Source organism: Phyllostomus discolor, chromosome 15 (genome assembly GCF_004126475.2).
Source record: "Phyllostomus discolor isolate MPI-MPIP mPhyDis1 chromosome 15, mPhyDis1.pri.v3, whole genome shotgun sequence".
Taxonomy (NCBI): domain Eukaryota; kingdom Metazoa; phylum Chordata; class Mammalia; order Chiroptera; family Phyllostomidae; genus Phyllostomus; species Phyllostomus discolor.
In genome coordinates this window covers 25689684-25754737 of record NC_040917.2, presented here as the reverse complement: position 1 = coordinate 25754737, position 65054 = coordinate 25689684, and the positions used below count along the sequence as shown (strand labels likewise).

The following is a 65054-nucleotide window of genomic DNA, read 5'->3' as shown; positions in this document are numbered from 1 at the left end:
TTTCTCCGAGTCATACTTCGTACCCCCCCCTCCCCCGCCCACGTCTAGATTCAGGGTAACGTGCGCTGGGGGCTCTGGGGGACGCAGGGGGTCATCACTGAGGCCAGGTGACGGGTCTGGAAGTTCACTGCCATCTGGTCTACGTGCGCTGTGTTTGAAATGTTCCGCAACAAAACTGTGTTTACACATAACATGTATAACATCTCCAGTCCTACCCTTTGACCCTTTGACCTGTGCCCCAGCTGCGCATCTTCAGTTTCCCACGGAACCTTTCATCTCAAACTCCGCCGGACGGCCAGACCCACGGGCCTCCTCACAAACGGGCGAGTGTCCCTCTGCCGGCTTCCGGGTCGCCCCGACTCACCCCTCCCCCTGCTCCCCGCGTCTGCTGAGTCAGCAGGCCCCGTCTCTGTCTCCCGTCAACGCGTCCCCCTGTCGGAGCTGCCCCAGGAGCGCGGGCTGCCCCCTGAAACCCAGTGTCACTGGGGCCTCGGAACTGGCCGCCCCAATGCGGGACCCTGTAGGGCAGCCTCCCTCCCCCCCTGGACTGGGGACTGTTTTTAGGGTGTAACCTTCCCGCTTCTCTGGTGTTCCCTGCTGGCGGCGACACCGCGGCCCTCACTGCAGACAGAGCATGTGTCATGTCCATCCCCTCGTCCCTGCCCCAGTGTCACCCCAGCTGCTCTGACCCCCCACGGGGGCCCCCCTGCAGTGGCCTCATCGGGCCTCCCAGCCTCCGCCTCCCCCCACCCTCTGCCTCCCATTCCCACTGCCGTGTCTGCTTACGTCCCCTGGAGCCTAGCTGTTACCTTGACACAGACCCAGGGGCCAAGGCCCGGCTTTGAAGTCCAGTCTGCCCATCCCCTCATCAGCCAGACTCGGCCTCTGGGGTTGAACAGGAAACGGGCGTGGTGAGTCTGGAGCCGGGCCCCAGCTCAGCCCGCAGCTCCGAGTCCGGCAGAGTGTCGGCCTAGAGCTAGGGCCACCCTGGCAGCCGGCGGGTGGGGTCGGGACCTGGAGGCCAGCTGGCCCTCGGAGGTGCCAGCAGTTCCGTCCGTCTGCTGGAGCTCAGTCAGCGGTTGGGGGAGGCCGACCTGGAGGGGTGGGGGCCGTCGGAGAGGAATGGACCCCCACACCCACTGCCTACTTCACTTCTCAGTGAAACCCTCTCCCTCCACAGAAATGGGAGCAGAAATGAAACGTGGCCAGAGCCCAGGGTCACAGCAGGGCAGGAAGGCTGGGGTCAGGGGAAAGCTCTGTGAGCGTGAGCCCAGGCCCCCCAAATTGCCTGGTGCAGGGAGGGGGTCAGGAGCACAGGCCAAGGGCCCCCCCACAGGCCCACACCCAGCCCTGCAGACAAGCAGGCCCCCGAAGTTCTAATGTGCCCGTGTGGGGGCCTTCAGCACCCCGGGCCCCCGGAGCCCCCGGGGTCCTCGGGAAGAAGGTCGGCTTTCGGGGGACCTGTGATGGAGGGTATTGGCTGCTAATTCCAGGAACAGGCCTGGTCACTCCCTGCGGGTGAGGGAAGGGGGCAGAAACGGGGCTAATGGCGCTCCGCCCCATGGAGCTGGATGGTCCCCCACCGAAGTCCCATCTCCAGCCCGTGGGTGTGGAGCCTTCACAGAATCACCGAAAATAACGAGGAGAGAGCCCTGGGCCTGCGTCACCGTGTCTGCGCTTGGAACGGGGCCTTCCGTCTCGAGCGGAGGAGAGGACTGCCCCCATCCGCAAGGGAATGGGGCACTCACGGCCTGTGCGGGGTCCGGGGCAGTGCTGGGCCATCGAGGTCCGGAGAGTGAGCGTGAAGTCAGGGAATGGAGCGAGGGAGGCCCCGGGGGAGGCTGGCCCGGGGCTCAGGGACGTGCTGGACTGGTTTTCACAGGCACTTCCCGCCCTCTTCCTGAGCTGAGGGCAAAAAAGCATCTCTTAACTTCGGCTCGGGGGTCAGGCGTGCGCACGGGACCCCGGGATTCTTTCCATGCTTTGGTCCTCACACCTGTGCTGACTTGGAACTTTGCCGTGCTGTGTGGTTTTTCAGTGAGTCTTCTAGATTAATTACAGGGAGAGAGCAAGGGACGTGAGCTGAGCCAAAAGTGTAATTTTGGAGTTTGCGCTAATTTGAGCATAGATAGTCAGGGATGTGGGAGCTCCCACTGGCCTTCAACTTCATAAAGTCAGAGACAGCCTCACACCACAGGCCACCCCCAAACAGAGGGCCCACAAAGCCAGATGGATGAAGGTGGGGGCCCAGAGGGTGTGGCCAGGGACTGGGAAATCCGGGTGCTGTTCGTCCAGCTACAATGCTATGGTCTCACGATGGAGTAAACACATTTTAACCCAATCCTAAGGCCCTTCCCTCATTCTAAAATCAAGGACAGAGAGAGAGAGAGAGAGAGAGAGAGAGAGCGATCCCTCAGACCACTACTGTGCCCATTGGGCGCTCAGAGAGGGGCTGGCCCTGCATACCCAGGTGCCTGAGAAAAGACTGTAAAGTAGGAATGGTTTTCATGTTGATTACATAATTGAGATATTTTGGATGTGTTACCCTGAATAAAATGTATTATTAAAATGAATTACCGTCTTCTTAATACACCGTTAGAAGACCGAAGTCACATGTTGCTTCTGTGACATTGGACAGCCTGCCTCTGACTTCCAGATGGGGCAGGTTCCCCGGGTAGCAGTGTGCATCCCCCTTGGGGAACCTCAGGAGGGGGGAGCAAACGGATCAGCTAGAAGTTAGTTTTCATTTTCTAGCCCCTCTCAGGGGCGTATCAGGCTGCTCAAGGCCGCTTGTTACCGGAGTGGATGTCTGGGGCCTGTGAACACCTGTGGTGCAGGAATTCGTGAGCAATACCGAAGCAATGTGGCAGGGAGATGTAAAGGACAGGGTGAATAGGACTAGTTCTTTGGGTGTAATTTCACATGTATGAAACCCGTAAAGGCCATATAAGCCTACACCATGCTTCTGGAGTCCCTGTTCGTCACGGGAGACAGAGAAGCACACTGTCGACTCGTTTGCACGCCAGAGGGAACTGAGAAAGTGCCCGTCCAAACAGAACACCCAACTGTCTCCGGTGCCCCAGACCGTGGTGCCTGGGGAGGGGGTGGGGAAGCAGAAGTCTTCCTGATGGTGGATTTCTTTGTTCCGGAGTGAGTCAGAGCACGGGCCGTGATTAAGCCCTCTGCGGACGGCAGAGGCAGGCAGGGGCGTGCGGCTGGGTGCAGCGAGCCGCCGCCGCCGCGAGGTGTAGGAACATGTCCTCCCTCCCCTCGGGACGCACCGTGAGTGCGATGCCTGCCGTCCGGGCGGCTTCCTGCGGTCCGCTGCCCTTTTAAAGCCGCAAATAGGGGAAGCAATCACTTGGCAAAGTCTCTTTCTCTGCCGTTTTCCAAATGAGGAAACTAATTCCTATAAATGGGCAAACTACAGGTGATTCTGAAAAACAACCAATGGGTGTCATGTTAGACAACTGTAGACATTGTAGACACGGCTAGCGTTGAAATTCACCAATAAGAGAAATGACACAATAAACTACTTAGGGGCAAACGCGGACAGCTGAGTGACGGACTGGGACACACTCGACATCCTTGCTGAGACCAACGGATATCCGCTTTTGTACTTAACTCCATGGCTGTTTCATTCTCCACTGTAGGAAAACAGCTACAATTCGACTGGGGAGAGTCAGCATTGTTTCCAACAGGGTGTCAGAAATGACCTTGAGCCATGTTGGCGGGGCACAGTGGGAAGAAGGCACCTGACTGAAGGTCAGACTTGGCCTTTTGGAGAAACTGTCCATCCTAAGTGGACCCTAGAGCTTCCTCTAGGTAAAAATGGGTGACCCTGTAGGCTCTGGGGCTGACAGTGGTTTCTGAACCTTACTAATCGTCTCTGGAATGAAACCTGCATGATTCAAAGAGGAAAGAGCGTCGGGAACATTTGCTAATCCCTGAGCTCTCTTCTTTCTATATTGAGAAAGGATTACTAGCTTAATGTAATTGTTTCTTTTTAAATTACTGGCAGAATTGCCAAATGCATTTAGACTGAATCACTGAGTGATCACAATTGACCTCATAGACTTCATCCACCAGACGAGACTGAAAACGAGCAAGCACGTAATTCCAGATACCTGGTCTAACAAGTATTCGTTCAAATTTAGAGGGTGCACATTTAAAACTGTGTTTGTGTTTGTTTAACTCTGCTTATCGAAGAGTCACAGAAATCTGGGAACCGGAAAGAATCTTCACAGAAGCAGTTGTACCACCTAGTGCTGGGGGAACCCGGGCAATGACGCCCAGTTTCCTGAGCTCTGAACTTGACCGTAACTTAACAGATGTGTAATCTCAGGCAAGCTACCCACCTTCCTGGAGACTCAGTTTCCCTCCCTTATGGGAGAGCAATCCTCATAACTGCAGCAGCTCCCTGTAGGGGTGTGCACATGGAAGGCACTCAGGAGTTGCCAGCCGTGACCGTTGAATCCAGGGACAGCGCCTCCCAGGTGAAGGCACTGCAGGAAAGAGATGGGGTGGTCCCACCATTAGGGGGTGGCGGGGCCTCAGCTGGAAGCAGGTGCTGTGCTCTCAGCACTTCTCAACTCGGTCTTTCGGATTTTAAAATCACTCCTTTCCATTGACCTATTGCGCCTCTTTGTTATGGACCCAAAGGCAACTCAGTGCCAACACCCACACAGCAGGAAAATACAGCCCGCATTTTAACAATGAAAAGATTATGAAATCGAACCAATGGTAGTAAATTTGTAATCTAAGAGACCGTGAACTGGCCCGAGAGAATGGCGTTTCTTTAAGCCTCAACCTAATTAATCTAGAGGCTTCCAAAGTGCTGCTCTGCTTCCGAACGGGTTTCTTTCCGTTTGTCTCCCTCTGGTGGAGTAACACAACACCTGCCCTTATTTTCAGAATAAGTGCATTATCTGGGACAGGTTTTGCTCGAGTTCAGGTAGTGGAGCTTGTCGAAAAACGTCCTGCCGGGACGGGAGTCTTTGCACTGTCTGCCTAGTTCGTAGTTTCGTAATTATTAGGGAGTGGAGGCCTCGCAGTCGTCATAAATGTCATTCTTCCACGGCTTTAGGGCACTGACGGCATTGGGCGTTCTCCGGTTTGGGGTTTGCAGGGCGAAGCGGGAAAGGCCCATGCAGACATTCAGCCCAGCTCCCATGCCCGCGCTCTGCGTGGGAAACGCTGGGAAAGGGTCGCTGGATTCGCTCGGGAGCCAGCAGCCGGTTTTACGGCGCGGAGGAGGGCAGGCTCCACGCTTCCTTCACGCGGAGGAGCGACGGGTGTCGTTGTCCTGGTTCTCATCAAACACCCACGTTAGCGACGGCCACCTGCGGCCCAGACCCGTGCCGGGGGCCGGGCGTGTCCACCGTCCACCCTCCGGGCCACCCAGCCGCCGGCGCTTCCGGGGGGCGGCGACGGGAAGTGAAGGCGCGGCGCCCGGCGCGCCGTCCAGCAGCCAATCAAAAGGCGGCGTCGGCGTGACGCAAGCAGCTAATCCTAACGCGACGTCCGCCAGCCAATCAAGAGGCGACCCCGACGCAACGCCAGCAGCCAATCAGGAGACGGGGCGCCCATTCAAATCGCGGTCACCCCGGGAGCGGGCCGAGGGTGCTGCGGCGCGGCGTCGGGGCGTCTCCGCGCTGGGAGGCGTGAGAGGTACGGGAGCCGTGCGGGGCGCGCGGCCGGGGCTCTCGGCTCTCCGCACCCGCGGGCCACGGCGCCCCGGCCGCGGCCCCGGAGGAGGTTCCGGCCCCGGGAAGCGGGGAAGAGGGCAGGCAGGGAGGGCGTGGCGGCTGGACCTCAGGCCCGGCGCTGTCACCGCCCGAGGCTCGCCCGGCGGCGCGGGAAGGCCCCTGCGCCGCCCCGCCCCCGCGGAGACCGGCTGGGGGCAGAACCCCCGGGACGCTGGGAAGGGCGGGCGGGGACTCCTTTCCCTGGCGTCGGCGCCGGTCTGATGGGGAGACTCCCCAAACTTCCCGTCGTTTCGGTGGGGCGCCTGGCCTTTCCGTCCCTGCCGTCGCAGGGGGAAGGCTCTCTGCGCGGAGCCGAAAGCCTGGCCGGAGGCGCTAAACCCAGGGGTAACTGTCGGCTGGGACCTGGAAAGACCCCCTTGAAAACCAACTTGCTATCTTGTTCCCGCACAGCCGCGCTCCGGGGAGCAGTTGGAGCAGGTGTCATCACGGCGCAGGGGAGCCAGGCACGGGCGCAAAGGCCTGTGTGCACCGGCATGGCCCGTTGGGTGCAGAGTCGGCTGCACCGCTGTTCCCCCCCCCCCGGCTCCCGCCCCCAAGCTTCCGTGCTGGGTGGACGCTGCTGACCACCGTTTGCTCACACCTGGGGTCGTGACTGGTCTCAGCCTGTGAATAACCGGCGTGGTGGCGGGGCCAGCCCTCTGGCTCCACTTGGGGCTGCGAGGCGCCCTGCGGCGGTGCCCACCCGGAAGCTTTGAGACAAGGACGGTTCATTACTCACAGCACTGGGGGCCCCTTCCACCGCTGGGGAGGGCGGCGCCAGGGTCCTGGCTCTCTGGGGGCTGTGGCCCTGAGGACCGCCCAGGAAGCCTCCGTGGTGTCTGTGGTTATCAAGGTCGTGGCACTTAGCTGTGTGTTACGGGCTCCAACTCCCAGGGACCCTGTGAATGAGTGGCACCCACGGTGTCCTGCCCTCACAGCCCCGCTCTGCCCCGGGGACACAGCCCGTGGCCCCCTTCGTGGAGTCTGTCCACCTCCCGGCCGGTCCCCTCCTCCCTGCTGCCTCCGCTGTCCCCCGTGTTAACTGTCTTGTCCAACGGCGCTGCCTTCTCACGAGGAACCCCAAGCAGGGCAGCCTCAGCGTCTCCAGTCTGTCTCCAGGATCCAATTATTCTACTGCAGGGGCGTCAAGCTCACTTTCTCCGGGGCCCCATCAGCCCCGCGGTTGCCTTCAAAGGGCTGACTGTGATGGTTGGACTGTGTACATGCAACTGCTCCTTAACTGTGGAGTGACAGTGCAGCGCTGCCGCCGGGTAGAAACAAGGCGCCGGGCTGGGTTTGGCCCGCGGGCCTTGTGTTTGCCACCTGCGTTCTAGTGCATTATTCCTCAGGGAAGCTGCTTTCACAGTGAAAGGTTCTGGTATTTGTAAAGCCTGTTTGCAGTCTGTGCAATACTTTTTTTTCTCTTTGTAATTTAGCAGATCCTTTTGGAGACGGACAGGCTGGAGGTCAAATGAGCATCCAGAGAGGAGCTTAGGTCCATGGGCAGCCTTCCTTGGAAATAACTCTGCCACGATGTCAGCGCCCGCGGCGCGCAGTCGGAATACCGGGGACGCCTTCGGTGCGCCTTGCTCCCAAAAGGGCTCATCCGCGAATGACCCCGGCCTCGGGAGCGGCCAGAAGCTGCGCGCGAAGTCGGCCGTGTGCGAGCGCGAGAACGAGGACCCGTCGCCGGGCTCCGCCGGGAGGCGCGGAGACATAAACTGCACCTACGTCATTTCTGCCCGCAAAACGCCGGGGGATGCGGCCCTCACCCCCAGCCCTGCCGGCCGACTGGCCCTTCAGAGGAGAGCCACAAGGAACAGAGAGTCCTCGTTGCTGGGGACTGAGGCGGGAGAGTCACCCGAAAAAGTGGCAGAGACAAGCCTCATGCTACAGCGGCGCGCTCCAACAGGCTCCGCGGACCGGCGCACTGCGGCGCGCACCGCGGCAGGGGCTCCGAGGGAGACCGGCGCAGGCGCAACGACGACGGTCAGTGGTGACGCCCGCTCGCTGGCTGCGCCGGCGGCGCCCTCTGTGGAAGGCACGAAAGACGCTGAACCGCTGGCTGGCGAGAAATGCAAGGAACGGCTCTCTGCCCTCAGCGGGGCAGAGGACAGCGTGACACTCCAGTACTTGCGACACAGCACGCCCGTCCGCTCCTGGAGTCGGACCGAGGCTGTGCGAGCAGGACACCTGGCCAGGAAACCCGCGCAGAGCAAGTGGGACACCCAGGTGCCGGGGCCAGGAAACTCGCGTCACCCCAGCGCTGGGAAGGACGCTGCGAAAACCACGAGTGAGTTCGGGAGCTCAGAGACGAGGACCCCTGCCAAGCGCACCGCGGAGCCCAGGCTGGCCCCGCGGGGCGGCGCGCCGCGGCTCAAGAGGCCGGAAACCAGCACGCCCGGCTCTCAGGTCCGACCAAAGCCGAAAGCCTCCCTTCTCGCCAGCAAGGGGGAAGGGTCCCAAGAACGCACGCTTCCTCCCCAGGAAGAGAGTGGGGTCCGGGGCACCGCCGCAGAGAGAGGCCCCTTAAAAGCGGAGAGCAGCCAGGTGACGGTGGCCGTGCGCGTGAGGCCTTTCAGCAAGAGGTACGTGCCACCTGGCGACCCGGGGCCAGGCTGCTGACGACGTGGGGATGCCGGGTCCTCCCCTCCTGCAGCTGGGGCTGTTTCCGCCCAGAGAGGACTCGGAGGCCGTGCCGTAGCTGCAGTGCGCCGGTTGTTTGGGGGGATTGGCTGTGAAGTTGCAGAGTTGAAACCACCATGTTTGGCAGATGCAGGTTTTTCCAGACGCGCTGCTTTTAGAAAGTCTGAGTGATGTAAGCCTCTGGTGTGGTCCGCTCTCAAGTCCGCGTTACAGGGTGGGGCCGCCGACCACCCCCTTCAGAGGAGCTGCCGTGGGTCTCCCACCCCAGGAGCTCCTTCCAGACCCTTCTGGGGTGGCAGCCGTCCCCGCTGGCGTCTCTGATGTGGGTGCTTGGAGGGGCGGCCACTCGTCAGATGCGGTTCTGACGGCAGAACCATCTCCCGTTCAAGTGTCGGGGGTGGTGGGACAGCCGCAGGCGACACGTCGGGTTGGAGAAAACAGACGTGATACAACGTGCTCTCGGCGTCTCGTTATTTTCCAACACTGTGCGGGACGACCGGGGCCCCCACAGTCGGCAGCTCGCGCCTCTGCTGTGTCTGCCCAAGCAAGAGGGTCTGCGGGCCGCTGCGCTGGGGCCCAGCCTCTGGTCAGAACCTGAAGGGTCAGTGGTTACGGGCAAGGCACACACAACGAGATGTGGCCTTTGGGGACAGAGCGGGGTTGGTGGTGAGGATGGCTGAGGGTGCGCGATCGGACAGAGTGGGGGACCCGACAGAAGAGCCCTGGGAGCCGTGGAGGGGAGCGCGGTGGCAGTGGGGAGAGCAGGCTGGCGGGGCTGGCCCTGGGGTGGGCGGACCGTCCCTGGGCCCGGCGGAAGCACCCTGTCTGCACGGTGGGTGGAGGACGCCCCCCAAAGTCCGCAGCGACGAGGGGGGTGGCTTCCAGGGCTGATTCTGATCTGAAGCGGAGAGGGGCAGCAAAGGGACACCTGGGGCCAGAGCAGGACCTACCGCCTTCTGCGGAGCTTGAGCGAGGGAGAGACTTCCTCCGAGTCTCCAGTGGACGGAGGGTGGGCGTGGAGGTCGTGGCTCTGGGGCGGGAGGGACCCGTGCGGTGGCGGGGACACCGGGAGTCACACTGACAGTTACCCAGGTTCGCTGAGATGACACCGGACACCTTTCTGTAGGTTCACCTTCCGAAACCTCTTTACAGCATGTTGAAAATCAGTGTCCGGCCTTGAGCTGGGGGTCCGGGTGGGTCCCAGGAGCGGGGAAAGGGAGAGTCCGCGAGGAAAGGGCGGGGCGGGGAGACTGGGGGCAGGGCTGGCTTTCTGGGGACAGGCCTGAGCTGCCCCTGAGCTGCGCTGGCCCCCGAGCCTCGGCCTGGGCACGCCCCGTTGTTCTGTCTGCGGCTCAGCACCTGCCACGGCAAACGGAGGCACAAGCTTGTCCGGGGGAAGGCCGCCTTCCCCGCACCCCGCGGTTCCTGTGCTCCGTGGGGTGCTGCTCACACCAGCGGCCGTGACCTGGCATCCCCCTGTGCTCCTTCCGCAAGGGAGAGGGACGAGGCTGCAGCCCAGGTGGTCTTCCTGGACGGGGAGGAGATCGCCGTGAGACACCCTGACATGAGGCACGTGTACAGCTTTGTGTACGACGTCTCCTTCTGGTCCTTCGACGAGCGTCACCCGCGCTACGCCGGCCAGGCCGCCGTGTACGGGACGCTGGCCGCCCCGCTCCTCGCCCGCGCCCTGGAAGGCTACAACGCCTGCCTCTTCGCCTACGGGCAGACCGGCTCCGGGAAGTCCTACACGTGAGTTTTGGGGCAGATGTGGCTCTGCAGAGACAAATCTTTTTGTTTTTAATCCTCACCCGAGGACACGCTTATTGATTTTAGAGAGGGGGGAGGGAGGGATACAGAGAAATTTCGACGTGAGAGAGAAACATGGGTCGGTTGCCTCTCATACCTGCCCAGACCTGGGACCAGACCCACAACCCAGGCATGTGCCCTGACTGGGAATCGAACTGGTGACCTTTTGGTTTACGGGACGAGGCTCCGACCCACTGAGCCACACCAGCTGGGGAGGCTCACATCTTTCGTGAGAAGCATCGTGGTTTGATAGAAAGCACGCAGTTTGGAAACCACGTGGACGTGGGCTCCACCACGTGGATGTGGGCTCCAATCCCCTGGGTTTCACAAACCAGCTCTGCAAACATGGTCCCGTCGCTCAGCCTCTGGGCTTTGGTTCATGCCGGCCCCATAAACACGGTTGGCCCAGCTCGCTGGGCATGCGTCTGACCCCTGGACCGGAGTCCGGTGAGGCTCCGCTGTGAGTGTCGTGGTGAGAATTAGAGGTTGGCCACCTGGCTGGAGGCTCGGTGAGCGTGCCTGCCCGGAAGGGAGCCAGCGGCCGGCGGTTCCCCTTCAGCCACGCTTTGCGGAGTTTCTGCCGTGGTGCAGGCACTGTGCTAAAGCTGTCTCGCCCAGCCCTCTGAACTGGAGAGTTCCTGTGGGGCCCCTTTTCAGACCAGGACACGGAGGCTCACCGGGGCCAAGTGTCTGCCCAAGGTCACAGGGCTGACGAGGGCGGAATCGAGGTCGCACTTGGGCTGACGGGGCCCCAGACCCCCCTCCCCCCGGCCCCCCAGTCCTTAGACACAAATGACAAGGTTTAATTAACTGCTCCCGCGCCCTGCTCAACTCATGTCCCCGAGCAGGAGTTTTAAGAACCCAGTTAGCTTTACTTCCGCCCCGTTCACAACGTGTTTTCCAGGATGATGGGGTTTGGTGAAGAACCAGGAATAATCCCAAGATTCTGTGAAGACCTTTTTGCTCAAGTCGCCAAGACCCCGGAGGTGGGTTCCCACGGTGCCCGCGGGCCTTCGTGTGGGGCCAGAGAAGAGGCTGACGCCCGGCCCTGCATGGTCCGGGCACGGCTCCGACCCTCGTCTGGGGACTGTACCAGTGGGAGACCCCAGCCCCCCCTCGCCCCCCGGGTCAGATGGCCGCACTCTGGGGCCCCGAGTTCGCTCTCCGCCTCCCCAGCCTCTCTGGCCGCCCCGCTTCCTCCCCTTCCTGACTGGCCACTTTGTTCCCGGCCAGGACCCTCCTTAGGGGTCTGGACGTCGGTCACTGGCTCACTCTCACCTACCGGAGGGTGTGTTTGTCTGCGCTGGGGCCTCATGGAAGGAGGCCTGTCCGTTTAGGTGGGGCTGTTTGCTGCTGTTGGGTTGTCAGAGTTTTCACACGTTCTGGGTCCTCGACCCTTGTCAGGGCCGCACTTTGCAAAGAATGCAAGGACCTTAGAAATGAACTGCGTGCCGTTTCTGTTCTGACCAGGTCAAATACCACTTCGAAATGAGCTTCTTCGAAATATACAACGAGAAAATCCACGACCTGCTAGTTTGTAAAGGTGAAAGTGGGCAGACAAAGCAACCGGTAAGGTCAAAGCCATTTGTTATTGGTCCTCCATCTCTGCTTTCTCGACGCGTATGATTACACTCGTTCTCAGGATGACACGCGTGGGCCCGGCCTCCACTGAGTGCCGTTACGGGACAGCCGGCGCCCAAGGTCTGCCGTGTGACCGTGTCGTTGCCGAGCGAACCGTGGAAGTTCAGTTCCTCATTCAGTTCCGCCTCCTCGTTTTAAGCAAGCGTTGTGTGAATTAAAGATAAATACTCGTTCCGAGATGTGGCTGGAGGACTGAAACACTCAGTCCCCAGAGTCCGCAACGTGGACACGGCCTCGAAGGCTGTCGGGACTCGTGCTGTGACGGCAGCGATGCGTTTCGAGGCACGGTCTGGCAAACTGCTGTCCTGTAGACAGTGTTTCCCGGGAAACAGGACATTTCACAAATGCGTGGGCTTTTTAAAAGCTGCTGTGAGGGTTAAAAGCTTCCACCTCTGAAAAGGGCCTCGGAGAGCAAGCAGCTGCCGTCTTCAGCACGAGCCCCTGCTCGGCCCCCACCCGACCGGGCAACCCCCCAGCCGTCAAACCCACCCGGGCTTCTCCTCTGTGCCCCTGCGTGGCTGGGATCTCCAGTCACAGCGCCTGCGACCTCCCGCCGCGTGGTATAAGCCGACACAGTGTGCGGTGTCTGGGCTGTAGGGACACGGTCTGGAGAGGCACATCAGGCCTGTGAGTGGCAGGTGTTGCAGGAGGTCGGCATGCACACGATGGGGATGCAGGGACGTGGGGACCCTGGGCGGCCGCCAGGCCTGCACAGGTGGCGGCCGTGGCGCGAGGCAGTTTCAGTGCCCCCAGGTGTGTGTGTGTGAGGCCCCGTGTGCAGGTCTCTCCTGTGCAAGGTAGACACACCTGTACCTTAAACTAGAGTCACATGCAGGAAACGCCACTGCAAACTGTCCTCTGTGCGCACTGTCTCGCGCCCTCACTGCCGCTCCGCTTGCTCCCTGCAGCTGCGCGTCAGGGAGCACCCCGTGTCCGGGCCGTACGTCGAAGCTCTGGCCGTGTAAGTAGTGTGCTGGCCGCGTGTTTGCCCGGAGGGTGGGCCTTTCCCAGCCCCCGAGGAGGCCTGGCCTGCAGTGTTCGCTGCGCTGAGTGGGAAATAGCGCCCCCACTCCAGTCCTCGTGCTGATTCCTTTAAACAGACCGGGGAGGGGGGGCTCTGGGGCGCTGCACGCCCCGAGTGTGAGACAAGCCGAGGGTCACTCCTCCTGTTGGTGCTCTGAGAGCTTTCTGGAAGGACGGGGCTCATCCGGGGAGTCTGCGGTGGTGCTGAGGCCCACGCGCACCGGGTCCCCCTGACCCCCAAACACGCCGTGCGTGTCGCTGTGCGTGTCCCGTGGTCTCAGGCCTGGGACTTGCACACTACCACGTGGAGATGCCGAGGCACCGCGCTGTGCTAGGAAAAGCACACCGTTCGTTTCACGAGAGCAGAGTGCAGTCGGCAGCACAGCTGACCCTGTCCTTCTGCTTTTTACTCACAGGAATGCCGTCAGCTCCTACTCCGACGTCCAGGTAAGGGGTGCTTTGTTCTTCCCGTAGACCGAACGCTTCTCCTTAACGGCTGTTTGGGTCAGCAAGAGGTTCATCTTGTTAGTGTCTCACGAGACTTACTCTGCTGCCCCGGAGGTGAGGGTGCCCCACCGAGTCAGCTCAGGGCCGCAGACGCCGCCTCCTGACGTCGTCTTTCCTGGTTCCGAGAGCAGAGGCGGACGACGGGCGGAGGGAGGGCGGCCGGCCGGGTGCTGCACGTCCCCGGAGGGTGTCCACAGCATCCCGGGCACGTGCCCCCGGTGTGACCGGCCCCGCCGGCCTCTCTCCCCAGGGCTGGCTGGAGCTGGGCAGCAAGCAGAGGGCCACGGCCGCCACGGGGATGAACGACAAGAGCTCCCGGTCCCACGCGGTGCTGTCCCTGCTGCTGACCCGCACGCAGGTGGGCCGCCCGGTCCCTCTAAACCGAGGGCGGAGTCAGCGTTCTGTCGATCCGTCGTGGTGTCACTGACGTTGCATCAGTATGCGGCGATGCGTTATCGGTGATGCTCGGGGATCACTGGACAGTGTTTGCAAAGTCGTGTTGGAAAGTAAAGGGTTTTTAAAACTCAGCCGTAGGCCCCGTCGCTGCAGCCCAACCCTCTAAAACTTTGGTGACTGCCGTCTGAGCTGCGTCACCGTCTGTGAGTCCGTGTCTCAGCTGTGTCACCGTCTGTGTGTCTCAGCTGTGTCACCGGAACAGTTCCCAGGGCCCGCGACAGCTGGCAGCCACTGCAATTCTTGGCACAATATCCTTTACATCTGTGGAGCCTTCCACTGACTGACAGCTCCTCAAGGCTCTTCTCTGCCGCTGGACATTTACGTCGCCCTCAGGCCCTTGCCCCTTTAATGCTGGACACGGACACACACCTCTGCACGTTAGCCCTTCAACCCACCTGTGGCGTGCCCTTGACGTGGTTGTGTCCTCGGGTTTGTCCCTTCCAGGTCCGGCCCTTCGTTCTGGCCGGTCCCGGCGCTGTGCACGCAGCCTGGGCTCCTTCTGGGTGGCCCCTTAGCGCAGGCTCAAGGAGGGACCCTTTCGGAAACAAGTGGCTGGCTTGTACCCTATGCAGCTGTCCCTTCTGAAGACTCGTGTTGACGGCAAGTCACGGGAACTTACCGCGTGTCCTTTTCATGCCGTGTTGCCGCAGACCGAGTGTGTGGACGGGGAGGAGCTGGAGCACAGGGTGACCAGCCGCGTGAACCTCGTGGACCTGGCGGGCAGCGAGCGCTGCGGCCCCGCGGGGACCTGCGGGCAGCAGCTCAGGGTGAGGGGCATCCCCAGGGGGCGGGGCGGGGCGCCGCCCGGGCCGTGGTCTCTAGGGGAACAAAGTAGACCCGCATCGACGACCAGGTCCGCCTCCGCCTGCGGCTGGCGGGCCGCACCGCTGGGGTTGGCGGGAAAACAGCGCTTTGGGGCTGGGGTGAGCGCTGTCCAGTACGGCTGGTGGTTTGGGGGCGACAGGGGTTCGTCGGAGGCTGTGGGGGAGGAGCACGGCTGCGGGGCACGTGCGTTCCGGGCAGAGACTGGGCACTGAAGCGCACTCTTCTCCCACACACAGGAAGGAGTGAGCATCAACAAGTCCTTGCTGACCCTGGGCAAGGTGGTGTCTGCGCTCGCGGAACACGGAGGCCGGAAGGGGGTGTTCGTCCCCTACCGCGAGTCGGTGCTCACATGGCAAGTGTCCTTTGAGCTTGAAAGGGTCGTCGGGTAACCCGGGGCCGAACCGCCCGGGCCGGGCCTCGCTCTGTGAGGCAGGCGACCACCGCGCTGCCCTCATTAGTTCACCATCTTTGCCACGTACTGGGCACCTACCTGCTCCACAAGGCCGTGGTGTAGCGCTGGGCAGAGGTGACCGAGACAGCCGGTGCCGTTCCGGAGGTGCCCAGGGCACCGAGTGCCGGGGGCTGCGCGCTGCCCGCGGTGTAAACCCGCGCGCAGGGTGCGGGCGGAGCCGAGTGCTCCCGAGATCCGGGAGGAACGCTCGCTGGGGCCCAGCGCGCAGCCCAGCCTCCCGGGCCCTGCGTCCCGCTTTGTGCTGCGCGGACAGTCGCCGACCGGGCTGTATGAGCGAAGCCCAATGACGGCCTTTCCCCTCCGAAGGCTGCTGAAGGAGAGCCTGGGTGGCAACTCGAAGACGGCCATGGTTGCCACGGTCAGCCCGGCCGCCAGCAGCGTGGAGGAGACCCTGAGCACGCTGCGCTACGCGCGGCAGGCCCGCAGCATCGTCAACGTGGCGCGCGTGAACGAGGACGCGAGCGCGCAGCTCATCCGAGGTGGGTGTGGCGCGGGCTCCCGCGTGGGTCAAGGCTGGGTGCGGGTTCGTGGGTGATGGGGGGTGGGGGGGGCAGGGAAGCCGAAGGCGGAGGAGTGTGCCCACGGCGGGAATTGTTCTATATCAGATATCACCGGTCATACGTGTTTCTGTAAATACTTAGACTTGAAAGCAGAAATTGAAAAGCTGAAAGCGGCTCAAAGAAGCCATCAGAACATCGACCCGGAACGATACCGGCTCTGTCGGCAAGAAATAACCTCGCTGAGAATGCAGCTGCACCGGCAGGAGCGGGACATGGCGGAGATGCAGAGGTGGGCGGGGCCGCCGGGCCCAGGGGGCGGGGCGGCCGGGGGTCCGCGTGCTGTCCTTCCCCGCTTCCCACGGGAACGCAGCAGCCACCTCCAGACCACCTCAGTCCTTGCCCAGGGGTTTCCTAATTCTTGCGGATTGTCTGTTGATTCTTAACCGCGTGCATATAAATATACGTGTATGTGTTTGTAGCTTTTTTATTTTGTTTGTCTTTGGAAAGAGCGTGGAAAGAGAAATTTGAAGAAGCGGAAAGGAGAAAGCATGAGGAAATGAAGGAGTTACAGGTATGGTCTCCCTGTTCTCGCCGACGGAGAAGGTGCGGTTGCCAGTAGACCCGTGGGTGCTGCGCCCTGACGCGCGGGAGGCAGGGCCGGAGACGGGGTCAGGGTGCCGCGGGGCCCGTGAGGGTGTGACTGCTTCGGCCGTCAGCTCGCCGGACAGGTAGCACCCAGACGAGCGAGCTGGGCCGCTGCTCGCTGCACGCTTCTGCTGTGCCGGTGTGGGGAGCTTTCCTCCTTCGAGGACTTAGAGGCTTGGTGCTCGGGGTCACGGTTGGCTTCGTCTCGTCCCCCACCAGAAAGCAGGCATCGCCTTCCGCATGGACACCTGCGCGCCAAGCCTGGTCAACCTCAGTGCGGACCCCCAGCTGTCCGAGACGCTGTTCTACGTGATAAAGGAAGGCACCACCACCGTGGGCAAGGGCGGCCCCACCTCCAGCCCCGACATCCGGCTGTCTGGGGTGCTGGTGGCTGAGGACCACTGGTAAGTGTCCGCCTCTCAGAAACCGCGGCACCTGGCCGGTTTCCCGACGGCGCCCAGATCCCGGTCCGAGGCGCGGGGGGCGCTGAACCTCGGGGTCTTCCCTCACTCGCAGCTCTCGCAGGAAAATGATGTCCGAGGGCCCTGTGCAGACGGGGTGGGGTGTGAAGTCACGACGCCCTCACGGTGTCTCGGGCGGAGGCCGCCCGCTGGGGGGGGGCAGGCTGTCTTGGCGCCGCGGGCACAGGCGGGGGACTGAGGGCCTGGGCGGACGGACCGGCGGGGAGCTCTGTGCCATGTGCGCTCTGTGCCCCTGTGCCCGCTCGGTGGCAGCTGCTGTGGGGGCAGTGGCACTCCTGTGACCTGTCCGGGGCCCCGTGTGTTCTTAGGGGACATCGCTGTTTCTGTGACCGGCCGTGCTCACACAGAGTGTGGGGGGGGGGGGGGCTGCCGCTTCCCTGTTCCTCTCCCGCCCCGTCAGTCCAGAGACGGGCTGGACTCGGGGGCTTCTCTCCCGGGCTCTGAACAAGGTGACCCAAAGGACCACCGAGCGTCTGCAGCTGCGGCTGCAGGGTCTCACCTGCCAGTCGGGTCCAGCCGGGGGCCCTCACCTCCACGCCCCGGCCCCCCACCCTGAGGGGAGAACCCTCGACACCCACTACGTTATCACGACTCTGTGTCAGCTCGGAAAGGCAGAAACGTAAAACACAGGAACACTGTAAATCTGTTCCATTTAACGGTAAACCATTATCGATATTTTAGTGTTTGTGTTGAATTTTCTCTGTTTTGGGTGTTTTCTTAAAGCAGTTATGCTGAAAATGTGGGCACTGCCCTTCCTCCCTGCCTGGTGGGCGAAGGGCAGGGGAGGCCAGGCCTTCCCAGCAACACCCCCGAGTCGGGTCGGAGGGGGAGCATCTTAGGTCACCGCTGTCGTGAAGGATCTGGGCCCTAGCCCCGGTGGACAGGCCGAGCGCCCGCTCCCTCCGCCCACTCTGCTGTCCGCGCCGCCGTGGCAACAGCCTGCGTCTCTCCCGCAGCACCATCCGACACGTCGGCGGGGCCGTGAGCCTCGTCCCGGTGGGGGAGGCCAAGACCTACGTGAACGGCAGGCTCGTTTCGGAGCCCACGGAGCTGCACCACGTAAGTGGGCGGGCGCCAGGGTGGGAGAGGGTGCTGGGCTCCGGGCCGGGCGCCGCTCCGTTTCTTTGCGGTTCGGCCCGGGGACGCCCTGTCGGCCCGTCTGCCGGGGCGAGAGGGGGGCCGCGCCACGGCCCGGCGCTGACTCAGCGTCTGCGGGAGGGCGCCCACGGCGAGCCCGCCCCTGCCGTCCGGGGTCTGCGCTCTGGTCTCCTCGCCCGGAAGCCGGGTGACGACCGGTTGTCGGGAGGCGCACGGGAGACACCTGTGTGTGGCGGGGGCCCCGCGGTTCCTGGCGTGAAGACAGCGTGGACGGGTGGTGGTGCCCGTGGTCCCCGTGTGTCTGGCACGGACGCTGGGCTCTGCGCAGGCCCCGAGCGTGTCGGCTCCTCCCGAGCGGTTTCCGGGCCACTCTCGCCTCCAGCAGTAACTCTCGCGTGTGCTCCAGGGTGACCGCGTGGTGCTCGGGGGGGACCACTACTTCAGGCTCAATCACCCGGCGGAAGTCCAGGCGGGGGAGGGGCCGGCCGCGGCGAACACCTCCACACGCAAGGTCCTGGAGGACTTCGAATTCGCCAAGAACGAGCTGCTTGCGGCGCAGCGAGAGCAGTGAGTGCTGTGGTGGGTCTGGGGCGGGGAGGGGTCTCCGGGGGCTGGGGGGGCGGGCTGCCCCTCAGTTCCTTCCTGCGGGCAGCGTGGGGGGGTTGAAACAGCGGCCTCGGGAGCTCCGCGGTGAGATGGGCCTGAAGGAAGGGCTGAGTCTGGATTTTGTCTTCAAGGACGTGGGGTCACTCGGGCACTTTAGGCAGACGTGAGACAGACCGGAAGAGTCACGTTTTTGGGGGACCCACCGCGTGCGGCTAAGGAGCGACTAGAGGGAGGCTGTGTCCTGTGCTCAGGGGCAGGGACAATGGGGGACAGTCGGCACGGTGGCTGCCGCGCGACTGCGGACGGTTCGGGCTGCGCACGGGCTCCACGCTGTCACCCGCGTCCTGTGCGCGCGCCGCCACCTCGGTCCCCTCCTCGCCCGAAGCCCGGACGCGCAGGGCGCTGGTGGACGCGGTGCCGCCCCTGCCGAAGAGCGCCCCCTGGGGGGCGTCCGCTAGAGTGTCGGCTCGCGCCCTTGCTGCCCTGCGCCCCGGGGCCGCCTGCCCTCACCCAGCGCACCTCCCTTGGCACGAGAGCGGGGCGTGTGCTCACGTGTGCGAGGCAGCGGCTGAGGGGCACGCGCGCGCACACTCTCCTCCTCTTTTGTGGTCTCCGTGCAAACGGCTGTCCAGCCAGCGGCAGTGTGAACGCACCGCTGAGGGCGGGCAGGAGGTCCGGCTCTGAGATTTGTGCTGCCGTTGGAGACGCGAGGGGGCAGCGGCAGTAGGAGTGGCCGCCTGACCGCCGCGCATGCCCCTGACGCCGATCGGAGCCACGTGGACGGGGCTGTGATGGAGAAAGCTCTGAAGTGGGGACCACCGCGGCGGCGGCGGCCGGTGAAGGACGCCCGGGGCTTGTGCTTTGCAGGCTGGAGGCCGAGGTGAGGGAGGCGCAGCTGCGAGCCAAGCAGGAGCTGCTGCGCAGCGCCCAGATCGCCCAGGAGGTGGCCGCGCGCGAGCTCGCCCAGCAGCGGGCCGCGTACGAGCACAGGATCGAGGCCCTGGAGGCGCAGCTGGTAACGGCGGGCTCTCTCCTCCCGTCCACCCCGGTGACCCCTGACCCTGCGAGTGGCTGCGGAGGGCGTCGTGGGGGCGGCCGCGGGGGGCGGGGGTGCAGACAGGAGGCTTCTGGACCCGCATCACTTTCCCTCTGATGAGTCCCATCTGCCGCGCCCATAAGGGTCCTTCCGCTCACCCACGGCCTCAGTGCGCACGTGCGGACGCGCCGGGGCGGCGGTCCGAGGGGCTGGCCTCCAGCCACGTAAGCCCACTCCCCCAGGGACCGGCGGAGGGCCGGCCGACCGTCCGTCCGTTGGGGGCAGCTTCTGAAAGACGCCTGGTGTTTGTGCCCAGTTGTCTCCACTGTCGTTCCCTAAAGAAAGAAGAGTCCCAGAGGAAGGAGATGCAGGAGGTGAGCAACCGGGAAGCCGCCCACCGCATCGAGGAGCTGGAGCGGGCGAAGCAGCGCCTGGAGCAGGAAGTGCACGTCGGCAGGAAGCGGCTGCAGGTGGAGAGTCTGGCTGCCAAGCAGGCGAGTGTCCCGGGGCGGCTGGGGCTTCCGTCACCCGGCCCCCCTCCCCGCTGTCGGGGGGCACGGCCTGCCCGGCCGGGTGGCTCCAGGGGACAGTCGTGGGCACTCCGTCAGCTCAGGGGGCGGAGCTTCCTCCAGAGGCCAAGTTCACAGTCCACAGGGTCACCTTTCTGTCAACCTTTTGGCCTCTCTTCCTCTGTACGTCGGTGGTTCTCCGATCGGGGCCTCTAGGCCAGCGGTGCCCGAGGCCCCGGCTAGAAACGCAGGTCCCGAGGCCTCGTGGGGAGCGGGGTCTGAGAACAGGTGGGGGGGTCGGAGAACAGGTGCGAGGGGGGGGGACGGAGAACAGGTGCGGGGTCTGACGGCGCCTGAAGTGTGGCCTTGTTGACGGAAAATCGTTTTGTAAAGATACTTGATATATTTTTAATGGCCTTCTGTGCTATCAAAGCGTGTGTAAAGCGAGGTTCACGGTAGTGTGTTGGGGTGATGGGTCGGGCTCTGCGGTCCCCTGCGCGCTCACGCTCGGGTCCGGGGGTGCACGTGTCCGCAGGCTCTGGAAGACCACAGCGTCCACCACACGAGGATCCTGGAAGCCCTGGAGGCCGAGAAGCAGAAGCTGGCCGAGGAGGTGCAGGTGCTGCAGCGCGGCCGCAGCGGCAGGGAGCGGACTCCCGCAGGTGCGCGCGAGCCCCTGAGCGGGCGGCCCTTCCGTGTGCTCACCACGGGGTTAGCGTGAGTTGCCTTCGTGTACTGGAAGCGTTTCATTCCAGGTATAGCTGACTCCTGCATCTAAACTGTGTGAGTGATCATTTTAAAATGCCCCGTCTTCGGAACAGTTCCGTGAGCAGGTAGCGGAGACGCTGGCAGCACTGTGTCGGGTGCACCGTGTTTCTAAGACGCCTCGCCGCAGTCCCCAGTACTCCTCGTGTCTGTGGGCTCTGTGTCGTCTGTGGGCGCTCCGACTTCTTTCCTGCGTTGACGACGTTTCTGTGTGCGACGCACGCGTCTTTACTGCCACCGCCGTTCGCGTTATGGAAAGTACAGCGCTCACTGCAGGAAGCCCCCCGGGTGCTCACCACGCAGTCCGCTGCCCTCCGCAGCGTCCGGTCTGACGTCACACTGGCCCCGCCCCCGTGGCCCCCAGGCCCCTGCGCCCCCGCCCCCCCCCCCCCCCCCCCCCCCCGCGCAGCACGTCCCAGCCTCGGGCCACTCGGTCCGCGAGCACCTCACTGTGTGGCTGCGTCAGAGGAGAGCTCTCTCTTCTGTTGCTCTTTGAGGCGTAACCTCGGCATTATTACCGCACATGAACTATTAATAATTTCTCACCCTGGTTAAGTCCCTGGTCCGTATTCAAATTTCCTGGGTAATTCCGTAAGCTTTTTAAATATTTGGTGGTTTGACTCAGGCTGCAAGCGCGGCCTGCCCACCATGTCTGACCTCCATGTCCCTGCCCCGTCCTTCTCTCCCTGAAGGAGTCCGGGGTGGGGGTGCGCTCACAGAGGCCGGGGCGGCGCCTCCGCGTGGCTGCCCTGCCCTGGTGCTCCCTGCCGCGGGCCGCTGTCGGCGCGGGGCGGTGGCACGGCTGTTTCTGCAGACGGTCTCCTTGTGCGAGATGCCCTCTGCGGCTCCCGCGTTTGAATTGCTTTCGAACTGTTAATTCTCTCTCTGTTGCAAGAAACAGTGAAATACGTTGTGTTGATACGTATTTTATTTCTCTTAGGGCCTAAACCAGTCCTGCAGTGAACACTTGGTTTTTTAAATTCACTCAGATAGTGAATTCCGTTATCCCAAAGAGATGTTCACGGTGGGACCCTGGTTGTAGGTCTGACTGAACAATATAAAAAATACTTATGATAAAATCTCACATTTAAATTAGGGGAGTGGAGTCGTGGACTAAACTGTTTTCTTTCCCATTGTTGTTTTTATGTCCTGGTTGTGAGTGTACCCGTTATTTTAAGTTTCCGGGCTGTTGCAGAGAGGACTGTGGCCGTGCATTAGCGAGCCTGTAGCGCATTTCAGTGGTGGGGGGTGGGGTGGGGGGAGGATCCTCAAGTGTGTCCCAAGGAGGAGGGCAGTCTGTGGCGTCTCCTGTCCTTGGACAGTGCGACCCTGAGCAGCCTCAGGTGCACCCCTGGCCTCCGTCGGCGAAAGACCTTGCTTTACGGGAAGGAGATGCCGTTTCTCCCACGAGGGTGAAGAATGGTGACCCCATGCCGCCCCCACCCCCCGTGACCCTTGGTTGAAGCCACTCGTGGAGAGTGGATGCTGCCCCGCAGGGCCAAGCCGCCCGGGCTCCGCGTCCGTGCTCATGCCTGTGTGTCCCCCAACCCCCGCCCCGCAGCTCGGCCCGACTGGGGCGCCCTGAAGCTTTCCCTGATGCTGCAGGAGGCCAACGCCATCGGCAGCCGGCTCCGCAGCCGGCTCGAGTTCAGCAGGTGGGTGAGCGGCCGTCCCGCGTGCGGGGTCGTCCTCTGTCTGGGAGTGCCTTACCTCCCCGGTCTCTGTCTGGGAGTGCCTTACCTCCCCGGTCCCTGTCTGGGAGTGCCTTACCTCCCCGGTCCCTGTCTGGGAGTGCCTTACCTCCCCGGTCCCTGTCTGGGAGTGCCTTACCTCCCCGGTCCCTGTCTGGGAGTGCCTTACCTCCCCGGTCCCTGTCTGGGAGTGCCTTACCTCCCCGGTCCCTGTCTGGGAGTGCCTTACCTCCCCGGTCTCTGTCTGGGAGTGCCTTACCTCCCCGGTCCCTGTCTGGGAGTGCCTTACCTCCCCGGTCTCTGTCTGGGAGTGCCTTACCTCCCCGGTCCCTGTCTGGGAGTGCCTTACCTCCCCGTTTTCTCTAAGTGGTTGTGTCCTTCGTTTCCCCAAAGACCTGGGGTTCCGCAGCGCCATCCAGGAAGCAGCAGGCGTGAGGGGCAGCCCCCCAGACCCTCCCGGGGTGCGCCGGGTGGGGTGGGGCTGGGCGGGGCTCCCGAAAGGGCAGTAGTGGAGCTCAGGGCTCATGAGCTTCCTGTGGAGGTGGAAACTCCATCAGAATTTCACATTTTACAGGGAGCATCCCCATTAGACATGTGTTTTAGACACGATTTCACGGCAATGAACCCACTGACCTGTGGAAAGAGCTAGTCAGGGGCCGAGTTTCTGGGGAAGCCCCTCGCATCAGACAGCTCTGGGCGTGGCAATGGGGGTGCCTCAGGGGGACCCTTCCTTGGCGTTTGCAGGCACGAGCCGCCGGACGGAGGCTGCGGCACGGAGGCCCGGGTCCGGGTGCGGAACCTGCGGCTGGGCGTCTCCACCGTCTGGAGCCTGGAGAAGTTCGAGTCCAAGCTCGCGGCGATGCAGGAGCTTTATGAGGTGCGGGTGTTACTGAAACCCCCTGGACCCCCTGAGAGAAAGAATGTAGAACCGACGGGTTCTCAGGAGAGGAAGTCTGGCAGAGAAGGGGCCGGTCACGTGCCCACACCGCCCAGTATTACCAGCCGCTGGCATCTGCCTCTGCCTGCAGAGGGGTTTCCTGGCTGGCGTCACTGTAACTATGGTAACAGACGGGTTTGGTGCTACACCTGTCCACTCGTGACCGTGCGGCTCGGACACTCTCGCCCGCGGAGGGAGGGGGTGGGGACGGAGCTGTCCGTGCCTCGTCGAATGGGGGCAGTGCCCAGCGCCGCGTGTCCCCCGGCTGAGCTGCGGGTGTCTGGGGTGTGCCGTGTCCGTGGTCACCACCGTAAAAATGTCTCAGCACGCGATCACTTTAATCTTATTTCCTGTCTTCCTCCTTCTAAAACTGCACCCAAAACGTGAAATTTCAATCACACTTCGATGCACACTTTGATGATCTGATTGCCAAAAATACTGCCCTTTACCAGTTTTACCAGTTTGTTGTAGCTTGTATGGAATAACTGCCGAGTCTGAGGATTTGACAGTCTCCTTGTGGGAAAGTGTGTGTTCAGTCTGGAAAACGATAAAATAAATCAGAGGACGGCAAATGAGAGGACCGTGGAACTAAAGGCGGCAGCTGGTAACCCGGAAGCCAGCCAACTCGAGCCCCGGGTGCTCGGAAAGGGGCGCGTGGGGCTTTAGGCGAGGGCGCTGACGGCCTGGCAGTGGAGAGCAAGGAAGCCCCTCGGAGGAGCGGTGTCACGTACACACTGCTGCGTGCTGGCGGACGTGGTAGTTCTCGGGGAAGAGAACAGGGGAAACTCCGGAAGCTGGTTTAACCGGTGACGGCCCTGCAGTAAACCGGAGTCTGTCAACTGGCCTCAAAAAAAAAACCAAAATTAGGGAAAGGGGCTGGTCCCAGGCAGGTTCATGAGGAAGCCCCTCGGACCCTCCGAGAACAGATGCCCTGTGAGCAGTCCCGGAGCCTCGCAGGTGATGGTGGTGCCACTGCTGCCTGGTGGGCAGTGCCGGGCGCTTGGTCGGAAGGAGCCCACGGACACGGGGTCCGGCTAGACGGGTCAGAGGGGCCGCGGGTGCCAGTCGGTCACGCCCGAACACGGGCTCAGAGCACGCCTGGCCAGGACCAGGGGCAGGGGGTGCAGGCAGACACCCCGTGGGGCCACCCCGCCGTGGGAGGGCCAGGTCTCTCCGCCCGGTGATGAGGCGGTGGGCGGCTCGGGCCCATCTTCGTGTGGGTGCGAGGGGGTCATTGCCGCACTTCTACGCTGAGTGTGCCTCGAGTGTGCCGCTGCATAGGAGACGACCGCACCGAGGCCGTCCGGTCACTCTCGCCTCGGCGTGGGCCCCAAGCCCTGGCGGGCGAGCCGTCCTTGTCCTGGTCTCAGCTGTTGACCGCCACGTCCGTCCCTCACCTTTCCCCGAGGTCACGTGCCTCCCCGAAGGGGGCGCTGCAGAGCGCGCTGTCAGAACTGTGTCGTGGGGTTAGAACCCACGCTGCCGTGGCGGTCGGCGTGTCCGCCCGGTAGCTGACTCTCGACCCAGGATCGTCTCACTTCTCTCCCGAGGGCTTCATCGTTTGTGTCCCGTCTGTCTTGTAGATCACACGTTTGTTAGTTCTGAGCTACTGGATGGTTTCTCTTGCTGCTATTAATAGATCTCTTTTTATTTTTATTTATTTCATTTATTTACTTTTAGAGAGAGAGGCAAGGAGGGAGAAAGAGGGGGAAACATCAGTGTGCAGTTGCCTCTTGTGCGCCCCCTACTGGGGACCTGGCCCACAACCCAGGCGTGTGCCCTGACTGGGAATGGAACCAGTGACCCTTTGGTTCGAAGGCTGCTGCCCAATCCACGGAGCCACACCAGCCAGGACAGTAGATCATTTATATAAATCCTAGCCTTATATAATGGATTTTTTTATTTGACCAGGAATGTGATCTCTTTTGGACTTTTGTCAGATGACCTGTACTTTTGCTGATTTTACATTTTAGGTGTAACAGAGTATTTAGAATGTTTCCTTAGTGTTAGCCGTTTTTAGACTCCCCACGAGCAGGCACTGTGTCCGCTGTTTTCGCAGAATGGCTGCGCCAGCCAGGGCGAGGACCTCTTCTGTGACCCCGAGGACGAGTGGGAGGCTGACCTCGCGGGGGTCCCCGTCTCCTCGCTGTCGAGGAGGAGGTGAGGACACTTCCGTTTCCGGCCTCCTGGTCCTGGACGTGCACGCGGGCGCGTCCTCAGTCGGGAGGGACTGTCTGCTGTGGGAGGGGCTCGTCGGCGAGGGGGCCCGGCAGCAGCGGAGACTGCCTGCCGCTGATTCGCTCGCGGCGCTCAGGACACGCCCACCCGCCCGTCAGCATGGGAGCAGAGTGCCCGCGGTCCCTGTGCGCGTCTTCGGGGCAGCGCGGTCCGACCCCGGCAGCACTCGGGCCCTCCTGGGCATGACCGACCGGCTCCGTGCTCCGGACGGAGCCTGCAGGCAGTGACACTCGCCCCAGGGAGCCCGGTGGATGGAAGCCTCGATGAAATGTGTCCGTGCAGAGCCCGCCCACGCGCACCCCTTTTCTTCAGAGAGTTTGTGAGCGAATGTCCTGTCGCGGCACCTCACGTGCCAGGGCCCCCTAACGCCGTGTGTCCTCCTGGCTCAGGAGCAGGAGCTTGGTGAAGAACAGGAGGGTCTCCGGCTACTTGCGCGGCGTCCAGGCCCAGTCCGCTCGGAAGCCGCCTCCCTCCCGTGCACCAGGTACGTTCCCGTCGGCTGCTCCTGCACCTGAGAACAGCGCCGAGTCCCGGGTCCCCACCCCCACGTTTCACGTCCCGGAGCCAGTGATTTCAGCTGGAAGCTTCCGCCGCCTCTGCGGTGAGGGACGGGCTGCCGGCCCCCACCCCCATAAAATTCCGAGCTGTGCTGTCTGTCTCGGCGCCTGAGCGGCGCGGCTGGCTGCACGGTGGAAGGCGTGCGCGCGCGCGCGCGCGCACAGACGCACGGGATTATTACCTTCTCGTGAGAAAAAGCCAGGTGCAGGGGGTTATCTGCCCTCACCTGGGGGAGGGGGAGGGGGAGGGGAGGGAGGTGTGTGCCCCAGTGCTGTCACCGGACGTGGGGGACGGGCAGGGAGCGGCCTCTGCCCCACCAGGGGCTCCTCCTGCGTTGGGTGCGGTGTGCGGCTGTCGGCTCTGGAATTGCTTCAGGTACCAAAACCTCCACGAGGAGCCGTTACAGGACCCACCGCTCTGCCCAGCGCACCCCGCCCCCACTCCGGTGCTGATCGCAGTGCTCGCCCCTGGAGAGAGGGGCCCTGCGAACTCGTGTCAGCGTGGAGGCAGCACCCCGTCTGTCCCACGCTCCTCCTGGCCCCCACCCGTGCTTTCCTCCACCTTCCGTTGAGTTTGCTGGTTCTGTTCACCCGCGGCTGGACCAGAGCACGGTCTTGCTCGTGTGTCGGCGTCCGGGGTAGCGCTCCTCCCTGGGACGCGGTGGGGTGGGGGTGGGGGGCTCTTCCAGGCTCGCCCGCCTGCTCGTGGTCCAGACGTTTCCCGGGGTGCGAGGTGTTGGCTGCGGAGAGCCGCCGGCTCCGGCCTGTTTTTATCACGTTTGCGTTATTGCGCGTAACTGCAGTGTTCTCACCGACTGGGCTTCTTGGGCCTCACGGAGAGGTGAGTGAAGAAGGCTGTTCGCGACCTGAAAGGCCCACGGGCTGGTCGCGTTCCCCGTCACTCATGCGGTGGTGAGGACGGGTGTCGCCCGTGGGTGACCAGTTCTCAGGGAACTGCGTCTCCGCCCTGGCGTCCAGGAACCGGGACGAACCGGAGCAAGCCTGGCAGCTGGTTCCGGAGCGGGCTTGCGTGCGCGCGTCCTTGTGTGCTCGTATCCCTGCGTGCGCGCATCTTTGTGCATGCGCGTCCTTGCGTGCTCGTATTCCTGCGTGCGCGCATCCCTGCGTGCGCGCCCTTGCGTGCTCGTATCCCTGCGTGCGCGCATCAGTTCGAGGTGCCGTGCAGGAAGGCAGGCCGACGGCGTCTTCTGTCCAAACAGGCTCGACGGAGGAGGCGGGCTGCGCGGACTCCGGTTCCTTAGGACCCTGCCTCCCCGGCATCTGCAGAGACGTCATCGGCTCGTCACTGGCCGTTCTCGGGCAGAGTCAGGAGGACAGGACGGCGGCGGACAGCCTGCTGCGAGACCTCCTCGAAGTCTACTGCGGGCTGGTCGCTGTCGCCCGGGCTCACGCGGACCAGGACGAGGACGGCCAGGACGACCGTAAGCAGCCGCTGCGCCTTCCCCGTGCCGAGTGCGTGAGGGGTGCGGTGTGAGCCCTTCGGTGCGGAGGGGCCTTCCCGTGACTTCCCCCTTTCTTTCCAAGTGTTCTCCTCCGACTGCGCCACCCAAGCACGGGCGGTCGGGGTCGCCTGTGCCTTCGGGCGGCTCGTGGTGCTCGCCATGCACTGGCCGAGCGCCGCCCCTCCCGGCCCAGGCGCAGCGACGCTGGGGGACGAGCTGAGGCAGGAGGTGAGGAGGCTGGGCAGCTACTTGCAAGTGTTTCTGCAGGTGAGTTGACTTGCTGGCCGTCGTGTGAGGTGCTCGTTGACTTCGTCCTGTCCACATCTCCAGAGGACAGCGGCAGGGGGGTGGGGGGTGCAGAGCTGGGGGGTGGGACTGTGGTCCAGCTGAGGCCTGAGCCCGGGAGGGAGTGGCTGAGGGGGGTCTGGGGCAGAAACCAGGGGGCAGCCACTGAGCTGGCTCTCAGGGTGCAGAGGGGACAGCACACGACTCAGCCCCAACCCCCACTGGCAGGAGGGGGGCCGTCCCGGGTGCTCAGGTGAACCGCCCTGCGTTTCCTGACCCTGGTCCCCTCCCCTGGGACACAGAACGGTGCCTGGGGGCCGGGCCGCTGCAAGGGTGGGGGTGTGGCGTTCTGAGACCGTACCCACGAGAGTCCCCGGTCTGCAGTTTCTCCCTGTCACTCTCCGGGAAGGACACTCTGAACTTGACTTAGGGGTGAAGGCCTGTGGCCCTAAGAGAGGTTTCACAGTGAAGAATGTTCTGGAACACGGGCTGCGAGACGCTCGGAGTCTCTGCAGTGGGCAGCAGCCCGGGAGAGGCCTCGCGTCCCTCCTGGGTGTGCGCACGCCTGTGCACAAGCCCCCTCAGAAGGGGCATCCCTGTCCCTCCTGTCCCCTCTCCCTGTTCCTTCTCCTGGACACCAGGGAATGGCTTTATCCGCCACCGTCAGGCGGCTTTCGGGGCAGGAAAGGGCAGGAGAGCCACCGTTGCGTGCTCTCGGGGCGCTCGCTCCCAGTCCGTGCCACCACTGGTTGCTGCGCACGTGCCCTGTGGCCTGCTCGCGGTGACGTCTGGAGGGAGGAGGGGCCGTGTGTCCTGGTCACCCCGCCACCGAGGGCGGCCGTGGCTGGCCCGCCCCCTGCGCAGAGACGTGCGTGAGGCACAGCCGCGGCGTCGGCGATGCAGAGTCTGTTCCCTTCACTTCTCCCCTCCCCCCCGCCCCCTCCTTCCCTCGGCCCCCACGTGCGCTCGCTGTTCCGCCGGTCGCCACCTCCCAGGGGTGCTGCTCAGACCTCTCCTCGGTGGTGGAGGACGCTCAGCAGAGAGTCACCCGGGCCGTGCGACAGGCCGCCAAGTGTGTGGGACAGCTGGCGGCTCTCAGCGGGACTGACCTGCACCTCCCGGGGGACCGCGGGGCCCCGGACGCCGGCCTCCAGGTGAGTAGACGGCCTCCAGGTGAGTAGACGGCCTCCAGGTGAGTAGACGTGTGGCGTGCGGGGGGTTCTGCAGTCCCCGCCCAGCTCGCGCACTGAGGCGGGTGGTGACGGTCTGCCGGGGGTGTTGCCCTGCTGGTCAGCCAGAAGGACGCTGCTATCCTGGGAGTTTGTGTCCGCTGGCTCGGACTACCCAGGCGGCGGAGACAGCACCAGCCGCCACGGTGTCCTGGCAACGCCGTGTCCTGCGGCAGAGGACACGCCCCTCGGCGGCAGACTGGCTGGCTCGCCTCCCTAAAGGACTGACTGCTAGTCCTCATCCGGCGTTGGCTGAGCTTCATGGGCTTGGAATGGGCTAACTCCTAAAGCAGACAGGAAACACAGCAACCACTTAACGGATTTAAAACCTCTGAACCCCCCAGGAGGATCTTGCGGACGCCGTCCGGGACGGCGTGGGCTCGGGGCTGAGCCTCCTGCTCGGCCGGGGGCTGGAGAAGGCGGAGGCGCTGCGGCGCGAGCTCCTGCGGCCGCGCCCGCAGAGCCAGGTGAGAGGGCGGGCGGCGGGGAAGGCCGATGTTCTAGAAACGGTGCAGCTCCGTGAGTGAGATTTTCACAGACGTACGTAGTTGAGTGTGTGTCGGGGTGTTCTTCTGGAGAAGGGGCTGCTGGCATCACTGTGTCGGGTGCCCCGAATGCCCTCGAGTCGCTGCTGCCCTTTGGTTACCACTTTGTAGACCCTGCGGCCTCCGCAGGTGGAGCGGCAGTGACCCCTGGTGGTCACTTGCTGTGTCTTTTTTTTCCCTTTTGTTTCGGCCTCTGTTTTCCCACGTCGGTGCAAACTACCATGTGTCCATCCACCCCTGGGGTTCCCACCGGTCTGTTCAGGCCTGTCCGCCCAGAACCGAGGAGGACCAGGACCCCGGACACGCTGCACTGGGCCTCCCGGCCACGCCCCCCACCTGAAAGTCAGGCCCACGCAGTCCCGGGTGGGGGGTGTGGGGAGGGCTGGCTGTGAGCCGGGGGCCTGTGTTTGAGACCTGGTGGCACTTGTTGGTCGTCACTCAGCCTCTGGCCCCGCCTCCTCACTGTCACACGCAGTAACTAACACCTGTGCCTCAGGTGCGAGCCTGCCACTTGTAAGTCTCACCACTTTGCAAGGCAGGGACGCCTGGCGTCCCCACAGGTCACAAGCTGGGGTCCTGTCCAGGCCCTGAGCCAGGCTGCACCTCCCGCAGGCTTGGCGCTGGGCCCGGCGTGGGGCCCGAGTGGGGCTAGGAGCCACCAGCCGGCACTGCTCTCTTCACTGAGAGGTGCGGTGGGCGGGCCGGAGGCCAGTCTCACGGCTGGGAGTCTCAGACACTCGTCTGGAGTCTTGCTGCCGTGACCACGTGTCAGCCCGTCTCTGCCGCCTCCCTCTGTCCTGCTGCTGTCCGTCAGCTGAGGCAGAGACCCCTGGCCCGCTGGCTGTCCAGCTGTGGTCCCGGTGATGACGCCAGAGCCCGGCCCCTGCCTGGCCCCACGGGGCTGCAGGGGTCTGAGGCTCCTGGAGCCCCAGTGGGGTGACGAGACCCCTGACGTTCTCCGCAGGTCTCCCGGCAGAGGAGCGCCTGCGCTGCGGCCTTCACCGGGTCCCTCGGGCACGCCTTCACCGAGTGGAAAGCGGTAAGGGCCGCTCTCCCTCCACGGTCTTCCATGGGGCTTCGTTCAGGGTGGCGGCCTCTCTCCAGGGGCCGACTTGGTCAGGCGGACTGCCGGCCTCACCCTCGGCCGGGGACGTACAGGCGGCGGAGGCAGGGCGGTCGCCTCGGCCTCGCCCCCTGGACGTGTGACTGCGGGGTCAGTGACGGGCGAGCCGTCGGGTGGGCGGGATCGACGTGATGTGCCCGCCTCTCCCCACCCGGGTTAGTGACGCCCAGCCTCCGCCTGGATGGTCACCGTGGGCTGGGACCGCGTGTCTGGTGGCCAGTGTGCCCAGAGCTTCCAGACCACAGGTGGGCGGGACAGACCATCTTCTTCTCGTGTCCCAGGTGGACGGAAAATGCAAACCAAGTATGCAATCCACGAGTTAGAAGGGGGAGAAGTTTGCTTGTGGCCTGAGAAATTGCATTTAAGTAAAACAAATGGCGGATACAAAGTTCAGCTTCATGATGAAATGCGTTTATGTTTTGTGATAGTAGACAGTAGTGGTGTGGTTGTTTCAGTCCCTTCTCCTGTGGTGGGTGATTGGACTTTGGTGTAAAGTAAATGGAGAATCTTTCTTCTTTTGAAAACAGTGCCTGTTACTGTTGTGCGTTGGTCTTGCTCGTGGGGACAGAGTCGGGCTCACCTCCTTCTGGGGGACGAGGCTCTGGCGCTACGGCCACGCCGAGCCTCACGTCCCGCAGCCTGTCCGTGTTTTCACCAACGCTGCCTTTGTCCGCACAGCAGTGTTCCAGAGCTCAAGCACAGGGAGGCCGTCCTGGGTGCGAAGATTTGGAGAGGATGGTTGCGTGTGCCTCCGAATTTCTGAAGCTGGAGCGTGGCCTAGAGCAGACGGCCGAAGTGGTTCTCTCTGCCCTGAGAGGTGCGGGCTCCCAGCGGGGCTGCTGGTGTGGTCAGCACACTGCAGCCGACGGGATCTCGGCCGTCTTTTCACTCGGAACTCACTGACCAACCCCAACTACCAGCACGGGCCCCAGGGGGGCCGCCCACCCCAGCGCACCTGCTCCCCCTGGGTGGCTCAGCCCCTGGAACAGCCACACGCTCCCACTGGCTCAGACGGGCGGAGACGGGCCCCAGCGTCCCGGGGAGACGCCTGCCTGGTGCATGGTGGGGGGTGGTCAGTGAGCTCGTCCTTCTCCCGTGCAGGGCCCGGCGGCGATGCGGACCTCCTCAGGACCTGCGTGGAGAGCGTCTGCAGCATGGCCCGGGGCGTGGCTGAGGACATGGGTGCCGCCTCGGTGGCCAGCTGCAGGGACCTGGAATCCGAGGCCCAGTCGCTCCTCCTCTGCTTCGAGCCTGAAGAGACACCTGCATCGCTGGTGCCCGGGGAGGCCCCTCATCGGACTGGCGGGGCGGGGCAGCAACCGTCCTGGGCCGGCGGGCCTGGCTCTGGCGGGCACAGGGGCGTCCCCAAGGGAGTCCCCAAGCGCATCTACGAGCTGCCCACCAGCGCCCCGAGGGCCCCTCAGGGCTGCCTGCCCAGCAGGACCCAGTGGGTGTGAGCAGCGTGTGGGCTTGGGGATGCGATGTCCGCCTTCCTTCTGCAGGAGGTGCTGCCCAGCGGGAAGTGGCTGGCAGCGTTTCCAGGCTGTGGGTTTCCAGGCTGCGGGCCTCCCTTGGGGCTTGGGTGGCGAGTGCAATGGGGACCTGCTTCAGATGCTGGGACGCGCTGCCCCCCCACGTTCCCAGAGCCGGTTTCAATAGGTGCTTACCGTAGAGACATCGTGGCGAAGAGAGTGAATGGAGGAGTCGACACTGCGCGAGCGGTGCTCCTCTGGTTTCTCGCGGCCTCCACGCTGAGGTCCCCGTCTTTCGCATCTGCTGTCTGCTCGGTCCATCGGCCGCCCATTACCGCTGTGGCCGCCTTCCCTCCTGCCCGGAGCTCGCCGAAGCCCATCTGGCTGCGGTCTTCGGGCTCCGCCTCCACCCTGGCCTCCGTGCGCGCAGTGAGCGGTGTGCGCATGTGCGCATGGGCGGCGCTGCCGTTCCAGCCCACGTGGTGGCGCACGGACTTGTGAACGACGGGGCTCGCCGGCACAGCAGGGGACTTCGCTGTCCATCCTGGAACAGGGCCGAAGGACTGTGGTGTCAAACCTGGGGACCGTGTCCGCGGTCACGGCCGGCTCTCGGCGGGGTCGTGAGATACAGGCTGGGGCTGTGTCTTCACGCGCTCGCTCTGGTGAAGGTGTGAAGGCCGTGTCTGCACGTGACTGGATAAAGATGAGATCCGTGTGCTGCTCCAGGGTTTTAACAAACCTTTGTATCTACAATCAAGTAATAAAGGGGATGTTCTGCTTTGGGGACCTTCCGTTAAGGAACTGGTGCGACATTGTGCACCGCGCGCCTGTGCGAAAATGGAGCAGCCACGTGGTGATTCGCTGGGTGACCCCGACGTGACCCGCGGGAAGGGATGCGCGCCAGGGATGCATGTGATGATGTCCTTGTCACGGACGCTTGTGGGAAACCCTGGCCGCGGAGTCACGACTGTCTGCAAACCGCCTGCGCAGTGGGTCCAGGTGTTTTATGGCGGCGCAGCGCGGCGGACCCTTTCTTCTTCCAGACTTGCGTTTGGCGTCTGAGCTTGCACCCCCCCCCCGGGAATCCTGTGTGCGCTGTCACGGGTGGTGGTCGCTCTGCACAGTGGCCCTTGGGCTCTGACTATTAGGGCATTCCCCGAAGGGCATACCTGTTCGGGGACCTGCAGGAGTGTCAGTGGGTGGTTCTCGACTCCACGTGCGGTATTTAATCTTCCTGTTACCCCACCCACAGGTTCACGGGTCAGAAACCATTTAGAGTCTTTGCACAGTGTTGCACACGTGTTTACACTCCCAAGTGAACAGTTGCACCGTTCGCAAATGAGCGGCATGACATACACTTGCTACCAGGATGGTGTGCGCTGATAAATGTTACAAAGAGAACGCTTTTAATAAATCCCGTCAGCTGCGGACCTGTCTCTTGGCCTAAGGTGTTTGTTTTATTGATTTTTTAAAAAATTTACTTTATTCCTGACTCAGAAATGCTGTAGTGGCTCTGCCTGGACAAGAGCTATCCAAGTGTTGCAAATCAAACACGCAACTGGGAAACGTTAGAACATCGTTAGGACAACTCCCTGCATTAAGGAAAACCCAGCGCTCTGCCCCGTCTTCCCTGGCGCGTCTGGAGTGGATTTGCCCCGCGTGGTTTCCCCAGCTGACGTCTGACACGCTCCCACACATCTGGAGGGTGGCCCCCGACTGCGCTGCTTAGTAACGGGACGGCCTCAGACGCGCAACTTGCTGTCTTCACGCCGTTTCACGCGCAGACGCCAGCAACCCCCCCGTGGTGGCCGTCTGAGCTTTAGACTCGGGAGCGCAGGAGGGAGCCCTGGCGAGCGGCCGATGTTCGCGCGGACTCCGAGAAGGGACACGCCTGGGCACAAGGGCTCCCGGGGGCTCCCCCGGCCCAGGTGCAACCGCAGAGCCCGGCAGCCGTTGCTGCCCCGGGCTTCTCACACCCCCTGCGCCCCCGCCTCCGGGAGCGGCCGGTGCTGAATTGCCCGCCGGCCCTGTGTCCCCGCCCCGCCCCCAGCAGCCCTGCGAGAGCGGGCCCGGGATCCTGTTTCAGCCAATAGGACTGAGGCTCCGCCCCCTCCGCCCCATCAGCTTCTTGGCTGCCCAGTCAGAGCTGCTCCATTCCGACCAATCAGGACAGTGCCTTTAGGGCCAATCAGACTGGGAGGATTTGGACTCCTCATTTGCATGAGGACAGGCCAATCAGGGACCGGGGGTGGGGACTTGTATTTACATAAACACCTCTGGCTCCGCAAGCCCGCTTTCCATGGGAGGCTGAACCGGTGTGTCCTCATGGGGGAGCTGGGGACACCGACGGTGTCCCGCTGAGACTGGGGGGCCCAGCCCAGGGCCTCCCCCCGGCCCCCAGGTGTGCGGCTTCATGAGGGAGCTGCTCTCAGCTGCGCCCAGTCTCAGCTGGGTGACATTAGGGAACGTCACTGTCCGTCCTTCTCGCTCATCACCAGCAGCAGAACCCTTGTCGTGGTGGCACAGGGTCACACCTGGCACACGCCGGTGCCACTTACAATGCTCTGCACGTGCCACGCCTTACGGCGCCCTTTCCACGGGCCGTATTGGAAGGCATCAGCCACCCTTAGACTCTCGGGCCACGAAGAGAGCCGGATGTGAAGCTGGACATTGGGCTGTGGGTGTGTGCTCCCCGGGGTGCGCGGAAACGCTTAGGAAAGTGCGGGGTGGGCCGATGCCGGGGGCCCTGCCCGGAGTCTGCAGACTCCCGGCGTTGGTTTCCGTGGTGCCGCGTATCAGCTCGCGTTTCTCCCTCGCAGCAGCGGCACCCCTGCGTGGGCCCGCCCTCCGCTGCCGGTTCACTGACTGGTCAGCGTGTGCTCGAGTCTGCGGGGCCCGCCTGCCCACGGCCATTCCGAGGTGCCGCCTGACTGTGGAAAGGAAGGGTTCCTTTGTCACGGGGGGGGGGGGGGGGGGCGGTCCGCAGCGTGGTTCGGCTAAAAGGAGGTTGACCTTGCAGACGAATCCCAAGGGCGCTGCAGAGGAAGAGGAGACACTTGATTCAGGGGGCACTTTGCAAACTGGGGCGACGGGGCCGCCGGTGGAGACCAGCGGTGTGCTCCCCCAGAGGAGGAGGGGGCAGCGCCCACCTAACCTTCACCCCCAGCTTCCCAGTGACGTCCATGTTATGCAAATGAGGTTTCCAAGTGAAATCCCACAGTTCCGATTGGTCGGGAGAGATGCAAATGAGGATGTCCTGGTGCAGTTCTGATTAGACCAGCCACAGTCCCTGGGCGATGACCCCAAACCAGGAGCTCCCTGGAAGGGTCAGAGGGCAGGAGCCCAGGCCAGGGGAGGCTGAGAGCTCACCTGTGGCCTTCCCGGAAACGCAGGCCGGAAACGCAGCCCTAGGGACAGGCGTCTGCCCGCCCCGACTCTGGGCTCCGGGTGGAACGGGTCTGCCGTGAGCTGCCTCCGGAACAGTCGGACTCTCAGGTGGGTCTGTGCCTGGTTCCGGACGTCGCCCCCGGGGAGGCGGAACCGAACCGCGTCTCACCTCCTCCCTGCAGTCGTTTTCAGCCTGCGGCGTTTCCGGGGTGCCGTGCGGCCCGTGTGCTCCTTTTACTGTCCCCAGGGCCCAGGCCCGTTCCCTCGTCCCCGGGTTGTTTCAGTGACCCCTCGCTCCCGGGGCCGAGCGGTGGACACGCGTGGGAAGAGGTCAGATCGCCTCAAGTCTCCTGACAAAGACCCGGTTGTCCCTGACACCCCTTCTAGAGAGTCGAACACCATCTTCTGTCCCCCCAAGGTGTCCCCCGGGGGGTCCCCTGAGGGTCTTGGCCAGACCCCGCCGTTGACTCGAGGACAGAAGGGGAGAAGGGCGTGCGTGCTCTCCCCCTCCCTCCCCGAAACCCGCCCTTCCCGGCCAGGAGGCCCACGCAGGTTCAGGTGCAAAGGGACTCACTGGAAACCTTGGCCCCAGCCTCGTTCGGGCCGGAGGTCCTCCCGGGCAGACGGGGCGCCCTTCCGGGAGGGTCCGAGTTCTGTGCGAAACGCTGGAGCCGCTTCCGCTGGGACAAAAGTCGCCCTCGAACTTCTGGGGAGTGTGGGGGACTCACTCAGCTGCCTGGCCGCCCGAGACTTTGGACCAGATTTTTTTTTTAAATCCACTGGTTCTCCAGCCATTCTCCTTCCTACCCAGTGTCTCCCCTGCAGCTCGCCCCACGGACCGACCGGCTCAGAAGCCCCCTTCCGGGCGGTGGCTCTGACACGACGTCCAGCTTGGACGTGAGCTCGCCGCCCGGTGGGGGCGGGGCTGTCTCCTGGGGGGTGACTTAGGGGACGCTGAACTGAATAGAACTCACCTGTCACAGGTTTGTGCATGTAACCATTTTTTGGCATCATCTTTTTTATTTTCTTTTTAAAAAGTGAAAGTATGATTTTGGAGAGAAGCTAAAAGACCACACAGGAAGGGTTGGAGCAGAGCATGGAGCCAGGCCCGCGGCTGCCCAAGCCGCTTCTGAGGCCAAATGGGAGGCAGGGGGTGGGGGGCTTGCGGCCCGAACCCCCACGTGGAGCGGTGGCCGGTGCGGGGCACACAGGGATCACTGTCCTTCCTGTCCCCTCCTTTCTGCTCCCCCACTGGCCTGCGTGTCTCCCCGCGGGAGGCTCTTCCCGCCATCTATTACTTCAGATAAACGTTGAGTGGGTTTTGTGCAACTTTAAGGAGTGGTGCTGTTTTGAACTTCGTACGTCTGTACGGGAATAGGAATCCAGTCTCCTCTGCACCCCGTTCCTGCTCCCTCCCAGACGCCTGGCTACTGCTAGCCCGGCACAGGGGGGCCCCTCAAGGTCCCCGGCTGACGACGGAGAGGACGATGAGGAGCGATTATTACCAAACATTCCATATTTCCTTGTCAGAACAACGAGAAAGGGGAAAACCGGTAGATGCCTTAAAACCCACCCGGGGGTGAGGTGGGCCCCATTTCGGGAGGAGAAGCCATGTGCACAGGGGTGTCACCAGGGTCGGAGTGGCTTCCCTGGGAATGCCCCGCACACACCACTGGTCAGAGTGTCCGCCTCGTCCGCCTCGGCCCCAGGGGCGCTCCCTGCGTCCCGAGGTGGAGCGCTCCACCCAGACACACGGGGACAGCCGCTGCTGTGTTTTGGGACACCCGGCCACCCCCGTTGTGCGGCTGGTGTGCCCCCCAGGAGTCGGGCCTGATGCACTTGCTTGGTGGCAGTCAGAAGCCCGGAGCCCGCAGCGCGGTCTGAGCTTGACCTCCCGACACTTGCCGCCTTCCAGGCCGCAGGGGACGGTGGCAGAGACTTCAGCCTCTGAAGGCACCTGGGGTGGGGAGTGGGGGGGCGGGATCCTTCCTCCTTTTGGGCTGCCTCTGCAGCCATGGAAACCTACGGGAAAGGAAAGGAAGGAATAAACTTCCTTCCAGGTCCCTCCGATTGTACAGACAGGCGCTTCCGCGCGGGGAGAGCTGATTCTAAAGGCAAAGCAGCCGGGGCGAAGAGAAAAGGCGTCTTTCTTGGACGGAAAAGCCGTGTTAGTGGTTCCAGACGCACCGCCGTGGAGTTCAACCCTGGGGGCGGCACCGTGACAGGCAGCCCTCCCGCTGAGGGGCTGGACGCGGTGACCCTGTGTCTCCCCAGGCTCCCATCTGACCAGGGCCAAGGTCCAGGGGACTGGGGTCCAGGCCTGGCTGGGACCCCTGTGGGTGCCCCACCCCCTTTTAGCTTCTGGGGGTCCTTTCCTTTCAGCTGGCTGATGGGAAAAGGAGAGGAGGGTCCCGTGTGGTCTGACCAGGCCAGGGCTGGACACAGGTGATGGCCAGAATGCGGTCCCACGGCCGCAGCTGCCCGCAGAGGCAGCTGGACAGCGCAGTGCGGGTGGTAGGGGGTCAGATCTTGCGAACTCCCGCCCCGGGACTCACCCCTTCGCTCCCGCATTCACGTGCCATGGGTGTTTAGTGAGCAGCTGCTACGGGCCAGGCCCTGGCTGCAGCTAGGGGGACAGCAGGGCCGGGGTGCAGGAGGACTCGGTCTCGGTGGAGAATCCGCCCGTGGGAGCCACACAAATTCCGGGCGTCCGAGCCGCGGGGTGCGGATGGGGGCGCATGCGTGCTGCGGGAGGCTGCGCAGGGAACGCGGAGAAGCCCCCTTTCCGTCTGTGGGGTCGGCGACCCCCTGCACATCACTCACACTGCAGGGACCCCCCCCCCACACACACACACCTAACGCGGCCCAAAGGCCGCACGACGCCGGACGGGTCGCCGAACGCGCGTGGTCAGAGGCGAGCGGACAGCAGCGGCAGCGCGGCTCCTTCGGCGGCGCAGGCCCCCGGTGCCCCCGCGGGGCGGCCCGAGTGGCGCCGCTGGAGGGCCCTCCGTGCCCGCCGTGTCCTCCGTCGTGGAAGGGGCGGCTGCCGGCCCGGGGTGCGCCCGCGGTGCGCCTTCCTGCCCGCTCTGCGCGGCGAGCTTCTGCTTCTAACGTTTACGCGTTAAATGGCTCCGCTCGCACCTCGCCGAGCCTAGTATTTTCATAAAAGTGACTTCATCGGAAGAGTTTATGGATTTTACTAAGGCCCGTTTGTGTCCTCCCTCCCGAGAGAAGAGAAGGGCGTTCGCCCAAGGGCCCAGAAGCCGCCGTCACTCACGCGAAAGTCGGTGGCAGGAGGTCGCAGCTTCGCCCACCGAAACCCGCAGTCCCAGGGGCCGGCCCGGCCGCCGCCGCCGCCGCAGTGCGCACGGCGGCCGCTGGGTGGCAGCGTCTCCCAGGAATCCGCCGGAGCGCGTCCCGTGGGCTCCGGGACGCCCTTCCCAACTCCAGAAGGAACCGAGCAAAGGCGAAGGGCCCAGGGAGAATGTCTTTTTATTTATTTATTTATTTATTTATTTATTTTTTTGGTTCTTAATACTGTGAAAAGGATGATCTCTCTAAAACGCTCGCAACAAGCTCTCTTGTGACGCTCGGTAGCCATGTCCACTCCCGGAGGCCAACAGGGACAACGCAGGGGCGATGCATTCCACACGAGCTGCGCCCATGCCCCCCGCCCCCCCCCCTGCGCTCCGCCCACGCAGGCCGGGTCCAGCTCCAGCCACGGGCTCAGGCTCCCCGCTTCTCCTGGAGGGAGAAAAATAGAGCCAGACGGTCAGGTGGGGACGCCAGAGACAGAGAAAGCTGACGGGGACTGTGTGGCCGCCTCTCATGGCCCTGTCCGGGGGCCGTGCTCTGCTTTTTGTGGCTCCGTCTAACTCGAGTGTGAACGGTTGTCCAGGGGAGTAAGCAGTGCACGGAGTTCCACAGGCGCGGGTGCGGCTGCTGGCAAGACAGTGTTGCTGACAGTCCCCGCCGGGGCGGGGGTCAGGGATCAGGATGGGCTGCGGCTGGGCTCCGTTCTAGCGTAGTGCATCGCTTCATCCTCACGTGAGCCAGACCCGGAAGGTGTTTCTCCTGTTAGTTCGCAGGAAACTGAGGCAGAGAAAGGTCAGGCCACTTGCCCGTGGCCACGGGGCCAGCCGGTCATTGGTAGGTTCAGGGCCGGACCGCAGCTTTGTCTGACCCTGAAGCCAATTAAAAAGTACGGAGTCCGCGCATTTCTTTGTTGCTTCTCCAGAAACAAGAAGAAACCGCCTGCACGTGTTTTATTTTGTTTTGGGGGCCAGGTCGCTCTTCCCCACAACCCTCAGTCCTTTCCGGAAGAGTCGCCGGAGGGTACGGACGCCGCATTTTTTTCAAGTTCTCAGTCCTGAGTGTGATGTGTCGGGGCAGCAGGTGCTCGGGGACCCGTGCGGCCCTGTGGGCTGGGGTGTCCGAGGGCAAACCGAAGCTCAGGGACGGCATCCGTTGGCCCCGAGAGGGGGCAGGCTGCCACCTGGAGACTGTCTTCTGGGTTTTCTCACTTTGCTTCTGCTACGTTCGGGCATCTCGTGCCCTTAGAATCCAAGACCAAGTCCCAGCAACGTCCTGCGGGGCTTCCTGTGGCCTGGCCCCCGCCCCCCGCCTCCTGTGCCACCCCACCCCTCTGACGGTGACAGGCTCCCCGCAAACACAGGCCACACTCCGGCCACCTGGGGGCTCTGCCGCCCTCAGCTCCCAGCTGTTCCCCCCCCCCTTCTGGAATGTGCTCCGTCCTGGCCAGGCCCTCTGTCCCAGGCCCCTGCGGCCATGTCCGTTGGAGCGGTCACCGCAGTCTGCAGCGATCTCCCTCCCTCCCTGGGCCACTGCCCAGTGTTGAACGGACAGAGTCCAGAATGGGGTCTGTCCTGCTCGCCCCCTGTCCTGCACCTGGGAGGGTGGCCTGTCTCGGGCGCCCAGCGGCCAGGGGCAAACGCACACTGAACGCCCGCCGCATGCGTCTGCCGCGCATGCGTCTGCCGGGCATGCGTCTGCCGGGCGTGCGTCTGCCGGGCGTGCGTCTGCCGCATGCGTCTGCCGGGCGTGCGTCTGCCGGGCGTGCGTCTGCCGCATGCGTCTGCCGGGCGTGCGTCTGCCGCATGCGTCTGCCGGGCGTGCGTCTGCCGGGCGGGCCGCTGCGCAGGCCTGTCGGCCGGGCGGGAAAGGCAGGTTAGGAGATTCGGGTCAGCGCATGCGTCAGACCTCCCTGTGAGCGGGCCTCCTCCTCCTCCTCCTCTTTGCCCCGCCCCGGGGGTCTGGCTCCTCGTAGGCGGGGCTGTGGCTCCTGCGGGGTGTCCGACCCGCGGCCCAGGACGGCTAGGAACTCGGCCCCACCCAGAATCGTAAATTCCCTGAAAACCTGCTTTTGCTCATCAGTTTTCATTAGTGTTTGTGCATTTGATGTGGGGCCAGGACACCTCTTCTTCTTCCTCCGGCCCCGAGACGCCGGAAGCTCGGACGCCCCTGTGTGCAGAAACCAGAAACAGGACGCGACCAGGTCCCGTTGTATCTTTTTATGGCCACCGGACACGACTCACTCAGTGGTCTCCAGGCAAAGAGAGCGTTCCCGTGGGCACTCACAGACGCCCGGCCTGCTCCGTCCTTTTGATGGGTGTCTCAGAGATAACAGCAACACTCAGACACCAAAACGTTTTTGAAGAAACCCTGGTGAGTTGAGTTCCACGTCGTTAAGCTAGCCCTCGGGCCTGCAGTGCCCCCCCACCCCCGCCCCGCCGGGCCCCTCGCACAGAACCAGCCGGTCATTTCTCCGAGAGATGCTGGAAAACCCATGAACGCCCTCCTTCGTGCGCACGGCGATGCACACGTGTGCTTTCCACCGGACAGAGTCAGGGTTTGAGGATGCAGTTTTTTTCCAACGGCTAAATGTAAATGAAAAATGTTTCCCCCTGTTTTTAGAAGTAGAACACGGGCCTCTGAGAGCGGCCCGGCGGAGCCGAGCTCGCCTTCGGCCCCTTCTGTTTATTTACTTTGCCATTATCGGGCACGTCAGCCCTGGCTCGTAATGCCGCGTGTCACACAAAAGCAAACACAGTCACGTCACATTAATGACGGGGCTGAGATCGTATGACTCACCGGCTACAATTCCATGCCCCCTTGCTATAGAAAACATGACCCGAAATCCTAACCAGCTTTGGAATAAAAGGCCCCACAATTACGATATAGTAACAAAGTCCGTGGTGTATACAGTTTGATTGTTTCAATGTTCTGTGTCCGTCCACTCCCATTTTACCTGCAATTTATACGCGGCAGTAAAAAGTCGAGTGGAAAATGCACTCTGTGGTCACTGAAATGCTGTGTGCCTTTCCCCGGCCTGTTTGGCGGGCTCAGCCTAACCAGAGTGGAACCGGCTTTGATGCTTTCAGTGTCTGAAGTCCGAGGCAGGCCCGCCTCCTCCCGGGGTAATTGTACTCGCAGACCCTCTGCGTCCTGGTGACTGCTCCCACACGACAGGGCCGGCTCCCCGCCTCAACCCGGCCCAGCACCCCCGGGACCCCTGAGCTGCAGGGAGGCTGGGCTTGCCTTGCAGACAGCAGGTGCCCACCAAGGGCTAACTCTGGGGCAGAGACGACCAGTCCTCTCGGGGCCGTGACTGCGTCCCAGGGCGCCGCAGGGATTGTCAGTAGGAGTGATGGTCCCCCCCTCCAGCCCCCTGGCCCCCCCCCCCCGCAGCAGCTCCGGCTGGGCTGCTCTCTGGAAGCTGCTGCAGAAAGCCCCCCCCCCCCCCCACTCCGTTTCCTCCGGCCCCCAGCAGCTTGTCTCCTTCCCAACAAGTGTTTAGAGGAAAGTGTTGACACTTATTAATCTGTTTCTCGTCTGCCCGGGCGTGCTTGCGCACGGCTGGTGGCGGAGCGGCGGGGTCTCCGCGGCGGCACGGGCGGTGACGCTGACCAGACCCCCTCGCCGTTGTTATTCTTTGTAATTACCTTCATTAAGTGAAAGCATGTGTCAATCAACTTTGAACTTTAAACACGCCGGTAATTTGCGAGAAAAATGCATTTCTGAGTGCCGGAGGCCATGTGGGCTGGAAGATGTGTGTGTGCATGTGCGTGTGTGTGCGTGTGCGTGTGCGTGTGTGTGTGTGCATGCGTGCGCCCGCGGGGCTGGGCGCTGTATTGGAAACAGGTTTCTGTGGTCGTCTGAGGGTATCACTCCCCCCGGTTTGCGTTCGGTCGCTCTGACTGTGAGCACGGAGCATCAGGCTGGCAGAGCGGGCTGGGCCAGGAGCTGAGTCTTGTGCCAGGGCAGACGTGGCTTTGGCAGACGAAGGGCGGTCTCTCCCGAGCATCGAAAACCGTCTGTTCTCCTCGATGGCGGACCGCCAGCTCTCCGGGGGCGCGGCCGTGGGCGGCCCCTGCCCTGTTGCTTGCAGACTGTGAGCGGCCCAAGTGTCCTCGCCGTCTTGGTTTGGTCGGGCTGCAGGGGGTCGGGGGCTACCGCCCCAAAGGAAGGCCCCCTCACGACAGCGTCCTACTCACTGACCATCGGGGACGGATGCGTGCCCCTCTGCTCTGCGATGCAGGTGCAGCTGTCAGGCCCCTCGCCCCACCCACGGGTGTGGCGCTGCTCCGGGGCACCCAGTGCACCCAGCACCCAGCAGGGTGAAACACCCAGGAAGCTCCAAGGAGGGTCCTGGGCCGGCACCAGCAGCCTCGCTGCATGTCCTTGCGTGGCTTATCCACCAGGGGGCGATCGGGGACAGGAAGAGGTGAAGGGGACTGTGGCGGCTTTGCAGCCCCCTTGAAGGGCTGGGGCTCCTGACTCACGTGAGGGTCCCCACCGTGGGCTGTGCACGACAGCTGGTCCTCGGGACAGGAGCCGGGTGGCGCCCACCCCACTCCGTCACCCGGTCCTTGTGGCCCCCCCCACCCCTCAGTCTCATGTCCACCCCACCTCCTCCTTCCACTGGCTCCCCGCCCCTCTGCCAGTTTTGTCACTCGTCACCTCCTCCAGGTACCGGCTTCCTGCTTCCGAAAGTCGGAGCCCCGCCCCCGACAGCACTGGGACCCTCTGAGACACACCGGTGGCTCACACGGGCCGGTCTCCGTCGTCCGACTCCCCTGGGCGGTGTCTGTTGGTCTCGCCGGGGTGTGCCCAGGTCCCGGGACGGACCCCAGGACTCGGGCCGTGGCTGCCGAGTGTCTGAAGGAGGAGGGAGCGTCTCCGCACCCGTGGGCCAGCAGCAGCCTGTTCACGGGACCCCGCGCTGACCCCGGTGAAGGGCCGGCCGGTGGGAGAGCGGCTCAGCTCACCTGGCCGGGCTTCACCCCACGTGCCCGAGACTCACCTGGGAGCCTGACAAACCACGGCCGCCTGCAGGGACCTCAGGCCAGAGACGGGTGGGATCGGTCTGGGGGGCTGGTCGCCGTTAAAGATCCCCTGGGTCCTTCTTTTTTTAACCACAGGTGTGGTTGCCAAGCCCACCCGGCGCACACCTGGGGGTGTGTAGTTATCCCAGTGTGGCCATTTCTCCCTCAGAGCTCAGTCTCCTGCGCCCTGGCCTCTCACTGCGCACACAGGTGACTGCAGACAGGAGCCAGGGTGGCTGCCGGGAAGGCTACCAGCGCTGGCACCTCAGGCCTCTCCCCGGGGTCCCTCCGCTCCCCGCCCTGTGACAGGTGAGGCCGGCAGCGGTGTGGTGGTCCCAGGGGGCCCGGCCAGGTCTCCCCACTTATCTGGTTGTGGTTCTGATTTGCCTCCTCAGCGTTCCGTCTGGAACCACGGAGCAGGTCTGTGGGGGCCCAGCACAGCTGCGGAGCGAAGGGCGTCCGGTGAGCCAGGTGAGCCTGACGTCAGTGCGGCCCCTGAGCCCCTGGGGATCCCTGGCCTGGGATCCGGGGTCGGGGGGGACTGGCTTCAGCTGCACACTCGTTCAGTGTGTGTTTCCCGGGCACCTTCCGGAGGGCTCTGGGCTGGTGGGATCAGGAGCAAGTCTCCGTGACCCTGTGCTACCACCGTGTCGAGGTCCCAGGTCTTCCCGGGCCTCGGCCCCTGGCCTCGCCCCCTCCGGGGTCTCCTGCTGCTGCTCCCAGCCCCACGCCTGAGCTCCTCACACCTGGCAGGATCACACAAAACCGGACGCTCCACCCCCTCGCTCAGAGCTTTCGGGGGGCTGCCCGTGAGCACCCTCAGAACCAAACTCAAGCACCTCCAGCCTCGGCAGACCTGACCCACGTCTGCCCCTCCATTCTCACCTCCTTGGCCCCCTCTCCAGCCCGGCTGCAGCCTGCTCACCTCCTCCGAGGGCCCTCCCCTCTGCTGGGAACGCCGCCCCCACCACTCCGGCTGCGCTTCTCGGCCATGTCCCCCATGAGCCTCTGAGGCTGGGACCCCGTGCCAGCCACCTGCGTGTCCCTTGTGGCATCTAGTAGTGTCAACGGCCCTCGGGGGTCCTTGGGGAGGTGCTGGCGTGGGAGGGACAAGTAGCAGGGGAGCAGCTGGAAAATTCCCGCCCCCCCGAGGTGCCCTAACATGGTGACTGCAAGGGGCCGGGTAAGCCCGGGTCCCGGTGTGGTCCTGGCGCTGCTCACACGGGTGCACGGCCTCAGGCCTCTGCAGGCGGGGGCTCTGGAGGCAGCGCTGTTCTCTCCGGGTGGGAAGGGGGTTCGGGGGGGCAGTGCTCAGGCTCCGCCCTGGATTCCGCCTCCCACCAGAGGAGGCGCAGTGGGGGCCCCAGGAAACGGCACCTGTGCTCTGGCCCCCCAGGTGTGCCAGAGGCTCGGTGCCGTCATGTGCCCGGAATTCCTCCCCCTCTGTCTCTCTCTGGCCCTTTCAGCTGCAGAAAAGGCTAGCAGCAGCCCTGGCCGGGTGGGCCGGTGGGTTGGAGCATCGCCCCCTAAACTGAAGGGCCCCGGGGCGTTTGGTTCCTGGTCAGAGCCCACACCTGGGTTGCGGGTTGGGTCCGCGGTCGGGGCGCCTGCAGGAGGCGGCCGATCATGTCTTTCTCCCACATCGATGCTCCTCTCCCTCCCCCCCAACTCTCTAAAATCAGTAAGCGTGTCCTCGGTGAGGATAAAAATGAAGAATAGGGAACGCTTAGTGGCAGGTCTACCCGGCAGGAAACCAATGGCCTGGGGGGGGGGGGGGACAGCCATCCGGCTGCATGTCCCGTGCGTCTCCGACGGGCTCAGGAACAGCTAGCAGGCCTGGCGCCTGGGCGGCAGTGCAGACCGCAAGGGGCCGAGGGGCGGTGAGGACCTGGGCGTGGTCCCTGACCGCCCGGGTCCCGGGTCCCGGGTTCCCAGCCTCGGGCGAGGGTGCAGACTGGGAAGAGGCAGCCGCCCCTCCCGCCTGTGTCCTTCCGCCCCGGCCGGCCGAGGGCTTCTGAACGCTGCCGCCCGGCGAGCCCGCGCCCTGCCCAGAGTCGCTCCTCATCCCGCGAACACCGCTGATGATGGAGCTCGGTGCGCGGATCTCGGCGATGTGGCCCACCTTCGTCCTAGACCGTCTGGGGATCTGCGGGTGCAGAAGGGCCAGCCGCCCCTGCGTCCCCTCCCAGAGAGAAGAGCGAATGATTTCGACGTTCCCGTGTGGGGAAACGGTGACGGTTTTAGCCTTTTCTCCGCGTAATGTGAGCGCCGCGAATCGGCGCCGCAGACACTGCGGAAAAGGCGGCGGCGCGCTGGGAGAGAAGCCGCGGGCGCGCGGCCGGTCCTGCAGGGAGACTGTGCGGGAAGGGGTGTCTGGCCGCGACACCCGGAGGACGGGAGGGCCGGGCCGGCCCGCTGGCGGGAAAGCCCCGGACAGCAGAACACAAACCCGACCTCCCCAGGCCTGGCGTGGGCAGCCCGGGCAGCCGCTCCGCCTCGGCTGCGTCTTCCTCTGCGTGGAGAAGCGGGGCGTGTCCTGAGCCGGCGGGCGACCGCGGAGTGGGTGGCTCAGACTCCCCACGGCAGAAGGGCTAGGAGTGTGTGTGTACGTGTGCTGCGCATGGTGTGTGCATGCCTGTGCATTGCATGTTGTACATGGCATGTGCATGCCTGTGCGTGTGTGAGGGTTGCTAACACAAGCACTCAGGGCGGGCAAGGCCAAGGGGAGCGGGAAGGGGGTGGGTAGGCCAGAGGCTGCCGATAACCTTGTTGTCGCGGTGTCTGGCAAGAATGGACGCATTCATAGCCCTGGCTGGCGCTCAATCAGTGGATTGAGCGCGGGCTGTGAACCAAAGTGTTGCCGGTTCGATTCCCAGTCAGGGCACATGCCTGGGTTGCAGGCCATGACCCCCAGCAACCGCACATTGATGTTTCTCTCTCTCTCTCTTTTTCCCTCCCTTCCCTCTCTAAAAATAAATAAATAAAACCTTCAAAAAAAAAAAAAAAAAAGAACGGATACACTCAAACGGAAGATGAGAACCAGCAGACGGGGTGCGTGTGGGGCTGAGTCTGCTGTGCGCGCAGAGCGGCTGGACCCCGCGGAGAGCCGCCAGCCGCCAGGAGCTGGCGCGGCGCGTGGGCGGGGCCGCAGGGGGCAGATTCACTGCTGTGGGCAGGCGCGCTTGCCCGAGGGGTGGGCGGAGGACTGGTCTGGGAAGGCCTTCGATCCCGTCAGAGGTGGATTTTCCTTTGCTGTCTTGGGTCATTGTCACAAGGCACTCGACAGTTCTCCTGGTGGCATATCTGTAGCCCCACCAGGGTCTCGGGCTGTCCCACAAACGCTTCTCCCTCCAGGACAGTCCCCGTGTCCTGACGCAGCGAAATGGTCTCTGAGCGTGCCGCGTTCTCTTGTGGCTGGACTCTTCGCCGGCCTCGCTTGACTCTGAATACGTCGAACGAGGTCTCCCTCCCCTGGGTGCTGCAGCGCCAGGCGCCCCGTGTGCCAGGAGCGGCTACCGCCTCCCACGTCCACCGCACGCAGCGTCGGTGCCTCGGAACTCCGGGATCCGTAGTGCGCTTATCGGGTCATGTGAGGCCGCTTTTCAGGAAAGAAACACATTGCTCAAGGTTTGGATGGGTGGGAAAAGTCATTGGTATTTTCTTTAAAAGATACTTTGCGTAAAAGGAAATTTTTGTTTCTACAGAGCGATTGGCAAGAGGAACCTGTTGGCTGTTCTTGGGGATGAACCCGCCCCTCCTCCATCCCGCCCCCGCCCGCTCCCTCCTCAACCCCGCCCACCGTATCACTGCGCGTGTATTCAGTGGCTGAAAGTGTCCTCCTTGGCCACGTGGAGGGTCTCTGGGGTCAGGGCTCTGGCTGGCCCCCAAGAAAGGCGATGCGCCCTCTTCCCGCTGCAGGTCCGAAACCCTCAGAGCCCCTTTGGAGTCTGGGGAGGAAACTCTGCGTTGCTACTCTACAGACTTAAAACAAACCCAGATACTCCAAATCCAGAAAGAAAGGTGTCGTAGAGTAACGATTCTGCCCGAGGGCGGAAGGACAGCCGTCTCCGCCCTGGGAACAGCGTCTCAGGTTTGGGAGAACTGGGCGGGCCCTTTGTTCGGAGAGAACAACATCCCCAGCCCGGGGGTGGGGCGGACGGTTATCTCCGCCTGAACCGCCCTAACAGTCCAGACGCTGAAAGGATGGGTGTCCTTAACCTTAGGGGCGGACAGCCTGGGGTTCCTGAGGACGAGTTAGGAGACCAATCTGGCCCCACCCCGTGCGCGCCCGAGTCGCCGCCCGTGCCGCACCCCGCAGCAACCAGTGCCGCGGCAACGAGTGCCGCAGCAACGAGTGCCGCAGAAACATTCGCCCGGGGGGCGTGGCTCTCGGCCCCTTCTCTGTGGCGGAAGCGCCGCCTGTTTTTAGGAAACGCGGATCTGTAATCCAATCCAACGACCCCCCGAGGCCCGGGGATCAGGTTTATTTGCAAAGCCACCCTTCACGGGACCCCTCTCCCTCCCTCGGAGGCGCTCCCTGGGCGAATTAGCGACGGGCCCCTGATTAATTCCGGTTCGCCGCTGTTCTTGGACTTGAATAGCCTGCATCCCTCTTCGTAAATGCGGCGCGTAACTTTCAGCCGGAGCGCGCGGCTCAGAACCTCTCCTTTACAGGAAGACAGAGTCGGGCATCCCGCGGCAAACACGAGTGCGGTGACCCCCAAAGTGGGCCAGACGAAAACCCACCCATGAAAAATGAAGGGCCGCCAGCCGCCACGCCCTGCAGCTGCCGCGTGCTGGGGCCCACAAGGACGCAGCTTTGGGGCGAGCCTGGTCTCGGGGAGCATCCGTTCACGCACGTCTAAACCCTCTGCGTAGACCTATCTCCTGGGCGGGTGGGGGGGGGGCGTGCTGCTGTCCTGCGTTAGATCTGCTTCAGGTCTGTCGGGGGTATGGACTCTGCTTGCGTTCAGACAAGTCCACGCAGTGAGGCCGTCTGGGTCCCCCCGCCTGGCCCGTTGGAGGGGACAGGAAGGTGTCCACCTCCCTAACACACGGACGCCCCGTGCCCAGGCTCGGGGGTCTCCGCCGGCCTTCAGACCCGACGAGCCCATGCTCGCCCCGCCGTGCGGTGCTGTCTGCCCTGCGGTCACACCTCTCTGGACACCAGCTCCCCTGTTTGGTCTGCAGAACCGGCCGAGACAGGACTCCCGGCCGCACCTCGTGTAAGGACATTCCGCCCCGGCGGAAAGGTGCCATCCGAGCGTCGCTGGGTTTCCCGGGGCCGTGCGACCGGCGCGCAGAAGGGCGCGCTGCGGCGGAAACGCTGCCGCCGGGAAACGCAGCAGATGAATCAGGCCCCCTGACCTCCCTGAAGAGCTGCGCGTCTGACGCCTTGTCTTAGAGCAATGGACGCCGCGGAGGTGGAGGCTGCGATCGAACCTGAGGGACCTGGGCGGGGGCTGTGGGGCGATCGCCCGGCCGCGCTCGGCGCCGGGGCTCCCATCCCGGCCCCGCCCCGCCGCGCGTTCAGGTTGAGCGTGCGCACCTCGCGGGCGCGGGGACATCTGTTTCTGCTTGTTGTTCCCCTTGGATGCTTTTCAATTGGATTTCCTTGAGCAGGTCCCCGGCTTGTCGCCGCCGCCGCCAGGGTCTGTTAAGCATGGCCGCGGGCCCTCCATTAAGGAGGAGGTTCAGGGCTGAGCTAATAACTCTCCTGCCGCTCGGAGTGATCGCTCATCATCAGGCTCCTGGGACAGGGAGGCTTCTTTGTCTGTGCGCGCGCGCGCGCCTCTGGGGGAAGTGGTTCCGTCCCTGCGTCCCCGAGGCGGGGGGGGGGGCGAGGAGGCAGGGCGCACTGGCGCCCGCTCCGAGCGGCTGGGCCCCGCTGGGCTCGTGTGCCCACCGTCAGAGCCCAGGGGACCGGGTCTCCACCACGACACCCGAACCCCGGGGTCCTTTCCGCAGGAGGCCCAGGTGTGACCCGCGCTGTCCTAGGCTCCTTCCTCCACCCGGAGTCGCCGAAGGTGCTCGGAAGGAAGGGGGGTGACGGAGAGCGTGACCCAGAGCACGCGGTGTTCTCCGTCGGGGTCGGACTGGGTGACCCATCACGAGTGGACCAAGTCCGATGTGTGCAGGGGAGCGAGCGTGGGGCCCCCCCATCCCAGGGGGTCTGGGGTGGGCCTGGGAGGAGGCAGGCAGCCGGAAGGCCACTTAGGGAGATGCCCTCGTACAATCCAGCGGCTTCCGCTTTACTTGAGTCCTGGGCTGACCGTGTGCATTAGAGGGGGTCCGCCTTCAAGAGCAGGGCAGAGTCTGCCCCCCGGGTGAGAGCCTGAGGGGTCTCCTCCCCACGTCTACTTTCCAGGTGGCTGCTCAGGCAGGAGGGAAGCCCGAGCCCCCCTCACCCCTTGGCCCCTCGGCCCTCGGCCCCTGGGGACGACGCTCCACTGTGACCTCACATCTGAGCTTTGGAGGAACCTGCCTCCCGCTGCCGAGGTCCACCCTGACGTCAGACCCCCACACACTCCTCCCCCCGCCTGCCCCCCCCCCACAGGGCGGGCGCTTCGAGGGAGTTTTCTTTGGGGCCCTTGTGCACATTGGTTGCAATTCGGAAAATGGACATTGCACGTGGGACCCCAGGGGGAGGCCGCCCCCGGGGGACGGGGTCTGGTCACAGGAAATGAGGTCGGGTGCAGGTAGCTCCTGGGACGCACACCGGGTGGTCCCGGGGCGGCAGGGAGGGGCCCAGGGGTGCGGGTCGGAAGCCAGAGGTATCGGTTCACACTCGTGCCGTTTTGAAAACCGCTTTGCTTTAAACGAGAGCACAGACCACACGTGTTGCAATCTCTCCCAGGCGGTGTGGACACGCAGCTGCTCACATGGGGTCTTCATCGCCACCTCCTCTCATCGCGGGCTTGTTCTCGTCTCACGGCGTCCTCGGGCGCCGACGCCGCTGCGCGCCTGCCTCTGTGCTCGGCCTCCGGTGCAGCCGCCGCTCTGGTCGTCGGCACGACTCCGAGGCCAGACTCTCGGTGGCTCTGCGATAGTCCACCCGGTAGGGGGCCCAGGGTTGCCCAGGATCGTATTCTGAGGCTGTTTCCAACCATTTTACTGGCAAACGCGTTTGCAGGAACAAACAGTTTTAATGGCCAGGATTTCCTCCGTGGGAGAGCCCACAGTCTCCGGCTTAGGCAGCCCGCGTGGTTGGAGAGCTCCAAGGGCCTCTGATTGTTCGCTCGCAGAAAGCAAGCTGTTTTTGCAGGTTCCAGTTTAGCGGGGGAATGTGCTAATCCGACCTACGCCTCATGAATACGTGGTGTGGTTCCCGGCCTACTCAGAAACCCTCATGTTCTAACCATCAGGAGAACTTAAGGAGGGGCAGAAGCACCATTTTATGCTGTGTGTTCGAAACAAACCAAACTTTCCAGAGTGAAAACAATCTGGATTTTTTCCTCATAGACTTCCACGTGGGGCTTGCAAATATATCTCAGGGAAGGCGGGTGGAGTTGGGGGGCTGCGGACAGACAGCAGGTGTATTAATAGGTGTGTAATGATATAAAATTTATTCAGGGGGTGAGGTAAAACTTAATGGCTCATAAATAGCAAATTCATTATATTTTTACTACTCTACTTACGGGAGCACCATATAACACTTTCATGGTTGCGTCTAAATCCTTGACTCCACTTGAAAAACAAATATTTTCCAAATCTTGACAGTGACATGATTAGCCAAGTAAAATGTTTTAATAAATATTCTTGCATCAGAATAGGGTGGGCTGGGCCATAAACTGCCCGATGTTTTATGTTATCGGTGGCACTGCACTTGTAAGTGCTAACAAATTAATTTATTCCAAAGGCCGTGTCAAGGTGAAAACGCCCTGTTTTCTCGGAGGCATCGGGCACCCCTCACCGGGGCCGGGGAGAGGGTCGGGCATAAAGTGCGGCACGGGTGGTTAAGTGTTCATTTATCACTTGCGCTCATTATTAAATTACGTGTCGGGCTAATGTCTAACCATAAAAACACACACAGGGCCGTAAAGCTCTTGGGAGGCAGCGTGCGAGAGGCACACGATTTAGTGTGGCTCTCAGGGCTGCCGTGGTCGCACACACGCGTGTTTGCTGGTTGTGACACTTAATTACCCCGAGGAGGCCAGCTCTGCGCCGGCCGGGGTCGATAATCCATTCAAGCCTGCGGGTCACCGTGAGGGTGGCCGCCGGGGACGCCGTGTCTGGGTTCACGGCAGCCCGGCCGCGCCCTCCTCACGGAAGCATTGTCACTTGTCGCCTGAAACCATGTCGACGCCGTGGGCCTGCTCGGAGGGGCTCATTTTTCTGGGGTCTCCGAGGCAGCCAGGGCAACCTCCGCTTGGGGTTGGCGGCTTGGGGCCGAGACTGTCTGGGAGCCAGGCCTCGGGACAGGCTGTCGGAGGGAGCCATGCCGTCCGGCCCGGCGCTTCCCCGGCTCCGGCCGGCCGTCTGTCCAGGGGCTGACGACGCTCCCCGGCGGTGACATTCAGTGGGCACCTGCAGACTGAAAAAGCGCAGCCGTCAGGAGAGAGCCGGCCGTGGGGAAGCGGTGATTTGTATTAGAGCAGCCTGGTAGCTGCCCAATGAACCATGTAAAAACAGTTCATTAAAATGTTTATGTGCTTGGCTGGTTAATGCAAAGAAAGCTTTATTGCGGCCTTATAAAACTGGGGTAGCTGCAGGCTGGCGTCAGCTCAGTGGTTTGCAACGGCTCAGGCCCACGCTCTGCCCCTCCCCCGGGGAAGGAAGCCCCAGAACTCCCTCTCCGTGCCTCCCGGGCCACAGCTTTGCAGGTGCTTAAAGCTCCTCTGGGTGTTATTCCTTTTTACTCTTTTTTAAAAAGATTTTATTTATTTATTTTTAGACATAGGGGAAGGGAAGGAGAGGGAGAGAAACATCAATGTGTGGCTGCCTCTTGCACGCCCCCCACTGGGGACCTGCCCCGCAACCCAGGCATGGGCCCTGACTGGGAATCGAACCGGCGACCCTTTGGTCTGCAGGCCAGCGCTCAGTTCACTGAGCCCCACCAGCCAGGGCTAAAAAGACTTTAAAACTCTAGCCCTGAGTTTTTAACTCAGGGTTAAAAAGAGTTCCTTACTCTCTTTAAACCAGATAAGACATTCCAACTTCATCTGTAGGCCGTTTGTAGTATGTGTCCATTTTTTGCCTAAAACCACGGAGTGCGGTGCGCAGCACAATCTGGTGAGCACGCGTGTGACCACGGCACTCTGCCTGGAAGTCGGACTTGCAGGCCGTGTCCACTACAGTGAACACAGAAAAAGCGGTCAGCACGAGCCAGGGGACAGCTGTGCCAGACTCTCTGCCGGCCGGGTCCTCCCCTTCGCCTCAGGCTTTTTTGGGACGGACCCCTATTTGAAACCCCCCAGGCTACGACTGTTGGGGGGCATAAGTGTGGGACCCTCCGTTTGGCATTTAAAGAAATACTTGAACACACTCGGGTCTGTGACGAGGGATGATAAACAATGGCTCCTTAGAACACACGGAACGCCCCTTTTTATTAGGAAATCGGCCCACGCGGGGAGTTGCCTTCACAGGGAACACACTGTCGGGCCGACGGGTGGACAGCGGTTTTGGGGCTCCTCTCTGCACAGTCTTCCCGTGGAAATGTCCTCCCACGCGTGTGGGAGGCTGGATGCTGCCCACAGCGCAGGCGTGAGAAGGAAGTGTGCCGCGTGTGCGGGCCGAGCCAGAGGCGCTGACACCACGACACACGGTGTGGTGTTGACAGAGAGGGCCCTCGTCCCCTCCCCGCCCCTCGCACGCCCACTTTCCCGCTGACACACAAGTCGGGTGTTTCACGGTTAACGTCCCTGTTTCCCTGCAAGACTCCTGCTCCGCTGCATCCGAACGGCACCGGCGAACTCGGGAGACTGTGAAATTCAGAGCACTGGTCGTCTTCTGGCACGGTGACAGCTCACAGAAACGTGTCTCCGAGGCCACTCATTTCCCGGGGAGAGAGCGTCGCCTGTTCTGACCCACAAGTCCGGGGATGAACGTGAGCAACTGCTGAGAGCGCGTCGTAAGGCCTCACACAGCAGTGCCACCCTGAGTTACGGAGCTGTTGCGGCTGGAGTTCACCGCAGACAATCGAGGGATTCTGGATGCTGCGACTGTAGCCCCAAAGGCCACGGGGCGTCGGGAAGAAGTTGTGCCTCGTGTTTGTCCACGGTGATTGGAAAGGTGACGGGCGTTTCCTTCCAACAGCGTCGTTGCAGTTTCTTTTCCCATCGGTGTCACGAAGGGTTCCTGTTCCAGACCTTCTGCCCACCGCTAATTTAAGACAACGGCGCTGGGTTGAGTTGTTTCACTGTTTGTGTAGGGGGTTTCACTTTCATTCCTCCGTGGAGTTCATGCATTTCCTTTTTTTTTTTTTTTTTAAGAAAGGAAGAGAAACATCCATGGGAGGCACCCCACACGCCCCCAACCGTGGACCCAGTCCACCACCCAGGCTTGTACCCCAACCAGGAGTCGAACCAGTGACCCCTTGGTCTGCAGGCTGGCGCTCAACCCCCTGGGCCACCCCAGCCAGGGCGAGGGCATGCGTTTCCGAAGTGTTTCTTCACTCATCAGCCTCTCCAGCCCCGAGGGGTCACTCAGAGCCATATCGATCGGCCACCCGTCTTCCTGAGCGGTCTCGTTGGCACGTCCGGGATGCCCTGCCACAGCCCTGTGAGTTTCGGCCGCTTCCCTAGTGCAGGAGCCCCGAGCACAGCGGGGGCTCTCACACGCCCAGCACAGCACAGCACACACGTCTCGTCGGCGAGACCCTGGCCCAGGGTCAGGCAGACAGCAGAGAACAGCATCACCCGAAGCTCCCCGGGCAACACCCTGGTTCCTGCTGTGCGAGAACCCCTTTCTGTCGTTGCCCACCGGGGTCTCCCGTGAGTGTGCGCCCGGGAGCGGGTGGTCTGAAAGTGTCCTTGGGTCGCAGGCGAGTGGCTGCCCGAGCGAGCACGGGGAGGGGTTGTTTTCCTGACGCATGGCCCCTGCTCAGCCTCGGCGGGGACCCTCCGGGGACCAGGCGAGGGTCACACAGAGATGAGTTTGACTCTGGCACACCATGCGCATCCACAGAGCATGAGCCGTGAACCGCAGCCCGCACCCAGCGTGACATCTCACACGTGGAGGACACACTACGGACACGTGACACACGAGTGCAATGAATGGATGAACGAGTATGAAGGGAAGGGTCTTTTAAAACCTGCTGTGAGCCCTGGCTCCTGTGGCTTGGTGGACTGAGCTCAGGCCTGTGAACCAAAGGGTCGCCGGTTCGATTCCCAGTCAGGGCACATGCCTGGGTTGTGGGCCAGGTCCCCAGTAGGGGGCGCTAGAAAGGCAACCACACATTGAAGTTTCTCCCCCTCTCTTTCTTTCCCCCTTTCTCTGAAAATAAATAAGTAAAATCTTTTTTTAAAAACCCAAAAAGTAAAGTCTGCTTTGAAATCCTGTGGCTGGGTGCTCCTGCCTGAGAGCTGGAGGCTGGGCAGAGGGAAGGGAAGGGAGAACCCATGAAGTTGAATAACGGAAGCCGACTGTTCACCTGTTTCAGAGCCCTAGCCCGGTCCCCGGGTGTGCACAGAACACCATGCATGATACCCGCTCGCTTGCTCGCTGCTGGATGGGAGACCCTTTCCCCGTCTGGCCAGTGGGGCCCGAAGCCACGCCAGTGCGAGACCGCTCAGCGGAGAGTCTCCCCGACCGTGCTCGGCCTCACATCCCGTGCGGGGACTCGGGGGGTGTGAGCAGCAGCGTGGCCCCCAGCCCGTGACCCCAGGGTGGTGCTCGGTCACGCTGGGACGGGAGGCTGTGCTGGCCCACAGCCCGCGGCTGCTCTGCAGGGGCGAGTGGCCAGTGGACGCTCAGAGGAGGCTGCAGTGCCCATCGAGACCCTAAGCACTCCAAGACTCAGCTCTTCGCAAACGTGTTTGGCTCCCGTCTGTGTGCGTGTGCGTGTGTGTGGCTATGTCACGTGATCTGTGAGAACAGAGCAGGGACCGGGGAGGTGGCTGCCGATGCGACCCCCACTCCTCTATGACAGGGCTCGACAGTTCCTGGGGTGGCCGCCGAGATCTCGGATAGGTTCAATTAGGCTTCCTCGTCTCTCCTGCAGCTTCAGACGGGCAGGGAGGGGCGGGGAGAGGAAGTCTAGCTGCCCGGGAGGGTCCCCCGAAGCCCCCTCAGATTTAATTGCACTTGAAAATGACCCCCGGGCCTGCAGCATATCAACTTGATGTGCGTAATTGATAGCCAAACACGGTTTACTGGCTGTTACGCGGGACGGCCGCAATGAAGTGTGTATAGTGTTGATTAAAGTGATTTCTGTCCCGAAGGGTCAGAGACATTAACAAGTTAAAAGAAAGTGTGGGCTCTGTTCTTATTCCTCCAACCTTTGTGCGGCGTTCCCCGTAATTGACTCCACATGTTTACCGGGTCTGTTTGCGTCGAGGGGAGGCGGGGGGCGGGGGGGGAGCGGCGGGGGGAGAAGGGTGTGCGCGGAGAGGAGGGCGCGGGTAGGCCCGGCGCGCCGCGTGTTGGACCGTCTGGCTCCCGCGGGCCGGCCAGCGCCGCGGGGACTCTGAGGAGGATTCAAGCGGACGTGTAAATGATAATTACTCGGTAATTTTGTTTGGGTTATAATTTGTGGTGTTATTTCTGTAGCTGACATGAGACGTAATGTGTTTTTCAGGGTTCTGCCACAGCCTCGGAGCAAGAGGACGGTGTCAGCAGGAATTTGGAGGCACGGTTACGGAAGAAGGCCGCTGAGGTGGACGCCACGCTCCGCAGACGCCACGCTCGCTGGCCCGCGTCTCGGGGGCCCGCTCTCCTGGCAACGGGGCGACGGTGAACTTGGGTCAGGTAGCGAGCCTTCCGCACCCCAGTGCGACAGCCCCCTTATGTTCACTCCCGCACCAGCCGCGCCGTGTCTTTTTCAAAGACCTTTCCCGCACACCTGGCATCGTTGGGTGTGGGTGCAGTGGCTGCTTGCTGTCCGTCTGCCTGCCGCCCCCTCTCCTACTTCCCCCTCTTCTGTCTGCTCCGGGCACCACGGCCGTGGCAGGGTCCCAGGCTCTGAGTCCTCAGGAGGCAGCACTCGGGACTGCCCACATGGCTGACTGCGGCCCGGCCCCCAGCCCGCCTCCCTGTGACTCCCCGACGGTGGTGACACGGCCCCTCTGACCTGGCGGGGCCTCGAGGCCCAGGCCACCCTGCTTCTGAGGCTCTCGTTGCCCGCTGAGTGGGAATCAGAGTTGCTTACATGCTGGTCTCGTCGTCCTGGGAAGACGGCACCAGCAAGGCCTGGCGCTGTTGGTTGTGGCGGGGGGGTGGGGGGTCTCTGCCCTCGGTCCCGGGTGCGGCGTGGCGCTGGGCTTGGTGTGGAAGTCTGGTTGGTGCAGGCTCTCGGACCCGTGCCGCAGGGCGAGAGGGCCAGGGCGTGACCTCAAGATGACCCGATTTGCAAGGCCCAGAGGCGGGCCTCAGTCCACAGCCACTCCGGGTCAACGTCCAGTTTCCGTAGACAGGGAGCCGAGTGACATGCGGTTTCCACGTGCCACCTCGTCCTGTGTCCGGAGACCGGGGATCAAGATGCTCTGGGTCCCCTGAGGGAGGGCGCACTGGCTCCGGAGCTCCTTGAAGTCCCCACCCCCGCTCCGGGTGACACACTCTAGGGACTGGGTGAATCCCACATGGCTGTGCTTCCAGCAGCAGGTTTTTATTTGGGGACACCCCCACCTCTGGGTGACATACTCTAGGGCTGGGTGAATCCCACATGGCTGTGGTTCCAGCAGCAGGTTTTTATCTGGGGAGTGGCCGCCCGGGGGGACCTCCACCAGCCATCCCCTGTTCCGTTCTTCTGCCTGGAAGGGCGAGCCACAGCCTCGGGCGCAGGCACACTGAGCGTCTTAACTGGCCTAATCCCCAGACAGCCCGGGGCGGGCAGGCTGCTCCGTCCTCGAGGAACCACCACGGGGAAGTCCTGTGGACTGAGGAACCTTTCTGGCTCTTCCGGTTTTTCTGGGCTGCCTCCCTGTCACCACGTACAGATTTAAAGTGATAAAAAGCAATTAGCCAAACAATTAACGCAGGAAGAAAAAAATCCAGTCCTTCTCCACTGATGCTATTTCCAGAAAATGAATCCCTTCCTTCCAAATGATGCCTCTGCCCCGTTTCGCTGTGCATTGTAATAGAGCTGAAATAGTTTTCAAATCATAAGCTCTTCAAAGCGGATGAGACGTTTCTCGTGGCATGATGAGTGAAAATTCAAGAAGTTAGAAACATGTTTGCGCCTCTTTTTTTTCCCATGACTAACCCATGTCTATTCTCTATGAAATGGATGTCAGAAAAGTATTATATATTTTCGGTGGGAAATAGAAGGCTGCCCTCCACTATCCTTGTGAGGACACTGTATCCCTTTAATCATACTTTTCATTTCAGTGCATTGAAATTTCCGTTGCCAAGGACAACATCATAAATAAAAGTGTTTGTGAAATTTTACCTGCAGCCCCCAACTCTGTGCATTAAGCGTGAGACCGGCAGAGAGGTGGTCAAATGTGAAAATTTATAATCATTTATTACGTGTGGCTGAGGCAGGACGGGGATAAAAGTGTGCAGGCGCACACATCTATAAACGTGAGCCGAAAAGCTTAAATGAAAAGTAAAGTGAATTTCTGTGTGTTGTCATGAAGTAATGAGAAGCTAGAGCTTTTATTCATAGCAGCCCAAGATGCATTTACTCTCAATCTGGCTCCGGCAGTAACCGCCGCACTGATGTATCACCCGCGACTTGTAGAGAAATATTTGCGCTCTACATAATAGTGTAGTTAGGAGGCGCCCTGCACGCTTGAGAAGGTTCCATAAAGGTTTATGGCTGGCGGTGTTGCTGTAATTTCATCACGATGTAGCTAATGTAGTACTTTAATATCACGGGTTACTTTTTTATTTACCATTTATTAGTGGCTGACAGAGTCGATCATCTCTGCATCGTAAACAAATTGTGGCGGGCGCTGCGGGGACCCTAAAACCCCAGAGTGGATGTACCGCGGCTGCCGCGTGCTGCCCGGAGCCGGCGTGCGGTCCGGTTGTTACTTTGATCTACGACACGGGAGACGGAGGCCCAGTCCGCCGGCCAGGGGAACCCGGGGACCTTTTGTGTCGTGAGTGCAATTAGTGCCGCACGTCCGTTATGTGGAGAGGACGGTCTGTCCTTGACCCAGTTCCGGCGGAGAGCACCGGTGGGGGCGTTTCTCTGACCTGCTCAGGTGCTCGGCCGGAGCGGTTTCCTGCCTCTTCTGTGACGGGTTTGTGAACACGGCCGTCGTATTAGGCTTCAATCAACGCTTTCTCGTTAGAGTTGTCTACAGGAAGTTTTTGTTTTTTTAACATTTGAAAACGAAACCCAACCGCTTTTCTGCTTGCTGTTTGCATACGGTCCTCTCCTGACCGACGGGTAGACAGACAGACGGACAGACGGACACAGGCAGACTGAGCCACGCTAACACGCCGACCGACACAGACCCCGTCAGGCAGGCCTGGCGAGAAAGGGTGCACCGACCCCCGGGAGCCGCGTGAACCCGGGCCGGGCGGACCGAGGGCAGACAGAGATCCCAGCCGAGGTTCAGCTCCGCGGCCTCGGACACGTCTCCTGACCAGGCGGAAGCCTGGTGGTCCCGCCTGCGGAATGGGCGTGATGAGCGGCGTGCGCCCCGCGGCCCCTCTGGAGGGCGGGAAGGGCCAGAGGAGGCGTCCCACGGAGAAGCCCTGCGTGAGCCGCAGAGGGGCGCACGCGGTCCGTGCGTGCTGGGCATACTAAGCGCACACAGAACTGAGGGGTCAGGTCCCTCCCCTGCGGTGCAGGGACAGCTTTTCTTGCGAAGCAGCCGCAGAAGCCACGTGGCGCAGGGTCTGCCGTGGCGCCGATGTTCACTGACCACCCTCCGCAGCCGGGCGCCGGCAGACCCGGCTGCGCGACCAGCGGCTGGTGTGGTTTCCAAAGGGAGAAGGAGTGGGCGCCAGGCTGGACACCGCTGCTCGCCAAGCCCCCGTCGCTGCTTCTAGAACCTTCACCCCCGCGACTGTGTGCCCCTCAGTGCGGGCGATCGGACTGCGTTTTCTAATTTGGGGGGCGTGTGCACACTTACGTTCTCCGGGGACCTTCATCTCCCCGAGTCTGAGGGGGCTCAGGCCTCGGGCGGCAGCTCAGGGGCAGTGACGGAGTCCAGCTGGGGAGGGGACGCTGCCGGAGATACAAGTAGCCGGCTCCGAAGCGCAGCCTTAGGTCAGCCCCTCGGAGAAAGGGCAGCGGACTGCAGGGGAGAACAGGAGTGTCAACAGGGGCGTGAGCCGTGTTGATTTTCCCACGGGTGTTACTCAGTTCCCGGTGCCTGGAGCGCCCTCCCCGCTGCCTGCCAGAGCTGGCCAATCCGTCAGGGTCCCGCGGAAAGGCTGCCCTGCCCGCCCTGTGAGGTCTTCTCGTCTGCCCCTGGTGACCCGCCACCTTGTGTCTCACTCACACGTCTAAGGTGCGGCTTGTCCGACGGCTCTTTCTCTGTCGTCCCTTATTGCGCTCCAAGTTGTTAACAGCAACTCACCTTTGTCTTTGAGACTGTCTCAGCTTCTGGGGGAGGGAGAGCGAGGGGGACGAGGCGGCCGGCCGCCCGCCCAGCCTCCTCCTGGCGGTGGGGCAGCGTCCCCCACCCGGAGCCGTGGGCCTTTCCTCCCGGGGACGGGGAGGGCAGAGCCGGCCCGGAGCAGGATCGATAACATGTGCCCAGCGCCTTCCGTCGGAGGCCGTTTGTTTCCATTTTCTAAGCACATTTATCTTCCTTCGACTGTACGATGGAGAAATAGACTTCGATAAGTGTGTTAGCGGTAGCAGGGAGCCGAGATTCAGCGGGAGGAAGGCCGCCGGGCGGGGAGTCCTGGGGGTTAGGACCCCGGCCCTGACGCCAGCACGCGCCCCTCCCGTCTGAGGGTCGGCCGGGGAGCGCTGAGTGATGCACGCCGCCCCCCGAGTGTTGTAAGGGCCGGTCCTGTTGCTGGAGGGGCCTGTGCTGAGACAGGCTCCGGTGGGTCCGGGAAGGGCGGGTGGGGGGGGGGGCGGGGCGCTGCTGCGGTGGCCGGGTCGGGCGGCTGGAGAGACAGACGGACGGACAGACGGACGGACGGACGGACAGACAGACGGACAGACAGACGGACAGACAGACGGACAGGCATATGTTTAGACTGTGAGGTTGCCAGGCCGGGAGGGAGTTCCCGCCGCGTGGAGCTGGGGGGGCGGTGCTGGGGTTTCCTGAGGGGCAGCGACCTGGAAAAGGACCGGAGGTCCGTGTGAGACGAGCAAGCAGAGACGCTGAGCGGGCAGGGGACTCTGGTGTCCAAAGTGCGAGCAGGCGGCCGGGGCTGGGGAGAAAGTGGGGGGCAGCGTTACACTCCAGTCCCAGCCGAGATGCCCGGGGGGGCTCCCTGGGAGAGGAGCGTCGTCCTGGGGACTAGAGGACGCCTCACCCCTAGAGTTGGGGGGCGGGCAGGGAGAAAGGGGCTGGGAGGAGCCGGAGGACGGGCCGGGGTTCCCACCCCAGCTGCAGGGGGTCTGGGGTTCCCGCCATCGCCCTGTCTCTTCCCGCGGGAAAAGTGCCCTCATCTGCTGCTCCACGGACTCTGGTCTGAGCCGCTCACGTCCCGAGAAAACGCCGGCGGTGCCTCGCTGCTCTGGCAGCTCCAGTGACACGAAGACGTGTCTGTGTAGGAAGCATGTGGGCCCATCGCTCTCGGGTCACAGACCCTCTCGGGGGCTCACGTAGTGCCTCGTCCCTCCCCGTGTCCTGCAGTCCAGCGAGGTCACAGCCTTTTCCTTTTCTCGTGTGAGCAGGCGGGCGGGGGCCCTCTCAGAGCGGGGGCGGAGACACGGAGAGGTGGGAGGGAAACTCCAGACCCGACTCCCAGCCTCCACACGTGTCTCTTCTCTGCCCCATCTTCTGGGCACGTCCCTGGGCCCCTAGAGCAGTTCTTTCTTTTCTTTAAGCTTTTATTTATTTATTGTTAGAGAGGGGAAGGGAGGGGGAGAGGGGGAGAGAAGCATTGGTGTGTGGTTGCCTCTTGCACACCCCCTGCTGGGGACCTGGCCTGCAGCCCAGGCGTGTGCCCTGACTGGGGATCGAACCTGCGACCCTTTGGTTTACAGGCCGGTGCTCAATCCACTGAGCCACACCAGCCGGGGCCGGAACAGTTCTTGAAATGGAAACAACCGCTCATCTGGGCGGAGACCCGAGGCAAGTGCAGCCTGGGGCCTGGCTCTCGGGGTGGGGGGTCACCAGAGGGTGAAGTGTGGGGTGAGCAGTGGCCGCCTGTCACCACCGTGGTGGGTGCCCCGGTGCCCTGGTGGGCTGTGCTCCGGCATCATCGCCATCTCCGGGGGGCGGGGGAGCACAAAAGGAGGCCTTGGCGTCTCCTAAGCCAGGGAGGAGATGTCAAGGTCAAGGGCGACAGGGCCTCGGATGGGCCCAGGAAGTGGAGGAGGCCGTTTTCAGTGTGTGTGGGGGGGCACGGTGTGGAGCCGGCGGGAGGGAGGAAGGTGCAGGGACGGAACAGGCGTGCGTGCGTGAGAGGTCCGGCTGTAGGGAGGAGGAGGAAGGGGAGGAAGGCCGGAGGGAGACGTCCACCTTGGGAGGTTTCCATTTCTACTGAGGTTTGGTTGGTGGGGGGACCCCTGAGCGAGGTTCAGTCCCATCGGCAGGGGTCCTGTTGCGAGGGGGAGGCCGGCGTTCCTGCAGACAAAGGGGGAGGCAGAGAGCCAGGAAGGCCACATTCCTGAGAACTAGGTGAGAATGGGGGGCGGGGGGCCTGGGGCGGAGCTCAGGTGGCCGCAGGACGGGCGGGCCAGGGGCTTAGGAAGTGGGCAGGGGTGCTCTTGAGATGAGGCTGGGTCTTGTCACCAGAGAAATAGGGACTGGGGTCGTGTAGAAACTGGGTGAAAACTTCCCCCGGCGGATGGGGAGTTCACGGAGGCTCGGGACGGGGGCCTGGTTCTCGATGCTCCGAAGGACACATCAGGGATCGTGAGCGGAGCTGAACTAGCAAACACAGGCCCTGCCGGTCCCTAAACAGCTAGTAACTGAGCATGAACGTCTCAACCTGAATCCTGTGGGGTCCCCTCTAGTGCACAGGGTCCGCAGCGCCATCCCAGCCTGGCAAGAGAACGGGGTTTCAAATGGCTGCATGTTGACACTACGAAGGCACGCCCGAGTCATACACAGCACCCCTACTTACGAGTTTCCGTTTTAATCCAGCAGAATTTAAGAATGTGTGTCTTTCCTGAGTGGGAAATTCGATTTCCATCGTCCCTTCGCCTGATTTCACGCCCCAGCTGGTGGCCTCAGAGGGCCCCAGGTCGGCCTGGAAGCCGGTGTTTCAGGTGTGGCGTGGAAGTCTGCTTCTGAGGTGCGCGTCCCCCCCTCTGCAGCCCGGGGCCTGGGCTTCTCCGGCTGCGCGGCAGGGACTGAGTCAAGTTTTTGGCTTAGAAGGATTTTATCAGAAACAAAAAATGAATGAAACAGTTATCTTAATAAAATCGAAACCAGGGGATTTTGCTGAAGCAGCTTTCAAAATATGAATGACCCACGCTGACATAAGGAAAGAATAAAGATGACAAGCTTTGGTTTCTATATGATTGTTTTGGGGTTTTTCCAGTAAAAAAAAAAAAAGTGTTATTTACGAGTACTGTGAAAGTATGCCAAAAATACGTCTTCAAATGCAGATGAGATAATTAAGTTTCACTGTCCTGAGTCAAAGGAAAAAGAAGGACTTTTGGTCCAATCTTTCAAACTTTGGCCCCCTGCCTGGTATTTCTCTTCAATTTCACACTTGGGAACGGCCGGCGGGCAGGCCCCCGCTCGGACCGGAACCCGGGACCCGCTGCCAAAGGAGCCTCCTCACCCCCCTGTCAAGGCAAACCCGCCGTCCTAGCGCTCCGCGTGTGGGGGGGCCACTCGGACCAGCCTTTGCTCGTGAGTATTACTGTTTTTGGGTCGTGTTTCTTGCAGTGTGACTACCCCTGACCGTGAGCCGACAGAACGCATGGGATCTACAACAGACAGAGGCCATCTCACCTGAGTCTTCAAGCTCACAGGCTTTTAACTCGATTGTGTTCATTTCCCCACGAAACTAACCCTAGGCGAATTTTTGCAAAAGACGCGGTGTGTCTTTGGAGATGGCTGCTTGATGTTTTTGGGGCCTTACATGTCCTTCCTTCCTTCCTTCCTTTTTTTTTTTTACACATGCAAATCGTTCAGACCAGCATCAATGTCACTTAAAATGTCACCACTCCCAGACGCCATCACCTTCAAGTGATGTTTCCCAAACGTTGGGGTGCAAAAGACTCAGGGTACCAGTCTGGGGGGAGGTCTTTGTTTACGTATTTCTGCCTCATCTGGTTTCAACAACGGCTCTGAGGCAGCTCCAGGCTGGGACACCTGAGGACAGTGGAGTGCCGACGGGACTGCGGAGGCCCCAGGGACGGGCGGGCGGTGGCCGGGGAAGGTGAAGGCAGCCAGGGCCCTGCCTGGCACGCCCCTCTGGCCCCTGCTGGAGGCTGGCTGCAGGTTCGGGCCCCGGCCTCCGCCCCTGCCCAGGAAAGCAGCGTACCACTCCCGCGAGCCCGGCGTGCCCAGAGGACAGACACGCCCCCGCACCACGGCCTGATCAGGGTCTCCCGTGCGGGCCTTCAGAAAGGGTGCTCTGTCTGTGTGATGCCGTGGACACCATCACCAACCACATCCCTTCAGAAAATGCAAAACTGCACTTCACAGGGCTGTTTACGGTAAAGCCAGCACGCCCCTGGGTGAAACGGTCCTTGGCTAGCCACAGGCGAAAGAGTGCAGTGGGTCCCCCACCGCATGCCCTATACCGACGTTAATGCAACACGGTCGAAGGCCCGCAGGGGAGACCCAGCAGTAGACCGCTCCTGACTGTGAG

The 65054-nt window shown here is 62.6% G+C and overlaps 1 protein-coding gene across 1 annotated transcript; it reads left to right on the top strand.

Annotated features, from left to right (window-relative positions):
• Window positions 1-7235: 7235 nt before the first annotated feature.
• Window positions 7236-32660, top strand: KIF14 (kinesin family member 14). Its single transcript, XM_028531126.2, has 29 exons — window positions 7236-8335; window positions 9888-10142; window positions 11104-11185; window positions 11670-11768; window positions 12749-12801; window positions 13280-13310; window positions 13621-13728; window positions 14477-14593; window positions 14888-15003; window positions 15430-15602; window positions 15765-15912; window positions 16131-16194; window positions 16488-16672; window positions 17707-17809; window positions 18255-18415; window positions 19322-19469; window positions 19832-19984; window positions 20535-20661; window positions 22326-22419; window positions 23200-23332; window positions 25452-25552; window positions 26020-26114; window positions 27408-27629; window positions 27733-27917; window positions 28931-29089; window positions 29509-29631; window positions 30674-30748; window positions 31511-31649; window positions 31934-32660. Exons 1-29 carry the CDS (start codon window positions 7281-7283, stop codon window positions 32287-32289), a joined length of 4860 nt encoding a protein of 1619 aa, XP_028386927.1. The 5' UTR covers window positions 7236-7280; the 3' UTR covers window positions 32290-32660.
• The last annotated feature ends 32394 nt before the right edge of the window (window positions 32661-65054 follow it).

Bases quoted from the DNA above. Each gene is read 5' to 3' on its own strand.
- KIF14 (XM_028531126.2), top strand. From the start codon at position 7,281: ATGTCAGCGCCCGCGGCGCGCAGTCGGAATACCGGGGACGCCTTCGGT. The intron at 14,594-14,887 runs GTGAGGGGCATC...TCCCACACACAG, and splicing joins CCTGCGGGCAGCAGCTCAGG to GAAGGAGTGAGCATCAACAA. The intron at 27,630-27,732 runs GTAAGCAGCCGC...TTTCTTTCCAAG, and splicing joins CGAGGACGGCCAGGACGACC to TGTTCTCCTCCGACTGCGCC.